The following is a 72089-nucleotide window of genomic DNA, read 5'->3' as shown; positions in this document are numbered from 1 at the left end:
ATAAAACAAAAGCCCTTTTAAGGGCTACCTGCAGTGTGTACTAGTTCAGTGTAGAGAGGGAGAGATACTCGAGTAGGGACAGTTTAAAGGAGCCGCTCACTAGCTCCATAAATAACACCAAAAAATAGCTCTTTTCAGAGCTGAAGACACACAACAAAGTCAGAGTACAGAGAGGGAGAGATTGTGTATTAGGTAGAGAGAGGTTAAAGTGTTCTTCCAGTGTCCATATTAAAACAGCTCTTGTCAGAGGCAAAGCAATATTTTTCCAGCACACAGAGTAGTAGCATTTTGTGCTGCCTTTTTTTTTAAAAGCACCGGTCTATTTTCCCCACTGCTTTAGGGGTCAGAGCCTGGTTTCTGCTGTCCACATTGGTGCACTTTAAATGGCGGTTAGTGCCCAACACAAAGCAGTAGTTCAAACATTTCCTGCTGCCTGCTACAAAGCACGCACCATCCCATTTTCCCCACTGTTTTTGGGGTGACAGCCTGCCTTCTGTCCACATTAGTCCACTTAAAAAGACTTTTAGTGCCCTATGCAAAGCAGTAGTCCAAACATTTCCTACTGCATGCTACCAAGCATTCCCCATGCCATTTTCCCCGCTGTTTTTGGGGTGACAGTCTGCCTTCTGACCACATTAGTCCACTTAAAAAGGCTTTTAGTGCACTATGCAAAGCAGTAGTCCAAACATTTCCTACTGCCTGCTACAAAGCACACATCAGCCCATTTTCCCCATTGTTTTTGGGGTGACAGCCTGCCTTCTGTCCACATTAGTCTACTTAAAAAGGCGTTTAATGCAATACGCAAAGCAGTAGTCCAAACATTTCCTACTGCCTGCTACAAAGCCCTTGTCACAGGTTGTGCCACATTTTGCCTGAGGTAGGGGATACATATTCAATAGAAATGTACTGTCAGTCACGCTATTTGGCAACAAAACATGCCTGGCTTGTGCCACATTGTGACTGAGATAAGGGATACATATTCAATAGAAATTTACACTGACTGTTGATGGCTCTCTGAAAACTTGAATTGAGGGCCACAACTACTACAGTACTCCATCGTAGATAATGTTTGTCAAGGGAGGCCCTTGTCATGGAATCTTCCTGCACCTATGACACAGCCCTCAGAAGTAATTTTTGGGAATACGATGCACATTCTGCACTGGACCAAGTAGTACAGTATCAAGAAGTCTTCTCTTCCTATATGATCTGGGGAATATTGATAATCAAAATCTCTGAGCCGAGCCATTTGGAGAAGCTTCTCCAACTCATCCTGGAGGGGGAACACCATATATCCTTTGTCCATTGACTTGCACAAGTGATATATTTGAGCTCGTTATCCAGTTGACTAGTGCAGCTTTATTTTTCCGGTTCACAGAGTTAAGCCAAACCTGAGGATCACAGACCGCACTCACTGCTACCTTCTAGTACTCCATGTCTCTTAGCCTTTTCTTCTGTGGTCTCTGCCCTTAAATGAGTTAAATAATAGAGTGAGGGTCCTACAATATGAATAAGTGAGGGCACTCTCAAATGTACACAAGAGGCATCTCCAAAATTTCTAGAGGGGGGCACTTCAAAATATATGTTACAGGGCCACACAAGGGCTCTCACAAAACTCAGCTTTCCTGCCTACTGCAGGCCCTCTGAACATTTGAATTTAGGGCCGAAGTTTTCACATGGTGGTGGAGGAGGAGGGGGGTCAAGCTCAATGCTACAATGGACACATTGTAAACTGCTATGTAATATGTATTCCACTGTGCCAATGATGGAGGGACTGCTCAAATGTCTAAGTAACAGCTGTCCCTCCAAAACGCATGTTACAGAGCCACCTGAGGCCTCTCAGGTCAAAGATCAACATAGCTACTGGTGCGTTCTAGCTGTGCTTGTAAAGTGCTGGGGAATAGCCAACTAAAATTGATGTACAGTATGACAGAGTGACCCACAAAATGTATAAGTTAGTGACCTTCCAATTGTAAAAGGGGAAAAAAGCCACAACAGTATGTGTGAACAAACGCTAAAAGGGATATTTTTTTGGTTTCTCTGGTTTATTTAGCTTTATATACAAGGGATTATTCAGGAAAAACTGTTTCTTAACCTTTTTGGCCTGTTAAATGCAATTTAGGTTAGGTTTGGCAGTTGTTCTTTTGTGTCTGTAAAAGTGTCGTAATACTGCGACAAACTTATTCCCAGAAACCATATGTGAGTCAGAAATGCATGCAGGTAAGGCTCTTCCCATACTGTTTCATCACTTTCCCATCCATTTCAGCCTTTTCCTCAGGCTCCCAGGATCCATTTGTAGGGTCCAGCAGAAAATTAATTGCATTTCCCATCGACTTACATTGTTCTCGCTATTCGGAACGAATACGCGATTATTACAAAGTACTCGTTACGAGTATAGCGATTATGAATATTACGGTACTCGCTCATCTTTAATATATATATACTGTAAGGTGGCTAATGGTCTAGTAATCGATGGGAGGTATGTATCCCAGAGATGGCTGGTCTCTGAGATGTAACCCGGTGTATTTTCTCTAGTGCCTGCATGCACTAAGAGTATTAATTGGTGCAGCTGGGAGCCGGGGTACGGGTTGGGTTGCTAGGAGAGTGGGCGGGTCCAGCAACCCACATACCTCACCTCTGGGTTTGGTTTCCAGCCTATATAAGGAAGGCTGTTGCTTGACACATGGGCTGTGTTTGGAGGGAGAATGCCTCCTGTGTGTAGTGTCCAGACTGAGCTGTGTGCTGCACGCTCGCCTGCCTGTGTGACCACAGGTTCGGTGTACCAGAGACTTTGTTCAAAGAACTGTTCTCTTTTGTTTTGCCTGCATGAAAGACTGTTTATTTGCACCTTTTACTTTTGCTGGTTTATGAAGTGAATAAACTGTTGTGGACATTCATGGAACCTGCCTCCTGTTTGCCTATCAACGCACCAGAGTGAGTTCCATTCCTACAATTGGTGGAGAATGCGGGCAGCATTCCCAGCAGACATGTGTGACTGCTACAAGAAGGCCTGCATGTCCTGGGTCAAGTCTGTCGCAAGCCAGCAAGCAATGCCAGACAAAATGGAGGACCTGCTGAAACACTTGGTCAAGCTGCAGCAGCAGCAGGAGACCAACAGGCTGTTGTTACAGCAAATCCAGCAGCACCAACAGGAAAAACGACAGCAGATGCACCTTCTGGCAACCGCCATCCAGGGCAGGACGAGCGCCCCAACCCTAAGTCCGGCTGATGACACCCACATCTGGAAGGCGGTAAGATGGGCTTTGCAGAAAATTACCCCGGGGGATGATGTTGAGGAGTTTCTGACTGTGTTTGAAAGGGTCGCCAAGAGGGAGAAACTTCCACCAGACCAGTGGGCAGAGGTACTGGTGCCATACTTGACGGGAGAGCCCCAGAAGGCGTACTATGACTTAACTTTGCAGGACGCCAAAGAGTATGGCAAGCTAAAGTCTGAGATCCTCGCATGCTTGGGGGTGACAATGTCTATTAGGGCTCAGTGGGTTCACCGCTGAGTGTATCACCAGGACAAACCACCTCGCTCCCAAATGTTTGACGTTTTGCACCTGGTCCAAAAATGGTTGCAGCCGGAGTCCTCCACGTCTACGCAGATGGTGGAGCGAGAGGCAATGGACAGGTTTGTGCACTTTCTGCCGAGACCCATACAGACTTGGGTTGCCCAGGGTTATCCCCGGAATGCCGATGAACTAATTGGACTGGTTGAGAGATACCAGGGGATTGAGGGATCCTTGGGAAGGCAGTAGAGATGAGCGAGCACTAAAATGCTCGGGTACTCATTGCTCGGGTTGAGCAAATTGGAATGCTCGAGTGCTCGGTCCGAGTAACGAGCCCAATGTAAGTCTATGGGAAACTTGAGCACTGTTCCGGTGGCTCTCTCCGACGGTCTGCAGAGGACCTAAAAATAGCCCCAATCAATGGGAACAGTGCTCAAATGACATGGGAACAGTATGGCATTTCTGACTCCCAGGTCACTGCTGTCAACAAAGTTGTCAGAGGTATTATGCCACTTTTACGGACTCACAACAAAACATTCAAAAACTAAACCAAAATGGATTTTCCTGAGAAATATGTTAAAAATCATCCTTTCCAGGGTAATGACTTGTATATAAGGCAAAATAAATAACCAAAAACACAAATTCTCCTCCACACCTTGAGCTATGTTCACACGTAGCGTTTTTGTTTCAGTTTTGCATTGCTTTCAACCAAGACAAATGAATTCACTAGGAAATATCATTTTAACATTTTACAACCTTATCTGGCCATCTGGTGTGTGACACATCATCCGACACATGCATACAGTGCTGAAAAGACATGGGAGTAGCATGGGGAGGACCCCTGAAAGCATCTCTGACTCCCAGGTAACTGCCTAAAAATGTGCCCATGATAAGTGATCCTTGGTGCATGTGAAGATGCCTCCTGCCATGCACCTGTCATTGCAGACTTGCAACAATCACCGTCCACATCCTTGTCCCAGCGCAGCGTTCAGCTGTCCCTACCCCATCCCTTAGAATGTAAGCGCAAGTATGCAGGCAGCCACCCACCCACAGGCTGCAATACTATACTGCCAAATTTATGACAGCTGCTTGCGCATGAAATGTGGCCTTTTAGGCTCGTGGAGGCGGAAGCTGTCCACAACCTCATGGCAGTGGCTGGGTGTCCATACTCGGTCCCGAGCCACCACTATTTCTCCCGGTGTCGTCTCTGCCTTCCACAAGCACGGGTCCCACAAAATTACCCATGCCCTCTCCAAGTGGACTTACTGGGAAGGACCGCCTGACCACAAACACGTGGTCAAGTGAATGTGGCCAGGGATGGTATGGAGCCAGTCCACAGCTTTTTTTGCTGCGTTGTATTTCATCACAGCCATATTTTTTAGCTCGATGAAAGGATTGGCATAGAGGGAAACCGTATCTACTCCGGCTGTCATTTCTCCATCACCAGGTTCCGCCCATTGTCACACACATGACCATGGCTGGCTGTATGTTCAGTGGTGAGAGAAACAGATCAAGCTGTTGTGTTATAGTTTTCAACAACTCTCCAGCGGTGGGCGGTTTGTCAACTAAGCATTAAGCATGCTATCTTCAGCACAGCCTGTTGCCGCTTGGTCAAGGCAGTGTTGCAGTGCTTTCAGCTTGTGACTGATGTGGTCATTTCGGAGATGGAGGCCAAACTGGAGGAGGAGGTGCTGGAGCTGAACAATGTGATTACAATGAGGATACATTGGCTACTCTGGTTTTTATACTAAAGAAAGATCCTACTGTGTTTTTTTTTACGTTATTTTTTAAGACAAATGCATTCACCGGGAAACATCATTTTAACTTTTTACATCCTTATCTGGCTATGTGGTGTGTGACACATCATCAGACACATCCTGTTTCATTTATGATGGTGGGACTCGGAAAGTCACAAAACCTATTTTTATAGGACCATCAGGCGACTCTTACTATTCTTAAAGGGCCAGCAGTTGGCCCTCTCTATTGTTAGAGAGCCATCAGCCGGCTATGCTTTGTTGTTCCCATTATTAACGAATGGGTCTCCTATAATGTTATTGCGTATTCAGTGACTGCAAGGGCTGCCAAAAATTTGGAGGCACGCCAATGCCCCTTGCAAGAGACATAGAGGTCAGAGAGCCTCCTAAAAACAATGTTCCCATTATTAGGAAGTGGGTCAACCATAGTGCTTGCCTATGCAGTGAAGCAACGTCTGCCAAAAATTTGGAGGAAATCCAATGCCCATTTCAAGAGACATAGAGGTCATAGAGCCTCCTAAAAACAATGTTCCTATTAGTAGGAAGTGGGTCTCCCATAGTGTTTGCCTATGCAGTGAAGCAATGGCTGCCAAAAATTTGGAGGAACTCCAATGCCCCTTGCAAGAGACATAGAGGTCAGAGAGCCTCCTAAAAACAATGTTCCCATTATTAGGAAGTGGGTCTCCATAGTTTGCCTATGCAGTGAAGCAATGGCTGCCAAAAATTTGGAGGAACTCCAATGCCCCTTGGAAGAGATGTAGATATGTTGATATGGTACATATGGTGGTGATATGGTGGTGGAGGATGAGGATGTGGAGATGGAGGAGGACAAGAACAAATAGACAAAATCAGGAAGTATATACCCATGTCTGGGTGTGAAGACAGAGGTATATTGGAATAAAGTTAGAGGCCCCAAAAAAAGACACTGTATTTGAGTTTCTGTTCCGCTGCTATCATTCAGTGGTGTTGAGAAGTCTGGCCCAATCCAGCCCTTGTTCATTTTTAAAAGTGTCAGCCTGTCAGCATTTTCAGTTGACAGACGCATTCGCCTATCGGTTATAATTACACCGGCGGCACTAAAAACCCGCTCTGACAAAACGCTAGTGGCAGGGCAAGCCAGGACCTCCAAGGCATGGAGAGCCAGTTCATGCCAGGTGTCCAGCTTGGTTACCCAAACATTATAAGGCACAGAGGAATCACGGAGGACTTTGGTACGGTCGGCAAGGTACTCCCTCACAATCTTCCGAAACTTTGCACTCCTTGTGAGAGTACCCCCCACCTCAGGACCTGTGCAATGGGAGGGTCTAAGAAAACTGTCCCAGAACTTTGACAGTGTTCCCCTGTCTCTGCTGAATTGCATTTGTAGCTCTCTCACCTGTACTCCAACGAACTGTGACCTCTGCCGCCAACGTTTTCAGAAGGGTATTTTTTCACTAATTCCGCAGCAAGGGCCTTCTCGTACTGCCCCATTTTAATGAGCATGTCCTGCAAAACAATAAGAGACATAAAGTTCTCCCTGTAGCGTGGGTCTAGAAGGGTCACCAACCAGTAATGACTGTCACCCAAAATTTGGACAATGCAAGGGCCATGGGAAAGGCAGCATAACATAAACTCAGCCATGTGTGCCAAACTGCAAAGAGGCAAGAATTCCGTGTCCTCACCAAAAGGACGACTGACCATTCTCTCCTCCTCATCCTCTTCCATTTCCTCCTCCTCTTCCTCCTCCTCCCTGTCCTCAGGCCATCCACACTGAACAGACAGTTGTGCAGGTAGTACCGTCTACAGCACAGGAAACTAGCTCCTGTTCTTCCTCCTCCTCCTCCTCTTCCTCATTGTCACCCAATCCACGTTGGGATGAGATGTGTAATCACCCTGTATGTGTAATCACCCTGTATGGTTCCTTGCTCCATCTTATCGTGCTCCTCCTGCAATACATCCTCTTTAATTGAGAGCAGAGAGCGTTTCAGAAGACAGAGAGGCGGAATGGTGACGCTAATTATGGTGTCATGGCCGCTTACCATCTTGGTGGAGTCCTCAAAGTTTTGAAGGAAGGTACATATGTCTGACATCCATGTCCACTCCTGAGGTCTTATGTGTGGAGTCTGACATGAATACCGACAGCCTTGTTGATGCTGGTACTCAACATCTGCCCTCTTCTGCTCACAAATCCTTCCCAACATCTGCAGTGTAGAGTTCCAACACGTGAGGACATCACAGATCAGTCGGTGAGCTGGTAGCTGCAAATGCTGCTGATGTACGGTAAGAGCGGCGGAAGCTGTAGCTGATTTTCTAAAATGGGCACACAGGCGGCGTATTTTGACAAGCAGATCCGCCACCAGGTTCCGGCTATTGTCACACATGATCATGCCTGGCTGTAGGTTCAGCGGTGTCAGCCACAGATCTGCCTGTTCTTTCAGAGCTGTCCACAACTCTTCAGCATTGTGTGGTTTGTCATCTAAGCATATTAGCTTCAGCATAGCCTGTTGCCGCTTGGCTGAGGCAGTGCTGCTGTGCTTCCAGCTTGCGACTGATGTGGTCATTTCGGAGCTGGATGCTGAAGAGGAGGCAGAGGTGCAGGAGCTGTAGAATGTGGGGGCAACCCTGATTGACCCAGGGTCCGCAATCCTTGGTGTCGGGAGGACGTGTTCCTTCCCAAAGGTCTGACTGAGTCCCAGCTTCCACTATGTTAACCCATTGTGCCATCAGCGAGATGTACCATCCCTGCCCACAAGCACTTGTCCACGTGTCCGTGGCTAGGTGAACTTTCCCAGTAAATGCATTGTTGAGGACACGGCTAATGTTGTGGTACACGTGCTTGTGTAATGTGGGGATGGCACACTGGGAGAAATAGGGGCAGCTGGGGACCGAGTACTGAGGGACAGCCGCCGACATCAGGTTGCAGAAAGCTTCCATTTCCATGAGCCTAAAAAGTAACATTTCGAGTGCAAGAGTTTGTGAAATGTGTGAATTTAGTAGTGTGGCCTGTGGGGCGTTAGCTGCGTATTTGCACTTGTGTTCCTAGGACTGGGGTAGGGACAACTGAACGCTGCGCTGGGACAAGGATGTGGAAATGCTTGATGATGGTGCTAGTTGAGAGTGTTCAACGACAGGTGCAGGGCAGGAGGCATCTTGACATGCGCCATGGACAGTGGATTGGCATGCATGCACACAGCTGGTGGTGGTCAGGATGCTAGTTTTGCTACCCCTGCTGATGCTGGCCTGGCAGGTGGTGCAAATGGCCTTTTTGGGGTTATTGGCAGAGTCTTTTAAAAACAACCAGACTCGGGAAGACCTAACAGTTGTACTGGCAACTTCCGTCATGTTGATGTTACGGGAAACAGTTGCCCGCCTTCTGCCTGCGGCCACTACACTGCTTGTTCTTGCCTGTTGTGGTGCTATGTATCCCTCACCCTGTGTGCTGCTGTCCTCACTCTGCAGGTCACCTTGCCAGGTTGCATCAGTGACTTCATCGTCCACCACCTCATTTTCCAGTTCCGCACACTGGTCCTCCTCCTAACTTTCTGGCAATTGTGTGTCATCATCATCCACCTCTTGTGACAGTTTTCCACCATTGCCTTTGTGTGACCATGGCTGCTCAAATATTTGGGCATCGCTACATGCGATCTCCTCTTGCCCCGCTTCAAGTGGACTGGGCGAGAGGCCCAAATATATAAATGGAAAAGTGAACAGCTCTTCGGAGTGTCCAAGTGTGGGATCAGTTGTCTCTGGGCAGTCGGCATGAAGGGAGGAAGGAGGATCAGGGTGAGGAATATGCAGTCCAGACTCACGGCTACTGAGACTTGACCGTGTGGAAGACAGGGTGGTGGTGGTGGTGGCTAAGTGACTGGAAGCATTATCTGCTATCCAACCAATAACCTTTTCACACTGCTATGGGTTCAATAGTGGTGTTCTGCGGTCCCCTATTAATTGGGACAGGAGGGTCGAGAGAGAAGATTGGCCTGGGAGTCACCGGGACATATTAAACTATTGCAGGTCCTGCCCTACGTGTCAGTTAACCGCCCCCAGTTCTCACTTTCGAAGTCCCCTCATGCCATTGCCCATTATTGAAGTGCCATTTGAGAGAATTGCTATGGACTTGGTTGGTCCCCTGGTTAAATATGCTCGTGGGCATCAGTACATATTGGGTATGCTGGACTATGCCACACGTTATCCTGAAGCAATTCCCCTGACAAACTCCTCCGCAAAGAGTATAGCCCGCAAATTGGTTCATGTTTTCTCCCGGACGGGTTTACCAAAGGAGATTCTGACCGACCAGGGAACACCTTTTATGAGTAAGGTGATGAGGGAGTTATGCAAGGTCCTGCAAATCTCCCAGTTAAGGACTTCAGTGTACCATCCTCAGACAGATGGCCTTGTGGAAAGGTTCAATAAAACGCTGAAGAGTATGCTGAAGAAAGTCATAGAAGGACGACTGACTGGGTCTGTCTCCTACCGTATTTGTTGTTCTCCATTCGTGAGGTTTCGCAGGCCTCTACGGGGTTCTCACCTTTCGAACTGCTGTATGGGCGACATCCGTGAGGACTCCTGGATATAGCCAAGGAAACCTGAAAAGCTGAAGTCACACCCCGCAGGAGTGTCATCGAGCATGTCTCTATGTTGCAGGAGAGGATTGCGAAGGTGATGCCTCTTGTAAAAGAACATCTCCTCCAGTTACAAGAGGTGCAGGCCAGGATCTACAACCGCTCTGCCAGAGTGCGGCAATTCAACCCTGGTGACCTAGTCCTCGTTCTCATTCCCACCATGGAAAGCAAATTCTTGGCCAAGTGGCAAGAGTTGTATGAGGTGGTGGAAAAAGTTGGTGAGGTGACCTACAAGATTCATCAACCGGGATGACGTACCAGATATACCACGTCAACCTCATCAAACTGTAGCAAGACAGAGAGGCTATGGAAGCTCCATGCTTGCTGGGCAAGCCAGAGGGTGACGTTGGAGGAGTTGCAATATTGGAAACTCTCACAAAGGCCTAAAAGCAGCAGTGTTGGGAGTTGCTGCAAAAGAACAGGGATCTGTTCTCGGAATTGCCGGGTTGCACAAGGGTCATACTGTAGAACACGAGGTTCTGATGGAGCCACATGTGTGGGTGAACGTGAAGCCCTATCGGATACCTGAGGCCCGACGAGAGGTGATCTCCAAAGAGATTGCTCGTATGCTGAAACTTGGTGTCATTGAAGAATCCAAGAGCGGTTGGTCGAGCTCGATTGTCTTTGTCCCAAAGCCTGATGGTGAATGGATATTCTGCAAAGACTATCGGAAGTTGAATGAAGTCTCCAAGTTCGATGCATATCCCATGCCACGTGTCGATGAGCTGATCGAGCTACTTGGGCCAGCAAGGTACATAACTACTGTTACGCTCGCGCCCGGACTGACTGGCGTGAGCGTGATTAGTGATTCCACTGTACCATGAACCGAGGAGTGCCTGGAGGGGCGTAACTAAGTATCAACCCGATCCGACCAAGGTCGCACGGTGGCTCAGTCGACTCCGTGGACCAAGGAGGAACCGAGCAGAGGGACCGGACCAGGTGCGACTCCAGGTGCGACTCCAGGTCAGACCCCGGTCACAGTTGTTGACCCACTGGCATACAGGCAGGTGGGTATTGGCAAGTACAGCTGGTATGCAGACAGGTGGGTACTGGCAAGTACGGCTGGTATGCAGACAGGTGGGCACTGGCAAGCACGGTTGGTATGCAGACAGGGAGATATTGGCAAGCATGGATGGAGTGCAGACAGGGAGGTACTAGCAGGTTGGAGCGCAGGCTGGATAGGGTCCAGTACAGACTGGGAGACAGGTACAGAGCCGCAGATGCGGTAGACAAGCAGAGTAAAGCGAAACCGCTGGAGTGTAGGACAAGGCAGAGCAGAGAGGAACTGCTGGTGCGGTGAGCAAGCAGAGCGGAGCGAAAACCGCAGGTGCGGTGGGCAAGGCAGAGCAGAGCGGAACCGCCGGAGTGGTGGACAAGGCAGAGCAGAGAGAAACCGCAGGTGCGGTGGACAAGGCAGAGCAGAGCGGAACTGCTGGAGCGGTGGGCAAGGCAGAGCAGAGAGAAGCCGCCGGAGTGGTGGGCAAGGCAGAGCAGAGAGAAACCGCAGGTGCGGTGGACAAGGCAGAGCTGAGAGAAGCCGCTGGAGTGGTGAGTAAGTCAGAGCAGAGAGAAGCCGCTGGAGCGGTGGGCAAGTCATAGCAGAGAGAGACCGCCGGAGCGGTGGGCAAGCAGAGCCGAACAGGGCTGAAGGTGCAGGCAGAGAGGACAGGGCTCTGTTCACATGGAACAGACTGGAAAATACAGGAGGATGGCTAGAACACAGGAGGAAGATACGAAGGAAGGGAAAAGGGACAAGAAGAACCAGATACACACAAGGTACTTCCTATGAAGTAGCGAGTGGACACAAAACTCACAAACAGAAGTACAGAGACAATGAGTTGGAGTTAGGTGCAGGTTCAGCTACTGCAGGAAAAGGGAAGGTACGGACATAGAGACAAACAGGTAACGGGCTAAGATACAGTTCAGACAGGAACTGCTACTGCAATGAGATATGAGAATGAGCCTGGGTATACAGCCCCCAGAGTGGCGGAAACAGACTAGAAGTCACAGGTAACAGGCCTGGGTATACAGCCCCTAGAGTGGCGGAAACAGACTAGAAGTCACAGGTAACAGGTCTGGGTATGCAGCCCCCAGAGTGGCGGAAACAGACTAGAAGTCACAGGTAACAGGTCTGGGTATGCAGCCCCCAGAGTGGTGGAAACAAGACAGGACCTGGCAATTCAGCAGCAAAGACTAACTGAGTGAGGGTGTTGCTCAGGCACCTCCTTCTGGGTGGAGGGGGTTTAAATATCCAGTGACTCACAGCAATAGGCTGGAGACGCATTAGGGGTGCGCCCACAGCAGCTATAAGAATCATGAAGTATCTTGGCCGCCGCCCTAATCAGTCAGTCAAGAGACATGCACACAGCATGAACTGGAGCAACGTTTGTAGGCTGGACTGACAGGTAAGATTGCGGTCTTGCATAGTGGGAGGTGGTGCACTATGCAAGCACGCCGCCGGGGATGTTACAACCACCTTAGATTTAACGAAGGGTTATTGGTAGATCCCAATGGCACAGGGAGCCAAGGAGAAGACTGCGTTTTCTACGCCGGACGAATGCTTCCAGTATGTCCAGATCCCGTTTGGACTGCAGGGGGCCCCTGCCACCTTCCAAAGAGTCATGGATCGAATCATAAGAAATACGCTTTCGCATACCTGGACGATATTGTTATATTCAGCCCAGACTGGGAGAGTCATCTGGAAAAGGTCCAGGCAGTGTTTGATGCACTAAGGAAGGCGGGGTTTTCGATAAACCTGAAAAAATATGCCATGGGTAAAGAAGAGGCCAAATACCTTGACTATGTAGTGGGTAGAGGCGAGATTAAACCCCAGATCAGTAAAGTGGAGGCAATCCAAACCAGTCAAAAAAACAAGAAAGAGCCTTCTTGGGGATCCTGGGATACTACAGGAAGTTCATCCCAAACTTCGCCATGATGGCCACACCCCTGGCTGACCTCCTTAAAGGGACGAAATTAGCTATGGCCAAGTGGACTGCAGAGGCAGAGTCGGCCTTTCAAGAAATGAAGGTGGCGTAAGCAACAAGTCCTGGTGGCCCCCAACTTTACGAAAGAGTTTATACTCCAAACGGTTGCCTCAGATGTCAGTTTGGGAGCAGTCCTTTCCCAGGAGATACATAGGGAGGAGCACCCTGTTCTCTACCTAAGTAGAAAGCTGTCCTCATGCGAGAGGAATTATTCGGTTGTAGAAAAAGAGTGTTGGGCCTTAAGTGGGCGGTGGACGCGTTACGGTACTATCTTGTACGACGTAAGTTTAGATGGGTATCCGACCATGCCCCACTCAGATGGTTGAGGGACACAAAGGGTAAAAATGCTAGGGTCACCCGCTGGTTTTTAACTTTCATGTAGGACATCGAGCAGGGAAGCTACATGGTAATGCTGATGCCCCCTCTAGAATCCCCTGTCTAGTGGTAGAAGGTGCCAAGACCCATGTCTTTAGGCAGAGGGGGGAGGTATGTAAGGTGGCAAATGGTCTTGTAATCGATGAGAGGTATGTATCCCAGAGATGGCTGGTCTCTGGGATGCAACCTGGTGTATTTTCTCTTGTGCACGCATGCACTAAGAGGATTAGTTGGTGCAGCTGGGAGCTGGGGTACCGGTTGCTAGGAGAGATGGGCGGGTCCAGCATCCCACATACCTCACCTCTTATCGCGGCTGTCAGGTACACATGAATTGGCCAATTTATGCGCTAAGATTTCTAATTTATTTCTATATTCCACAGCAGTAATGATATTCATATTTCATACTTCATATTTACATGCGCTAAAATTTCTCATTTATTTCTATTTTCCACAGCAGTAATGCTATTCATATTTTATACTTCATAATTATATACTAAGCATTACAGAGTGCTACTTTGTTTGTTAATTGTATATGGAGGTAGCTCCCCCTAGTAAGCACCTATTCATACCTATTTCTTGTATTGGAAGTGCCATCAGTTTTTTCTACTTCTATATTTCAGCTTTTACTGAGTACTCCATCCTTATGCCGTAGGTGGTTTTAATTGCAGTAGGATCTTACTTTCCCACACATAAGCAGACGGATGTCCCTTAGAGAGGTATTCACATTGGTAGGAAATCTGACATCGAGAAACGCCTTATCGCGGCTGTCAGGTACACATGAATTGGCCAATTTATGCGCTAAGATTTCTCATTTATTTCTATATTCCACAGCAGTAATGCTACTCATATTTCATACTTCATTATTTACATTGGCTAAAATTTCTCATTTATTTCTATTTTCCACAGCAGCAATGCTATTCATATTTCATACTTCATAATTATATACTAAGCATTACAGAGGGCTACTTTGTTTGTTAATTGTATATGGAGATAGCTCCCTCTAGTAAGCACCTGTTCACACCTATTTCTTGAATTGGAAGTGCCATCAGTTTTTTCTACTTCTATATTTCAGCTTTGACTGAGCACTCAACCCTGATGCCGCAGGTGGTTTTAATTGCAGTAGGATCTTACTTTCCCACACATAATCAGACGGATGTCCCTTAGAGAGGTATTCAAATTGGTAGGATCTTGACATCGAGAAACGCCTTATCGCGGCTGTCAGGTACACAGGAATTGGCCAATTTATGCGCTAAGATTTCTCATTTATTTCTATATTCCACAGCAGTAATGCTATTCATATTTCATACTTCATAATTATATACTAAGCGTTACAGAGTGCTACTTTGTTTGTTAATCACCTCTGGGTTTGGTTACCAGCCTAAATAAGGAAGGTTGTTGCTTGACACGTGGGCTGTGTTTGGAGGGAAAAGGCCTCCTGTGTGTAGTGTCCAGACTAAGCTGTGTGTTGTACGCTCTCCAGCCTGTGTTACCACAGGTTCGGTGTACCAGAGACTTTGTTCAAAGCACTGTTCTCCTTTGTTTTGCCTGCACTAAAGGCTGTTTATTTGTACCTTTTACTTTTGCTGGTTTATGAAGTGAATATACTGTTGTGGACATTTAAAGGAACCTGCCTCCGGTTTGCCTCTCAATGCACCTGAGTGAGTACCATCCCTACAATACATATATATATGTCTATATCTATAAATATCTATAGAAAAAGCAGCAATCTTGACATGCGATTTTTAACACTGGAGACGGCGCTTTTTGGCGTTGTTCACATGTTGATGTGGTGAGTCAATCCTGATTCTTTTGATTCCATACACCTGTATCTATTAAGTAATTTATCATGGATTGAGCTATATTATGTAAACAAACAATGTGTATGTATTCTCATGAATCAAAAAAAGCTTTATATAATGTGATCTATCTATGTATATGTACTGTATGTTTTTATGCACTTTGCACGTTGCACTTTTTACACTTTATAATGTAATTGTCTTTTAAATGGATGACTTGGTATATACTTCACCTGTATACTCTGCACTTTGCTTGAAAAAGGCTGTATTCAGCTGAAACGTTGCCACAGCTCTTGCTGAGCTAATAAATCATCTATTTTTGGAGTGCTGTTTCTACTATTTTTTTCATATGTAAGAAGGTTTGGTATTTACCTGGAGGACGGGCACACACCCATTTACAAGTTGTTTGCTTGTGCTGCTCTGTTTCTTTTTTTTTTCTATGCAATTACCTTTTTGAGCGTGCACAGCCATTAACATGTCTGCAGCAGAGAGTCTTCATGATGTTGCTACTGATGTTTTTTCATACAGCATGGAGGACGAGGAGAGGATCTTGGGTGGAATTGAAGAGGATGCATTGTTTTTGAGCACACCATCAGCTTCTGAAATAAAACGCAAGTATGGTCTTGAGACCAAGAGACTCATTACTTTGAAATTACATCTTACCACATTAAAAGAATATTATATAGCTAAACGTATACCTAGAGGCATCCGTTCTAATATTCGACCTAATTTATTTTTTGGTAACACATTTTTTTGTGAGAAGTTTGCTGCAATTTCTAATAAATATGGGATGGATGTCCTTTAGTTAAATATGGATTATTTACAACAAGAAATTAGAACATTAATGACTGATGTGGCGGAACTTGAAACAAAATTGCACGGTCTTATCAGTATAGAAGAGTTTGAAAAATTTAAAAAGACAGTAACATTGAGAAACAAGAAGGTTAAGGATGACTTGGAAGAAGTCAAGAGACAGAAATGGAATAGAGATGCTGGTGATTAAAAAAGTGGCAATATTTATAATTGGCAAAAGGATAATAACAAACAAGATTTTAGATCTTTTGATCGTTCTAGGAAACCGTTTCCCACATATAAGAATACGGATGTATCCACTGATGGTGTTGCTTTTTTAGGAACAACAGTAAATATGGACACTGGTGTAAGAACCGGAGAAGAGGTGGAAGAAAACACTGGCGAACAAAAAAGAAAAACGTCCAGGAGCAGAATACTTCCACAGAGGTTGGGCAACAAGAAGAAGTATCACAACTAGTGGTAAACCTTTCAAGTAAAATTCTTTCTGACACAGATAAAAAAAAATTGGGTAAAGGACTTTCCTTTAGTCCGAGTAGCCACGTGGATTGGTTTAAACTTGAAACTAAGCTATTTAGATTCTATAGATCAATCAAGTTAAAACATTGGTTTGCTACTAATCCTAGTCCCAATCCTATTAATCCTACTATGGATAAGGTTAAAGAGTCAGAATTTACATTACAGAAATTAAATCTACATAAACATAGTACATTTTCTCCAGTTATTAATGTACCTGTAATTGAAGCTTTCATTAAGGCTGTGAATGATGATGGTTGTAAATTGAAGGGGATTTTTAAAAAGAATTTTTCACACCCAAATTTAACAAGTGCGGAATATCATTCATTGGAAACACTTGTCAATGATGACAGCATTACTATAAAGCCTGCCGACAAAGGTGGAGCTGTTGTCGTCATGGACACCAATGTTTATTTACTTGAGATTAAACGGCAGCTTTCTGATATTGAAGTCTATGAAAAATTGAATAGTGACCCAAAGTTGAGCATTTACAATAAGATCAAGGAACTCTTACATAAGGCACTGGATAACAAAATTATTAACAAAGACCTAGCTGATTATTTATTGGTAAAGAAAGGTATTACATCCGTTATATACATCCTGCCGAAGATTCATAAAACTTTGGTGGACCCTCAGGGACGTCCCATTATCTCAGGCAGTGATTCCATTTTTAGTCGAATAGGTATATTTTTGGATAGAGTTCTAGGTCCATTGTCTAGAAACACTGCTTCCTTTTTACAAGATACAAATGATTTCTTATGCAAGTTACAGGAGGTTCCAATGATTAATGAACCTATATTGTTGGTATCATTTGATGTGGTATCATTATATACCTCAATTAAACACGAGAGGGGTCTTATTGCTGTAAGAAGGAAACTTGATTTAACAAACTTTAAACGTGAAAGTATTGGTTTTTTCATGGAGTTATTGGAGATGGTACTTACTAATACTTATTTTATGTTTGGTGATGAGTAGTACATGCAACGACGCGGGACCGCGATGGGTGCGAATATGGCACCCGCTTATGCAAATTTAATGATGGTCATGTTGGAGGAGGAGCTTGTCTATGTGGCGCCACTTTTCTCACTGGTGTTGAGATGGTGGCGCTACATAGATGACATCTTTGCCCTGTGGAAGGGCACTGAGCAAGAGTTGTTGAATTTTTTTGACTTTATCAATACTACTGACAGTGATATCAAGTTTTCATTGGTCTACTCGTCACAGGAAATCCAATTTTTGGATGTTCTTGTTAGTTATAGGGAAGTTCGACTTTGCACTACTCTTTATTCGAAAACGACGGATAAAAACAACATTTTGAAATTTGAAAGTAATCATCCTAGAAAGATGGTAAACTCTCTTCCGTTTAGTCAGTTTTTGTGAACTAAAAGAATTGCAAGTGATGATAATATTTTACAACAAATCTTGAAAAAATGAGGATGAAATTTTTGGTCAGGGATTATCTGAAACATTTACTTGACAAGGGGATTAATATGGTTAATAATCTTGAACGTGAATCTCTTTTAAAATCTCAGAGGAGGATAGATAAGGTGTCTAATAGAATACCAGTTATTACCACATTTTGTGAGGAGAGTGACTCTATCGCTAGAATAATTTGGAAACACTGGAGCATGTTGGGTAAATGCATACCGGAATTCCCACAATTTTAAAATCCTCCATTGTTCTCGTATAAACGAGCAAGGGATTTGAAAGATAAATTGGTGAGAGCTGATGTGGGACCTCAAAAAGGTATGAAACAAATAACATTAACGGGTAATAAAAGAACAGGATCTTACCCTTGCTTGAATTGTGTAAACTGTCCAAATTTGATCAAGGGGAGTTTTTTTCTACATCCAATTACAAATGAGAAATTTGTTATCAAACATTATTTGACATGCGACTCGGAATATGTTATATATCTTCTATATTGTCCCTGCAAATTGATGTATGTGGGGGAGACAACATGGGATTTGAAAACCTGTTTGAACCACCACAGATATACTATACGCAAAAAGAGATTGGATTTGCCTGTCTCTAAACATTTTACTGAAGCTGGAAAAAATGAAAAACAATTAAAATTTAGGATTACTGATCACGTGTCTCCCCTGAGGAGGGGAGGTGATCGGGTTAAAATGCTTAAGATTAAAGAATTACAATGGATAAGGAAATTAGACACATTACGTTCTAAAGGACTAAATGTGGATTTCAAAATTGAATTGGCAGCTCTTTGATGTATCTCTGATGTTCCATTTGGTGTTAGTTAGTGTTGAGCCACCCCCGTAGTGTTCAAGTTCGGTTCGGTTCGTCGAACACCCGTATGTTCACCGAACTATTCGCCGAACTGTTCGTCGAACACCTTCGAACACCGTTAAAACCAATGGAAGGCAAACAAAAACACATAGAAACACATAGAAAACACATAGAAAACACTTCAAAGGTGTCCAAAAGCTGACAAACTGCTCAGGAGACACAACTAACACATGGAAAAGTGACAAGTACATATAGTCATGTGAAAAGAAAAGAGGTGGAGGAGTAAAAGGAGGGGGAGACACAGATATAGGCATGTCATGCCCTTCTAAAACCAAAAAAGTGCGAAGCCTACACGGCTAGTCCGTTCCTGCCCGTGCGACCTCTGTGTCGCCAGGTTTGTGCCAGAGCCGCGGTGGACCCTGACGGCCAGCCCCCCTCTCCCAATACTGGTGCCTGTCCGCTGGTGGGTCGAGCGAGCCCCCCCTGCAGTGGAGGCAGGTCTAATCTTTTTAATTTAAATTGTCTCTCTAATTTGAATGAGTGCACTTTAAATCCTTTTACAAGTATCTATTGAAGGGCAAGTCTCATGCCAGCAGCCGCAGTAATTCCAGCTCCAGTAGCGTCCACTAAAGCTGCTGCAGTTAAAAAGCTTTTATAAGGATGGAACTTGGCGGTCCACCGTAAGGCGTCCTACCGCCAGTCCCAGCCCCTGTGCCTTGGGGTGACTCCCTGATGCTTTTCACTGAGTGTCCCGGGGGCCCAAACCATTTCCTTTGAAAAAATTAAGTGTCCAAACTACAGGTGGTGTAGCTTGCTTAACAGCTGGGATAATCCACTGACTAACAGACACTGCTACTAGGCACAAAGTATTTCCTGGGCTAGATGCAGTTAAAAATATGTAATTAGATACTCTCGTTGGATGCTGAGAAAGAATTCCATAGAGTCTCCTGGCACGCCATATATTATTCTCTTAAAAAGCTTAGGGTAGGGGTCTAGGGGACCCTTTTATAGGCAAAATCACGGCCCTGTATCGCAATACGTCACCTAGGCTGAAGATAAATGGAACATTTTCATCACCTTTCATAATCACCAATGGGACAAGGCAGGGATGTCCTCTGTCCCCTCTCTTATACATCCTAGTGATGGAGTACCTGCTCTCATCAATTCGCCATAACCCCAATATTAGGTGGATTGAGGTGGGAGGCACCGAGTACAAGTGCTCTGCATTTGCTGATGATGTCCTAGTATATATCACTCAATCACATATATCCATCCCTGCTGTTATGGCTGAAATAGATCACTTTGTTACATGGTCAAATTTTAAAATCAATGCAGCGAAGTCTGAGGCCCTCGATGTCTCCCTCCCCAAATCCATACAGGATTCCATCCAGTCCAACTTTCCCTTTGCCTGGCCCTCACAGGGTATCAAATACTTAGGGATTCCTATTCATAGAGACCTCTCCCGTCTATGTTATCTTAATTTTGGGCCCTTTATTGAACAACTCCATACAGACCATGGTTGGCAAGTTAGAACTGTAAGATTCACTACGTGAACCACTGGTGTTTTGTGGAAAAGCACATGTACACTGTGTTCCAAATTATTATGCAAAAAGTGTTTAGGAGTGATAAGGTAAGAATTTTTTTGCTTGTCAGTTAAACTCATTGATGGTGATGTGTGTCAGGGCTCTTTATATCACTGTAAGCAATTTCAGACACCTGTGCTAATTAGTTTGGCAGGTGTGTCCAATGAAAGGCAAGACTACTTAAGAAGGCTGTCACACATTATTAAGCAGCCTACATTTTCTGCCAAAATGGGAAAGAAAAAGGATGCGTCGGCTGCTGAGAAGCAACAAATTGTGCAGTGTTTAGGTCAAGGCATAACTACAATCAACATTGCCAAGACACTTCATCCTGATCATCGCACAATCAAGAAGTATGTAGCTGATTCACAGTACACATGTGTGCGTGCTGATAAGGGAAAATTGAGGACTCTTTCCTACAGGCAATTATGTCAGGTTAAAAGAGCAGTGGCAAAAAAGCCTTGTCATAGCAGCAGACAAGTTTTTGAAGCTGCTGGTGCCTCCAACGTCCCCCGAACAACAAGATGCAGGGTCCTTCAGAGGTTTGTAGCTGTGCATAAGCCATCCTGTCAACCTCCTCTATCCACTGTACACAAGCAGAAACGGCTCCAGTGGGCCAAACAATACATGAAGACTGACTTCAAAACTGTTTTGTTCACCGATGAGTGCCGTTCAACGCTCGATGGTCCAGATGGATGGAGTGGAGGATGGCTGGTTGATGGACACCCCATGCAAACACGGCTACGGTGCCAACAAGGAGGAGGTGGAGTAATGTTTTGGGCTGGAATCATGGGGAGAGAGATTGTCGGCCCCTTTAGGATCCCTGAAGGGGTAAAGATGAACTCCATAATGTATGTGGAGTTTCTCAAACAGCACTTCCTGCCATGGTTCAAGAAGAAGAACCGTGTATTCCGCAGCAAGATCATTTTCATGCATGATAATGCACCGTCTCATACTGCACATAACACATCTGCATCTCTGGCTGATATGGGCATAAAAGGGGACAAACTTATGGTGTGACCCCCATGCTCCTCTGACCTCAACCCCATTCAGAACCTTTGGAGCATCATCAAAAGGAGTGTCTTTGATGGCGGGAGGCAGTTCACATCTAAGCAACAGCTCTGGGAGGGTATTCTGTCCTCATGCAAAGCAATTGAAGCAGAAACCATCCAAAACCTGACAAATTCAATGGACGAGAGAGTTCAGAATCTCCTTTCGAACAAGGGGTCCTATGTGCAAATGTAACATCACCTAGAATAAAGTTTTGAGTTGAAAACTGTTTGATTTCAGTTTCTAATAACCTGCTAATGCTTATAATTTCAAAAATGACCATTTTTTTGTTCTTTATTAAAATGAAATGGTTAATCGAAGAGTGTGGGGGATCTAAGAGTGTGGCAACATAGTAGTCTGGATTATTTCGAATTCTGACAATCTGAGGGTCATGCTGCAGGTAGTGCAACAAGAAGGCACTCATGTGTCTTGCGCATCTAGTAGCCTCAAAATTAATTTGAAAGCTGGTGGAGCTTAGTATAGATGGCCTAATAGAATCAGTACTGCAAACTGCTACAAGGCCCAAATTATTTTCCAGCCAAGATACAGATAAACATGATTAGTAATTTTAAATCTGGTGGAGTTTAGTATAGATGGCCTAATAGAATCAGTACTGCAAACTGCTACAAGGACCAAATTAATTTACAGCCAAGATAGAGATAAACATGATTAGTAATTTTAAATCTGGTGGAGTTTAGTATATATGGCCTAATAGAATCAGTACTGCAAACTGCTACAAGGCCCAAATTATTTTCCAGCCAAGATACAGATAAACATGATTAGTAATTTTAAATCTGGTGGAGTTTATTATAGATGGCCTAATAGAATCAGTACTGCAAACTGCTGCAAGGCCCAAATTATTTTCCAGCCAAGATACAGATAAACATGATTAGTAATTTTAAATCTGGTGGAGTTTAGTATAGATGGCCTAATAGAATCAGTACTGCAAACTGCTACAAGGCCCAAATTATTTTCCAGCCAAGATACAGATAAACATGATTAGTAATTTTAAATCTGGTGGAGTTTAGTATAGATGGCCTAACAGAATCAGTACTGCACACTGCTACAAGGCCCAAATTATTTTCCAGCCAAGATACATATAAACAGGATTAGTAGTTTTAAATCTGGTGGAGTTTAGTATAGATGGCCTAATAGAATCAGTACTGCACACTGCTACAGGGTCCAAATTATTTTCCAGCCAAGATACAGATAAACATGATTAGTAATTTGAAAGCTTAAAATGGTTGGTGAGGTGATTTTAACAAATGATCAAGCTTTTACTCTCCCCAGGATGACACAGTGGTTGAAAAGTCCTTTTGGATCCATGATTTGTTTATCTTTATGAACGTGAGTCTGTCTACATTATAAGTGGAGAGCCGCATGCGCTTATCTGTCAGCACACCACCAGCAGCGCTGAACACACGTTCAGACAGAACGCTGGCTGCGGGGCATGACAAGATCTCCAAGGCGTAAGTGGCGAGCTCTGGCCATTTATCCAGATTGGAAGCCCAAAAAGAGCAAGGGTCCAGTGACACAGTCATGGCTTCAATGTTTACTTGGAGATACTCCTGTACCATCGTCTCTAGGCGTTGACTATGTGTCAGACTTCTTGTCTCCTGTGGCCTTGCAAAGGATGGGCTAAAAAAGTGGTGAAATGATTCCGCAAAATTGATGTTACCAGCAGATACTGTGGTTCTGTTACGGTTTGAGTGCTGAACACTTGACGGTCCCACGGTTGGCAAGTTGGAACTGTGAGATTCACTACGTGCACCACTGGTGTTTTGTGGAAAAGCACATGTAAGATTCTGCAACAGTCTCTGCTGATACTCCTGCATGCGTGCATCCCCTTCTATGGCAGGAATAATTTACTTTTGTACCGGGGATCTAACAGTGTGGCAACCCAGTAGTCAGGATTATTTCTAATTCTCACAATATGAGGATCATGTTGCAGGTAGTGCAGCAAGAAGGCACTCATGTGTGTTGCGCATCCAGGAGCACCAAGTTCCTGTTGTGTTGGTGGCGAGGTAACAATCATGCTTCCTTCCTCTGCCCTCTCCCCCCAACCTCGCACAAGAGAAATGTGATCAAGGTCTCACTCATCTGATGAGTCTTCCATCAGTCGGTCCTCCACTTCTTCCTGGGCTCCTGCACCTTCCTCACTAGTTTGGCTGCTACCATTCGCCCTGGTAAAACCATCTCCCCCACCCTCACATGCCTGCCGCCTTGGTGCTGCCGACCGTCTGGACCTTGCAGACGTTAGCCCTTCTGCATACAACTCCTCCTCCTCTACTTCCTCCACCTCCTCTTGTGCACCACCTGACTCCGAATTCTGTTTAACATGTGCTCCAGCATGTAAATCACCGGAATAGTCATGCTGATAATGGCATCGTCAGCACTAAACATCTTGGTCGCCATTTCAAAACTGTGCAAAACGGTGCATAGGTCCCTGATCTGAGACCACTCCTCCAGCGTGACTTTCCCCACCTCTGGATGTCGTTGGCCCAGGCTATACGTCAGAACATATTGCACCAGGGCTTGTCGGTGCTGCCACAGTCGCTGCAACATGTGCAGAGTTGAATTCCACCGGGTAGGCACATCGCATTTTAGCCGGTGAAGTGGCAGGCCCAACGACTTCTGTAGAGATGTAAGTTGCTGAGCTGCGGGATGCGAACGGCGGAAGTGAGCACACAGCGACCGTGCCCTCTGCAGAAGGCCATCTAGTCCTGGATAGTGGGCTAAAAACTGCTGGACAACCAGGTTAAACACGTGAGCCATACAAAGCACGTGTGTGACATTGCCCCAGCGAAGGGCCACACCCAGGTTTGCAGCATTGTCGCACACGGCCTTCCCTGGTTTCAGGTCCAGTGGAGACAACCATTCATGAAACTGGTTCTCCAGAGATGACCACAACTCCTCAGCTGTGTGACTCACATTTCCCAGACATTTCAAAGTAAAAACCACCTGATGACATTGAGCCCTGCTGCCAACATAGTAAGGAGGTGTGCAGGATCGCTTCTGCGCAGTTAGAAAGCTTGTGGCATGACCAGACAGGCTTTGGGTGCAGGTGGAGGACCGAGATGAGGTTGAGGAGGCAGAAGCAGTGGAGGAACTTCGAGAAAAAGAGGATTGACGCACAACTCCTGGGGACGGCAAGACTTGGACAGCAGCCCCTTGTCCTGCTGTCACCATAGTTACCCAGTGCCCAGTCAGCAACATGTAACGCCCCTCTCCATGCCTACTCATCCAAGTGTCTGTGGTGAAATGCACCCTGTCACACACAGAGTTTCTCAAAGAAGCGGTGATGTTGTGTGCGACATGCTGGTGGAGCGCAGGCACACCTTTCTTTGAGAAGTAGTGCCGACTGAGCATCTGGTACACGGGCACTGCGATGGTCATAAGTAGTGTTGAGCCACCCCCGTAGTGTTCGAGTTCGGTTCGATTCGTCGAACACCCGTGTGTTCGCCGAACTGTTCGTCGAACACCTTCGAACACCGTTAAAACCAATGGCAGGCAAACAAAAACACATAGAAACACATAGAAAACACCTTCAAAGGTGTCCAAAAGCTGACAAACTGCTCAGAAGACACAACTAACACATGGAAAAGTGACAAGTACATATAGTCATGCGAAAAGAAAAGAGGTGGAGGAGTAAAAGGAGGGGGAGACACAGATATAGGCATGTCATGCCCTTCTAAAATCCAAAAAGTGAGAAGCCGACACGTTCAGTCCGCTCCTGCCCGTGCCACCTCCGCGTCGCCGGGTTTGTGCCAGAGCCGCGGTGAACCCTGACGGCCAGCCCCCCTCTCCCAATACTGGTGCCTGTCCGCTGGTGGGTCGAGCGAGCCCCCCTGTGGTGGAGGCAGCTCTAAGCTTTTTAATTTAAATTGTCTCTCTAATTTGAATGAATACACTTTAAATCCATTTACAAGGATCTATTGGAGGGCAAGTCTCATGCCAGCAGCCGCGTAATTCCAGCTCCAGTAGCGTCCACTAAAGCTGCTGCAGTTAAAAAGCTTTTATAAGGATCGAGCTCGGCTGTCCACCGCAAGGCATGCTACTGCCAGTCCCAGCCCCTATGCCTTGGGGTGCCTCCTGATGCTCTTCACTGAGTATCCCATGGTCCCGAAGCATTTCCTTTGAAAAAATTAAGTGTCCAAACTACAGGTGGTGTAGCTTGCTTAACAGCCGGGATAATCCGCTGACTAGCAGACACTGCTACTAGGCACAAAGTATTTCCTGGGCTAGATGCAGTTAAAAATTTGTAATTAGATACTCTCGTTGGATGCTGAGAAAGCATTCCATAGAGTCTCCTGGCACGCCATATATGATTCTCTTAAAAAGCTTGGGGTAGGGGTCTAGGGGACCCTTTTATAGCCAAAATCACGGCCCTGTATCGCAATACGTCACCTAGGCTGAAGATAAATGGAACTGAAGCACCCTGAGGGCTCGGTTGCTACAGAGGTATTGCACCTCACCCAGAGGTGTGATATCTCACTCTCAGGTAAGGATGTAGTGTGGATCAGGACCCGACACCTGCATGCATTACACCACATTACCGTGGGGCAGGGCGACCAATATGCCCCTGAGATGGGCACGACAGTCCCTGTCCCTGGCTGGAGTGGGGGGAGGGAACACTGAGGAAGGGGAACCCTGTAGTGCAGGAGCAGGGAGGAAGCAGTTCCTGGGTGCATTAAGAAGGGAGTATAAAAGGTGGGCACCATCTTAGTTCAGTGCAGAGAAGTCTGAGCAGAAGTGGCAGGGAGCAGGGGCTCTGCATGAGCTCTGCTCCGGAGGCGGGCCTAGTAACAGAGGCCCAGGCCTAGAAGAGGGAGAAGGAAGGAAGAGGAGCGGAGAAGGCTCCAGGAACGAGGAACGAAGGGATCCCAGGGGTGCGGACGGGCGAGTCGCCACCGCACGCCCGAATACACCTGCGTGGAGGGGTCAGGCCAAAGGGGGAGACCGGTCCCCGAAACTAGTGGAGGCAGGAAACGACCCTCAGCTAGAAACAGGAGGCTGTGACATTTTATGTGGCGCAACCCCTCGCTACACCCGCTAGGAAGGCACCACATAGGGTCAGGGAAACTGGCGCCAAGTTTACCAAGAGGAGGCCCGAGGCAGCCGGACAGAAGGGTTGGTAAGAAAGGCCAGACAAAGGACACACAAAGGGGGTCCTGTGAAGCGCTCCAAAGTTATCTGGGAGTTGTCTGAGCCCCTCACCTGGTGAGCACAGTACGACGTGGGCAGCCGTTACCTGCAGACGTGGTCTGGATAATAAGAACTGTGAGTAAAGGCCCTGGACTGCATCACTGACTCCGTGTCATTACTGCTGCTGCCCTGCACCATCACCCCCATCCTCCGCATACAATGCCCTGAGGCTATACTCCTCCCGTGGGGAGTTATGCTACGCTCTGCTGCACCCACAACACCAGCCTCAGCGGTCTGCCCTGGAGCGGCGGTTCACTCTGACCGCAATCCACGGGTGGCGTAGTCGGACATTTAAACATCAAAACCACATAAATAGTTCCGCCACTGGTTTGACCGCCCTGAGCCACGGAACCGGGTCGCCGCCACGGAGACTACAACCACCAGCATCCACCAAAAAGGGTCCGGCTCCGGGTGTCCCAAGGCCCAGGGGGCGCGTCAGAACATTTTCATCACCTTTCACAATCACCAATGGGACAAGGCAGGGATGTTCTCTGTCCCCTCTCTTATACATCCTAGTGACGGAGCACCTGCTCTCATCAATTCGCCATAACCCCAATATTAGGTGGATTGAGGTGGGAGGCACCGAGTACAAGTGCTCTCTATTTGCTGATGATGTCCTAGTATATATCACTCAATCACATATATCCATCCATGCTGTTATGGCTGAAATAGATCACTTTGTTACATGGTCAAATTTTAAAATCAATGCAGCGAAGTCTGAGGCCCTCGGTGTCTCCCTCCCCAAATCCATATAGGATTCCATCCAGTCCAACTTTCCCTTTGCCTGGCCCTCACAGGGTATCAAATACTTAGGAATTCCTATTCATAGAGACCTCTCCCATCTATGTTATCTTAATTTTGGGCCCTTTATTGAACAACTCCATACAGACCACGGTTGGCAAGTTAGAACTGTAAGATTCACTACGTGAACCACTGGTGTTTTGTGGAAAAGCACATGTACACTGTGTTCCAAATTATTATGCAAAAAGTGTTTAGGAGTGATAAGGGAAGAATTTGTTTGTTTGTCAGTTAAACTCATTGATGGTGATGTGTGTCAGGGCTCTTTATATCACTGTAAGCAATTGCAGACACCTGTGCTAATTAGTTTGGCAGGTGTGTCCAATGAAAGGCAAGACTACTTAAGAAGGCTGTCTCACATTATTAAGCAGCCTACATTTTCTGCCAAAATGGGAAAGAAAAAGGATGTGTCGGCTGCTGAGAAGCAACAAATTGTGGAGTGTTTAGGTCAAGGCATGACTACAATCAACATTGTGCGATGATCAGGATGAAGTGTCTTGGCAATCAAGATGTAACTGATTCACAGTACACACGTGTGCGTGCTGATAAGGGCAAATTGAGGACTCTTTCCTACAGGCAATTACGTCAGGTTGAAAGAGCAGCGGCAAAAAAGCCTTGTCATAGCAGCAGACAAGTTTTTGAAGCTGCTGGTGCCTCCAACGCCCCCCGAACAACAAGATGCAGGGTCCTTCAGAGGTTTGCAGCTGCAAATACGCCATCCTGTCGACCTCCTCTATCCACTTCACACAAGCAGAAACGGGTCCAGTGGGCCAAACATTACATGAAGACTGATTTCAAAACTGTTTTGTTCACGGATGAGTGCCGTGCAGCGCTCCATGGTCCAGATGGATGGAGTGGAGGATGGCTGGTTGATGGACACCCCACGCAAACACGGCTACAGCGCCAACAAGGAGGAGGTGGAGTAATGTTTTGGGCTGGAATCATGGGGAGAGAGATTGTCGGCCCCTTTAGGATCCCTGAAGGCGCTAAAGATGAACTCCATAATGTATGTGGATTTTCTCAAACAGCACTTCCTGCCATCGTTCAAGAAGAAGAACCATGTATTTCACAGCAAGGTCATTTTTTTGCATGATAATGCACCATCTCATGCTGCACATAAAACATCTGCATCTCTGGCTGATATGGACATAAAAGGGGACAAACTTATGGTGTGACCCCCATGCTCCCCTGACCTCTACCCCATTCAGAACCTTTGGAGCATCATTAAAAGGTGTGTCTATGATGGCGGGAGGCAGTTCACATCTAAGCAACAGCTCTGGGAGGGTATTCTGTCCTCATGCAAAACAATTGAAGCAGAAACCATCCAAAACCTGACAAATTCAATGGACGAGAGAGTTCAGAAGCTCCTTTCGAACAAGGGGTCCTATGTGAAAATGTAACATCACCTAGAATAAAGTTTTGAGTTGAAAACTGTTTGATTTCAGTTTCTAACAACCTGCTAATGCTTATAATTTCAAAAATGACCATTTTTTTGGTCTTTATTAAAATGAAAAGGTTGATCGAAAAGTTTGGGGGATCTAAGAGTGTGGCAACCCAGTAGTCATGATTACTTCGAATTCTGACAATATGAGGGTCATGCTGCAGGTAGTGCAGCAAGAAGGCACTTATGTGTCTTGCGCATCTCGGAGCCCCAAAATTATTTTCCGGGCTAGATGCAGCTAAAAATTATTATTAATTTTAAATCTGGTGAAGCTTTAGTATAGATGGCCTAATAGGATCAGTGCTGCACACTGCTACAAAGCCCAAATTATTTTCCAGTCAAGATACAGATAAACATGATTAGTAATTTTAAATCTGGTGGAGCTTATTATAGATGGCCTAATAGAATCAGTGCTGCACACTGCTACAAAGCCCAAATTATTTTCCAGCCAAGATACAGATAAACATGATTAGTAATTTGAAAGCTTAAAACGGTTGGTAGGGTGATTTTAACCAATCATCAAGCTTTTACTCTCCCCAGGATGACACAGGGTTAGAAAAGTCGTTTCGGATCCATGATTTGTTCATCTTTATGAACGTGAGTCTGTCTACATTATCAGTGGAGAGCCGCGTGCGCTTATCTGTCAGCACACCACCAGCAGCGCTGAACACACGTTCAGACAGAACGCTGGCTGCGGGGCATGACAAGATCTCCAAGGCGTAAGTGGCTAGCTCCGGCCATTTATCCAGATTGGAAGCCCAAAAAGAGCAAGGGTCCAGTGACACAGTCATGGCTTCAATGTTTACTTGGAGATACTCCTGTACCATCGTCTCTAGGCGTTGACTATGTGTCAGACTTCTTGTCTCCTGTGGCCTTGCAAAGGATGGGCTAAAAAAGTGGTGAAATGATTCCGCAAAATTGATGTTACCAGCAGATACTGTGGTTCTGTTACGGTTTGAGTGCTGAACACTTGACGGTCCCACGGTTGGCAAGTTGGAACTGTGAGATTCACTACGTGCACCACTGGTATTTTGTGGAAAAGCACATGTAAGATTCTGCAACAGTCTCTGCTGATACTCCTGCATGCGTGCATCCCTTTCTATGGCAGGAATAATTTCTGCAAATTTACTTTTGTACCGGGGATCTAACAGTGTGGCAACCCAGTAGTCAGGATTATTTCTAATTCTCACAATTCGAGGGTCATGTTGCAGGTAGTGCAGCAAGAAGGCACTCATGTGTGTTGCGCATCCAGGAGCACCAAGTCCCTGTTGTGTTGGTGGCGAGGTAACAATCATGCTTCCTTCCTCTGTCCTCTCCCCCCAACCTCGCACAACAGAAATGTGATCAAGGTCTCCCTCATCTGATGAGTCTTCCATCAGTTCGTCCTCCACTTCATCCTGGGCTCCTGCACCTTCCTCACTAGTTTGGCTGCTACCATGCGCCCTGGTAAAACCATCTCCCCCACCCTCACATGCCTGCCGCCTTGGTGCTGCCGACCGTCTGGACCTTGCAGATATTAGCCCTTCCGCATACAACTCCTCCTCCTCTACTTCCTCCACCTCCTCTTGTGCCACCACCTGACTCCGAATTCTGTTTAACATGTGCTCCAGCATGTAAATCACCGGAATAGTCATGCTGATAATGGCATCGTCAGCACTAAACATCTTCGTCGCCATTTCAAAACTGTGCAGAAGGGTGCATAGGTCCCTGATCTGAGACCACTCCTCCAGCGTGATTTGCCCCACCTCTGGATCTCGTTGGCCCAGGCTATACGTCAGAACGTATTGCACCAGGGCTTGTCGGTGCTGCCACAGTCGCTGCAACATGTGCAGAGTTGAATTCCACCGGGTAGGCACATCGCATTTTAGCCGGTGAAGTGGCAGGCCCAACGACTTCTGTAGAGATGTAAGTCGCTGAGCTGCGGGATGCGAACGGCGGAAGTGAGCACACAGCGACCGTGCCCTCTGCAGAAGGCCATCTAGTCTGGGATAGTGGGCTAAAAATTGCTGGACAACCAGGTTCAACACGTGAGCCATACAAGGCACGTGTGTGACATTGCCCTGGCGAAGGGCCGCACCCAGGTTTGCAGCATTGTCGCACACGGCCTTCCCTGGTTTCAGGTCCAGTGGAGACAACCATTCATGAAATTGGTTCTCCAGAGCTGACCACAACTCCTCAGCTGTGTGACTCACATTTCCCAGACATTTCAATGTAAAAACCGCCTGATGACGTTGAGCCCTACTGCCAGCATAGTAAGGAGGTGTGCAGGATCCCTTCTGCGCAGTTAGAAAGCTTGTGGCATGACCAGACAGGCTTTGGGTGCAGGTGGAAGACCGAGAGGAGGTTGAGGAGGCAGAAGCAGTGGAGGAACTTTGACATAAAGAGGATTGACGCACAACTCGTGGGGATGGCAAGACTTGGACAGCAGCCCCTTGTCCTGCTGTCACCATAGTTACCCAGTGCCCAGTCAGCGACATGAAACGCCCCTGTCCATGCCTACTCGTCCAAGTGTCTGTGGTGAAATGCACCCTGTCACACACAGAGTTTCTCAAAGAAGCGGTGATGTTGTGTGCGACATGCTGGTGGAGCGCAGGCACACCTTTCTTTGAGAAGTAGTGCCGACTGGGCATCTGGTACTGGGGCACTGCGACGGACATAAGGTCTCGAAAATCCTCTGTGTCCACCAGGCGGAAAGGCAGCATTTCTGTAGCCAAGAGCTTGCAGATGGTGAAATTCAACCTCTTAGCTTTCTCATGGCTAGGAGGAAATGGTCTTTTACTTGTCCACATCTGAGGGACCGAGGGCTGGCTATTGTGCTTAGACGGTGTTGAGTAGGGTGTCCCCGGCAACTGCCGGTCTGTGAGGAAGATGCAGGCGGACATGTTAGGTTGCCTTGATCCAAAGGTGGTGCTATCGATGTCGGACAGCGCTCAACACCAGCTGGTGTTACCACCTCCAAAGAAAATGATGACCTGCCAATCACGCTGGCTGTTGCGGGTAAAGAGGTGGCAGGTCTGCGCCCCAAAACAGGTGTGACTGCTGTCCCCCCAGTCACAGAGGATGAAGAGGCTGTGGATGCACAAGATATGGCAGACGGTGGTTGGCCCGGCCGGCTAGGCCACATTGTAGCACACTGAGCTTCCCACTGCAACTTATGCTTCATGTCCATGTGCCGGTTCATGCATGAAGTACTCAAACTATGTATTTTTTGGCCTCTACTTAGCTTTTGCTGACAAATGTTACAGATAACACGAGTTGGGTCATCTTTATCGATCTGAAAAAATGCCCAGGCTATGCAAGGCTTAGCACCCATGCGACCTGAAGAGCCACCACGACTTGTGGCGAGAGGCAGAGTTGTGTTTGAGGATGCAGTTGTTGACGTGCTTCCAGTACTACGTCTCTGTCCAGGAAGGCGCAACCTGACCTCGTCGTCACTAGCATCTTCCTCCACCTCCTCTGCTGACCTCATCTCTTGGCTGACTGTGGGTTGACAGTAAGTGGGATCTCCAACCTCATCATCATCACCCTGTGCGTTATCACACCCGTCGTCCTCAGAGCCAACCTGTTCCTGCCCTGACAAAAAACTAAAGTTGTCACTCCAATCAGGTATTTGAGTCTTATCATCGTCTTCCTCATTGTCTCCACCAACAGGAGTTACAGTTTGGGAATGAGGGTCTACATTATGGTCAGAACCTTCTGCGTCTGGTCCTGGATCCGACTCATAAAGATTCTGGGCATCAGTGCAGATCATTTCCTCGTCTGGATTCACAGAAGCGCTGGAGTCGACCTCTGATTCCCAGGCTATAGTATGAGTAAACAGCTCTGCAGACTCAACCATCTGTTCTACCTCATACTCAGACGGGCAGCTGGAGATTTGGGAGCTGTGAGGAAGCAAGTGCGATTGGGGTGACACCTTTGAGGACTGGAGTATTTGTGATGTTGAAGTTGATGTGGAAGAGAGCCCACTTAAAGGAGCACTTGATATCCGTTGAAGCACCTGCTGTTTTTGTGCCTCATCTGGAATTTGTAGCGATTGGCGTGGCCGTAAGAAAGGGATCTTATCACATTGTCCGCTAAAAGAAGTAGATATTTTAGTTTGGCTGGAAGATGGTCTTTCTTCTGCAGATGTTACTGTTGCTTTAACACCTACCCCACGGACACAACCTTTTTTCCCCTTCCCAACACGCCTATTCCCCTTTCCACCAGCAGCAGGCCTTTTTCCACTCATTTTGGTGGTTAACTAATTCACAACTCTGGAGTTGTTTGCACAAAAAAACAATGGATGGGAACCGAGCAGAGCTGAGTGGCCAAACTGTGGTATTAGGCCAAAACTATTGGCTGGGTTAGATGCAGAAAAAAATTATATTCAATTTGCACCCTGATGGAGGTCAGTATAGATGGACTAATAGAACAAGTCCCACACACAGCTAGAAGCCCAAATATTTTTTCAGAGGTAGATGCAGAAAAATTTTTTATTCAGTTTGCAACCTGATTGAGGTCTGTATAGATGGATTAATAGAACAAGTCCCACACACAGCTACAAGCCCAATATTTTTTCAGAGGTAGATGCAGAAAAAAATATATTCAGTTTGCAACCTGATGGAGGTCAGTATAGATGGACTAATAGAGAAAGTCCCACACACTGCTAGAAGGCCAAATATTTTTTCAGAGCTAGATGCAGACAAAAAATTATTTTGAATTTGCAACCTTATGGAGGTCAGTATAGGTGGACTAATAGAACAAGTCCCACACACTGCTAGAAGCCCAAATATTTTTTCAGAGCTAGATGCAGATAAAAATTATATTCAATTTGCAACCTGATGGAGGTCAGTATAGATGGACTAATAGAGAAAGTCCCACACACTGCTAGAAGGCCAAATATTTTTTCAGAGCTAGATGCAGAAAAAATTATATTCAGTTTGCAACCTGATGGAGGTCTGTATAGATGGATTAATAGAACAAGTCCCACACACAGCTAGAAGCCCAAATATTTTTTCAGAGGTAGATGCACATAAAAATTATTTTTAATTTGCAACCTGATGGAGGTCAGTATAGATGGACTAATAGAGAAAGTCCCACACACTGCTAGAAGGCCAAATATTTTTTCAGAGCTAGAGGCAGATAAAAATTATTTTTAATTTGCAACCTGATGGAGGTCAGTATAGATGGACTAATAGAGAAAGTCCCACACACTGCTAGAAGGCCAAATATTTTTTCAGAGCTAGATGCAGATAAAAATTATATTCAATTTGCAACCTGATGGAGGTCAGTATAGATGGACTAATAGAACAAGTCCCACACACAGCTAGAAGCCCAAATATTTTTTCAGAGGTACTGTAGATGCAGATAAAAATTATTTTTAATTTGCAACCTGATGGAGGTCAGTATAGATGGACTAATACAACAAGTCCCACACACAGCTAGAAGCCCAATGTTTTTTCAGAGGTAGATGCAGAAAAAAATATATTCAGTTTGCAACCTGATGGAGGTCAGTATAGATGGAGTAATAGAACAAGTCCCACACACAGCTAGAAGCCCAAATATTTTTTCAGAGGTAGATGCAGATAAAAATTATTTTTAATTTGCAACCTGATGGAGGTCAGTATAGATGGACTAATAGAGAAAGTCCCACACACTGCTAGAAGACCAAATATTTTTTCAGAGCTAGATGCAGATAAAAATTATATTCAATTTGCAACCTTATGGAGGTCAGTATAGATGGACTAATAGAACAAGTCCCACACACTGCTAGAAGCCCAAATATTTTTTCAGAGGTACTGTAGATGCAGATAAAAATTATTTTTAATTTGCAACCTGATGGAGGTCAGTATAGATGAACTAATACAACAAGTCCCACACACAGCTAGAAGCCCAATATTTTTTCAGAGGTAGATGCAGAAAAAAATATATTCAGTTTGCAACCTGATGGAGGTCAGTATAGATGGAGTAATAGAACAAGTCCCACACACAGCTAGAAGCCCAAATATTTTTTCAGAGGTAGATGCAGTTAAAATTATTTTTAATTTGCAACCTGATGGAGGTCAGTATAGATGGACTAATAGAGAAAGTCCCACACACTGCTAGAAGGCCAAATATTTTTCAGAGCTAGATGCAGATAAAAATTATATTCAATTTGCAACCTGATGGAGGTCAGTATAGATGGACTAATAGAGAAAGTCCCACACACTGCTAGAAGGCCAAATATTTTTTCAGAGCTAAATGCAGATAAAAATTATATTCAATTTGCAACCTGATGGAGGTCAGTATAGATGGACTAATAGAACAAGTCCCACACACAGCTAGAAGCCCAAATATTTTTTCAGAGGTACTGTAGATGCAGGTAAAAATTATTTTTAATTTGCAACCTGATGGAGGTCAGTATAGATGGACTAATACAACAAGTCCCACACACAGCTAGAAGCCCAATATTTTTTCAGAGGTAGATGCAGAAAAAAATATATTCAGTTTGCAACCTGATGGAGGTCAGTATAGATGGCGTAATAGAACAAGTCCCACACACGGCTAGAAGCCCAAATATTTTTTCAGAGGTAGATGCAGATAAAAATTATTTTTAATTTGCAACCTGATGGAGGTCAGTATAGATGGACTAATAGAGAAAGTCCCACACACTGCTAGAAGGCCAAATATTTTTTCAGAGCTAGATGCAGAAAAAAATTATATTCAATTTGCAACCTGATGGAGGTCAGTATAGATGGACTAATAGAGAAAGTCCCACACACTGCTAGAAGGCCAAATATTTTTTCAGAGCTAGATGCAGATAAAAATTATATTCAATTTGCAACCTGATGGAGGTCAGTATAGATGGACTAATAGAACAAGTCCCACACACAGCTAGAAGCCCAAATATTTTTTCAGAGGTACTGTAAATGCAGATAAAAATTATTTTTAATATGCAACCTGATGGAGGTCAGTATAGATGGACTAATAGAGAAAGTCCCACACACTGCTAGAAGGCCAAATATTTTTTCAGAGCTAGATGCAGAAAAAAATTATATTCAGTTTGCAACCTGATGGAGGTCAGTATTAGTGTTGAGCCACCCCCGTAGTGTTCGAGTTCGGTTCGGTTCGTCGAACACCCGTGTGTTCGCCGAACTGTTCGTCGAACTGTTCGTCGAACACCTTCGAACACCGTTAAAACCAATGGCAGGCAAACAAAAACACATAGAAACACATAGAAAACACCTTCAAAGGTGTCCGAAAGCTGACAAACTGCTTAGAAGACACAACTAACACATGGAAAAGTGACAAGTACATATAGTCATGCGAAAAGAAAAGAGGTGGAGGAGTAAAAGGAGGGGGAGACACAGATATAGGCATGTCATGCCCTTCTAAAATAAAAAAAGTGAGAAGCCGACACGGCCAGTCCGTTCCTGCCTGTGCCACCTCTGTGTTGCCGGGTTTGTGCCAGAGCCGCGGTGGACCCTGACGGCCAGACCCCCTATCCCAATACTGGTGCCTGTCCGCCGGTGGGTCGAGGCCCCCCACGGTGGGGGGGGGGAGTAACATCTGCAGAAGAAAGACCATCTTCCAGCCAAACTAAGATGTCGACTTCTTTTCGTGGACAATGTGATACGATCCCATTCTTACGGACACACCCATCGCTACAAATTCTAGATGAGGCATAAAAACAGCAGGTGCTTCAACGGATATCAAGTGCTCCTTCAAGTGGGCTCTCCATCACCTCAATTTCAACATCACAAATACTCCAGTCCTCAGAGGTGTCACCCCAATCGCACTTGCTTCCTCACAGCTCCCAAGTCTCCAGCTGCCCGTCTGAGTATGGGGTAACACAGATGGCTGAGTCTGCCCAGCTGTTTACTCATACTATAGCCTGGGAAACGGAGGTCTGCTCCAGAGCTTCTGTTAATCCAGATGAGGAAATGATCTGATCCGATGCCCAGAATCTTTATAAGTTGGATCCAGGACCAGATGAAGAAGGTTCTGAGCATAATGTAGACCCTTGTTCCCAAACTGTAACTCCTGTTGGTGGAGACAATGATGAAGACGATGATGAGACTCAAATACCTGATTGGAGCGACAACTTGACTTTTCGGTCAGGGCAGGAAGAGGTTGGCTCTGAGGGCGACGGGTGTGAGAACACACAGGGTGATGATGACGAGGTTGGAGATCCCACTTACTGTCAACCCACAGTCAGACAGTCGATGAGGTCAGCAGAGGAGGTGGAGGAGGATGTGACTAGCCCTGGGGATGGGGATGACTCGGTACCCGGGCATTTGCCTGGCCTTGGGGATGTCGCGGTGGTCGGCTCCCTGGCCCGTACCCTGGGGTCTCTCTTTAAAATGGTGGATAATTGTTAATTTTATAAGAGTTCATGACGCCACCTGTGGTATCTGGTGACAAGCACCAGCGCTGCAGTAGTCCACTGAGGCCGGTGATAAGGCAGCTCGATGGTATAGCTCCCCACAGTTGGAGCTAGGTCTCAGGGCAGCGTATGCAGGGGGAATGCAGGACAGGCGAGACCCAGCTGGGTCAGAGCAAGAACGGGAACGGACACGGTAGTCACTTCAGTACCTTTTACTGGTGGAAATTCAGGCACATCCCGGGGCACTGTAGGGTGAAGGGTGCATATCAGGATCCTCCCCAATGAGAGGGTGTAGGGCCTCCTGTTTCTTGCCTCTGCGTAGTAAGTTTCTGACCTGCCTGGAGCTAGGCCTAACTTTGTCTCTGTCCTGCGCTGGCTGACCTTGTGGTAGGGCCTTCTCTTGGAGTTCACGCTCCCAGTATGCGGGGCCTAAGCGTCTCCTGGCTCTGTTACATATCAGCACCTTAGCGATCCTGGGACTTGTAGTTCTCCAGGGATTCCGGTTATGCCTTACTGGGTCATAGAGATACCGGTAAGCTCAGATCCTGTGTCCGGTAAATGCTTCGGGGTGAGCTGGTTAAGCTCCTCTGCCCCTTATGTACTAACTCGCCACTCGCCTTCGGCCTACTCGGGCCCTCACTAGGCTATACACACTAACGGCAGCTTGCCGCGCTTCACTGATCTTACGGCACCGGCACACCTTAAGCTCTATCTGGGCTCCCTGAATCTAGCAAGCAGGAGCCTCGTGCTCCACTGCTGAACAATTAACTGCGTTCTCTAGACTAGACTGAGCTCCACTGCAGACTGACCTCTCTTAGGCTTCTCTACTGCAGGAACTCTTCAGAGGAACTGAACTGCCTAGCTCCACCTTCCCTATTTATATCCCTAACGGGCTCCCTCTGCTGGTCTGAGGTGGAAGGTGGAGATGTGTGAATGTTTATGGGGGCCTCTTGTGGAGGATTCCATCAATGCACTCTTGTAGGATCTGTGATACCAAGCGCAGCGGGGCATCACAGATGCTATTGACGACGAGGTTAGGTTGCGCCTTCCTGAACAGAGACGGAGTACTGGAAGCACATCAACAACTGCATCCTCAACCACAACTCTGCCTCTGACCACAAGTCGTAGTGGCTCTTCAGGTCACATGGGCTCTAAGCCTTGCATAGCCTGGGCATTTATTCAGATCGATAAGGATGACCCAACTCGTGTTATCTGTAATATTTGTCAGCAAAAGCTAAGTAGAGGCCAAAAAATACATAGTTTGAGTACTTCATGCATGTACCGTCACATGGATATGAAGCATAAGTTGCAGTGGGAAGCTCACTGTGCTACAATGCGGCCTAGCCGGCTGGGCCAACAACCGTCTGCCCCATCTTGTGCATCCGCAGCCTCTTCATCCTCTGTGACTGGGGGGACAGCAGTCACACATGTTTTTGGACGCAGACCTGCCACCTCTTTACCCGCAAGAGCCAGTGTGATTGGCAGGTCGTCAGTTCATTGGGAAGTGGAAACACCTGCTAGTGTTGAGCGCTCTCCGACATCGAGAGCACCACCTTTGGATCAAGGCAACCTAACATGTCCGCCTGCATCTTCCTCACAGACCGGCAGTTGCCGGGGACACCCTACTCAACACCGTCTAAGCACAACAGCCAGCCCTCGGTCCCTCAGATGTGGAAAAGTAAAAGAACATTTCCTCCTAGCCATGAGAAAGCTAAGAGGTTGAATTTCACCATCTGCAAGCTGTTGGCTACAGAAATGCTGCCTTTCCACCTGGAGGACACAGAGGATTTTCAAGACCTTATGTCCGTCACAGTGCCCCAGTACCAGATGCCCAGTCGGCACTACTTCTCAAAGAAAGGTGTGCCTGCGCTCCACTAGCATGTCGCACACAACATCACCGCTTCTTTGAGAAACTCTGTGTGTGACAGGGTGCACTTCACCACAGACACTTGGACGAGAAGGCATGGACAGGGGCGTTACATGTCGCTGACTGGGCACTGGGTAACTATGGTGACAGCAGGACAAGGGGCTGCTGTCCAAGTCTTACCGTCCCCACGAGTTGTGTGTTAATCCTCTTTATCTCAAACTTCCTCCACTGCTTCTGCCTCCTCAACCTCCTCTCGGTCCTCCACCTGAACCCAAAGCCTGTCTGGTAATGCCACCTGCTTTCTAACTGCGCAGAAGGAATCCTGCACACCTCCTTACTATGCTGGCAGCAGGGCTCAACGCATCAGTGTTTACTTTGAAATGTCTGGGAAATGTGAGTCACACAGCTGAGGATTTTTGGTCAGCTCTGGAGACCCAGTTTCATGAAAGGTTGTCTCCACTGGACCTGCAACCAGGGAAGGCCATGTGCGACAATGCTGCAAACCTGGGTGCGGCACTTCGCCGGGGCAATGTCACACACGTGCCTTGTATGGCTCACGTGTTGAACCTGGTTGTCCAGCAATTTTTAACCCACTATCCCGGACTAGATGGCCTTCTGCAGAGTGCACGGTCGCTGTGTGCTCACTTCCGCCGTTCGCATCCCGCAGTTCAACGACTTACATCTCTACAGAAGTCGTTGGGCCTGCCAGTTCACCGGCTGAAATGCGATGTGCCGACACGGTGGAATTCAACTCTGCACATGTTGCAGCGACTGTGGCAGCACCGACAAGCCCTGGTGCAATACGTTCTGACGTATAGCCTGGGCCAACGAGATCCAGAGGTGGGGCAAATCACTCTGGAGGAGTGGTCTCAGATCAGGGACCTATGCACCCTTCTGCACAGTCTTGAAATGGCGACGAAGATGTTTAGTGCTGACGATGCCATTATCAGCATGACTATTACGGTGATTTACATGCTGGAGCACATGTTAAACAGAATTCGGAGTCAGGTGGTGGGACAAGAGGAGGTGGAGGAAGTAGAGGAGGAGTCGTATGCGGAAGGGATAACATCTCCAAGGTCCAGACGGTTGGCAGCACCAAGGCGGCAGGCATGGGAGGGTGGGGGAGAGGGATTAACCAGGGCGCATGGTAGCAGCCAAACTGTTGAGGAAGGTGCAGGAGCCGAGGAAGAAGTGGAGGACGAACTGGCAATGGGCATGGAAGACTCATCAGATGAGGGAGACCTTGATCACATTTCTGTTGTGCGAGGTTGGAGGGGGAGGGCAGAGGAAGGAAGCATGATTCTTACCTCGCTACCAACACAACAAGGACTTGGTCCTTCTGGATGCGCAAGACACATGAGTGCCTTCTTGCTGCACTACCTGCAACATGACCCCCGGATTGTCAGAATTCGAAGTAATCCCGACTACTGGGTTGCCACACTCTTAGATCCCCGGTACAAAAGTATATTTGCCGAAATAATTCCTGCCATAAAAAGGTATTGACGAATGCAGGAGTATCTGTTGCAGAATCTTACATGTGCTTTTCCACAAAACACCAGTGGTGCACGTAGTGAATCTCACAGTTCTAACTTGCCAACGGTGGGACTGTCGAGTCTTCATCACTCAAACAGTAACAGTAACACAGTATCTGCAGGTAACAGCAATTTTGTGGAATCGTTTCACCACTTTTTTAGACCATCCTTTGCAAGGCCACAGGAGACAAGAAGTCTGACACATAGTCAATGCCTAGAGAGGATGGTACAGGAGAATCTCCAAGTGAACATCGAAGCCATGACTGTGTCACTGGACCCTTGCTCATTTTGGTATTCCAATCTTGAAAAATCGCCGGAGCTCGCCCCTCACGCCTTGGAGATCTTGTCATGCCATGCAGCCAGCGTTCTCTCTGAACGTGTGTTCAGCGCTGCTGGTGGTGTGCTGACAGATAAGCGCACGCGGCTGTCCACTGAGAATGTAGACAGACTCACGTTCATAAAGATGATCAAATCATGGATTCGCAAGGACATTTCTACCCCTGTGTCATCCTTGGGAGACTAAAAGCTTGGGGATTTGGTAAAATCACCTCACCAACCGTTTTAAGCAACAGTGGGGCAATTGATGCCACTTAACCCTAGAACGCATGACCATAAAAATCTATACTTTCACATACCTGGGGCCCTTTAAGCCCGTGTGCAAATAACATGGAATAACTCAAACTCAAATGACAAACAACTATATACATGAAGAATACCTAGAGTTTCAAAATTCTAACTAAAGCAATCTTGCAGAAAATAGAAAACAATTAACTGGGCGGGCCTGCAAGGCCACAGGCATGCGTTCTAGGGTTAAGTGGTGTCTGTGCCACAATTTTGGGAGTCCCCTTGCTGTGTCTTACGTGACGTTGGCATCGTCAATTCCAGGTGGGTTGGGTCGCACCCCCCCCTTTTAACTGTAAGAAACTACATACACTATGGCTTGGGGTAACACAGATGGTTGAGTCTGAAGAACTGTTTACTCAGAGGTCTGCTCCAAATCTTCAGTGTCTGCTAGTCAGCGTAGAATTTTTAACTGCATCTAGCCTAGGCAATACTTTGGGCGTAGTAGCCCAGCTGCGAAGCAAGCTGCACCGCCTGTGTATCTAATAAGAATTTTTAAATTAATCTAGCCTAGGCAGACTGTGGGGACCCCCAATCAAACCCAGATGCTCAGCCCCCCTACCGCCCCCCTTTCATGGACAACCCAATAATGTAACTCTTACAACTGGATGGGTGAGGATCGGTCACAGCTTTATTAACTCTTTATACTCATTCCATTAGGAAGGCATTTTATTTCTAAAATAATTCAGCTTGTTGCAGCATGCCCTGGGTCCCCACTCCGGCAAGTTGGCCAACAAGTGTAACTCTCCAACATGTCCTTTCTATTTCCAGGCCACGGAGGATCCAGCGTACTCGTATGCAGGACTCTGACCCCCACCCATCACTCTTAACGCTTGTTCCACTCCGTCCTGGAGTCCTGACAGGAATATGTCCAGTCCAATATCTATTAAGTGAACACCGTCGGGCCGTATGAGGCCTGCTTTATCTCCTTCCAGTTGTCGGTGTCGTATCACTACACCGCCTCTGTCTCTTCTAAATTTTGCCATCCGAATATTTATTACCCGCCTTGTCCATTCGATGGCCGTGATGTCTCGCGCACCTTGCCATACCGCTATCGGCACAATCTCTGACCATACTATAGCTAATTTTGTGAAAAATTCTCTGAAGCGCTCAGTGTCTAGTTTCATTATTGCCATTAGTTATGCGCTCTTGTGATGACCTAGGTTGTTTCCCCCGGCCTGTATAACTAAGATGACCGGACCTCTTGCTTCTCTCCCTACCTTGATTACCTCCATTAGTACCTGTGGCCATAGCAGGCCTCTAATACCTCTCCAGTTGAAATATGTGTTATGAAACTCTAATTTCCTCCCGCCTGGGCGGACTTTCGCCGTTTTTTGTGCCCAATATATATACGAGTGGCCTATCACTCACACTGTTGGCTTAGCGTCACCTGTAAAAGAAACAAACCACGTTAGGATAACAAGTCCGGTCTTATGTATCTCGCCAAACACGTGGATCGCCATCTCCCTATCCTCTGAACTTCCGTTTCTGACAGTCCTGCTCTTGCTGCTTCCGTGGCCGCACCTATGCGGAATGAGTGTGTCCCGTAATCTTTGGGGTGGTTCCCTGCCGATGTTATGCATTTATTAAATATAGCTTGGAACAGGTATCTTGATAATGGCGTTCCATCAATGTGTGATACGAAGAAATTACTTTGTGATCTGATGGTTAGATATGTTTTTACTATTGTTACCCGACTCAGTGTACCGTTTGTGGGTTGTAGAAGTACCCAAGTACCCCTGCCCGCTGGAACCGTTTTCGATTGGTGTATGCATACACGTATTGCATTATTGGCTATGACTACTTCCTGGTGTAATAAGCGTCCACTGGTGGTAATTTTGGATTGAGGGACTAATTCGCTTATACATAGCGCCCCGAAGAAGGCGATCACAAATGCAGTAGACATTAGTGTTGCTTCAAATTGTGAGTGTCATGTTAATGGTGTTAGGGATAAGATGTGAGAAATCAGTTTTAGTGACACGGGACGGGACGTCTACATTCCTGACTTGGCTGACCCCTTTTCCACCCTTTTATGGATTGTCTGATGATGAATCTTTGTCACATCTCCCCAATTCAGTAGTTGGAAGTGAAATGCTACTCCGGTCAGACACCGCTGCGCTGACGCCCCTGATATGCCCCTCATCATTAGCTGGTGGAGAAATTCTATGGTGACTTGTGATCTGGCTTGTTCACATTGGTCAACCCGTCTGCCTGCTACTAGTCGTGTCCACTCTTCCCATGCCTTACCGTATGCTTGCCACGTTGACGGGGCAACTGACGCTCTGATTAATGGCATAAACTATTCGCCACTAGATCCCATAGGGAGGGTGGGCAACTGTTGCCCGATGGGTGGGCGTTGTGGAAGAGCTCTGTGAAAATCTGCCAATTGAATTGTTATAAAGCGTTAGCAGCAGCTTTATACCCCTCAGCGTAGTGGCTAGCGCGGACCCAAACATTGTGTTTTAGGCTCAGGAATACTAGCCTGCGTAGTAGGCCTAGCACTGGGAGAGACGATGATGCCATCTTATTAATGCAGTGCGCTAGGCTGGTGTTTTGTGTTATGAAGCGTATATATTTGTTAGCCAGGCGCGCGCCCCATATTTCTATTGCTACCACTATTGGGAAAAATTATTTTCAGGGCTAGATGCAGCTAAAAATTATTATTAATTTCAAAGCTGGTGGAGCTTGGTATAGATGGCCTAATACAATGAGTCCCACACACTGCTAGAAGCCCAAATATTTTTTCAGAGGTAGATGCAGATAAAAATTATTTTTAATTTGCAACCTGATGGAGGTCAGTATAGATGGACTAATAGAGAAAGTCCCACACACTGCTAGAAGGCCAAATATTTTTTCAGAGCTAGATGCAGATAAAAATTATATTCAATTTGCAACCTGATGGAGGTCAGTATAGATGGACTAATAGAGAAAGTCCCACACACTGCTAGAAGGCCCAATATTTTTTCAGAGGTAGATGCAGAAAAAAATATATTCAGTTTGCAACCTGATGGAGGTCAGTATAGATGGACTAATACAACAAGTCCCACACACAGCTAGAAGCCCAATATTTTTTCAGAGGTAGATGCAGAAAAAAATATATTCAGTTTGCAACCTGATGGAGGTCTGTATAGATGGATTAATAGAACAAGTCCCACACACAGCTAGAAGCCCAATATTTTTTCAGAGGTAGATGCAGAAAAAAATATATTAAGTTTGAAACCTGATGGAGGTCAGTATAGATGGACTAATACAACAAGTCCCACACACAGCTAGAAGCCCAATATTTTTTCAGCGGTAGATGCAGAAAAAAATATATTCAGTTTGCAACCTGATGGAGGTCAGTATAGATGGACAAATACAACAAGTCCCACACACTGCTAGAAGCCCAATATTTTTTCAGAGGTAGATGCAGAAAAAAATATATTCAGTTTGCAACCTGATGGAGGTCTGTATAGATGGATTAATAGAACAAGTCCCACACACAGCTAGAAGCCCAAATATTTTTTCAGAGGTAGATGCAGATAAAAATTATTTTTAATTTGCAACCTGATGGAGGTCAGTATAGATGGACTAATAGAGAAAGTCCCACACACTGCTAGAAGGCCAAATATTTTTTCAGAGCTAGATGCAGATAAAAATTATATTCAATTTGCAACCTGATGGAGGTCAGTATAGATGGACTAATAGAACAAGTCCCACACACAGCTAGAAGCCCAAATATTTTTGAGAGGTACTGTAGATGCAGATAAAAATTATTTTTAATTTGCAACCTGATGGAGGTCAGTATAGATGGACTAATACAACAAGTCCCACACACAGCTAGAAGCCCAATATTTTTTCAGAGCTAGATGCAGACAAAAAATTATTTTGAATTTGCAACCTGATGGAGGTCAGTATAGATGGACTAATAGAGAAAGTCCCACACACTGCTAGAAGGCCAAATATTTTTTCAGCGCTAGATGCAGAAAAAAATTATATTCAGTTTGCAACCTGATGGAGGTCAGTATAGATGGACTAATAGAGAAAGTCCCACACACTGCTAGAAGGCCACATATTTTTTCAGAGGTAGATGCAGAAAAAAATATATTCAGTTTGCAACCTGATGGAGGTCTGTATAGATGGATTAATAGAACAAGTCCCACACACAGCTAGAAGCCCAATATTTTTTCAGAGGTAGATGCAGAAAAAAATATATTCAGTTTGCAACCTGATGGAGGTCAGTATAGATGGACTAATACAACAAGTCCCACACACAGCTAGAAGCCCAATATTTTTTCAGAGCTAGATGCAGAAAAAAATATATTCAGTTTGCAACCTGATGGAGGTCTGTATAGATGGATTAATAGAACAAGTCCCACACACAGCTAGAAGCCCAAATATTTTTTCAGAGGTAGATGCAGATAAAAATTATTTTTAATTTGCAACCTGATGAAGGTCAGTATAGATGGACTAATAGAGAAAGTCCCACACACTGCTAGAAGGCCAAATATTTTTTCAGAGCTAGATGCAGATAAAAATTATATTCAATTTGCAACCTGATGGAGGTCAGTATAGATGGACTAATAGAACAAGTCCCACACACAGCTAGAAGCCCAAATATTTTTTCAGAGGTACTGTAGATGCAGATAAAAATTATTTTTAATTTGCAACCTGATGGAGGTCAGTATAGATGGACTAATACAACAAGTCCCACACACAGCTAGAAGCCCAATATTTTTTCAGAGGTAGATGCAGAAAAAAATATATTCAGTTTGCAACCTGATGGAGGTCTGTATAGATGGATTAATAGAACAAGTCCCACACACAGCTAGAAGCCCAATATTTTTTCAGAGGTAGATGCAGAAAAAAATATATTCAGTTTGCAACCTGATGGAGGTCAGTATAGATGGACTAATACAACAAGTCCCACACACAGCTAGAAGCCCAATATTTTTTCAGAGCTAGATGCAGAAAAAAATTATATTCAATTTGCAACCTGATGGAGGTCAGTATAGATGGACTAATAGAATGATGCTATGCCCAAAAGATTTTACTTCACTAGGTGCAGTAAAAAAATTGGTATTCTATACACAGGTGGTATATCTTGCAACACAGATAGGCTACTCCACTGACTAACAAACTCTGCAATAGGCCAAAAAGGATTAGCTTTGCTAGATTCAGCCAAATGCTGTGAAAAAACTTGCACAGCACTGGCACAGACCTGCCTGGCAAAAACTGATAGGAACTGATGTAACCTAGTCCTGAGAAGGACTCCAATTACAATTAGTCTTTACTCCCACAACCTATCTATTTAAGAGCACAGACCTGCCTGATAAAAGTCATAGGAAATGCTGTAACCTAGTCCTTAAAAGGACTGCAATCACAACTATTCCCTACTCCCAAGCTATCTGTAGATTTGTGCGAAAATTGGCTTGAAATTAACAAGGTATAGCGCACACAGCAACAGCGGTGCCGTCTAACACGCAGCTGCAGCAGTGAGAAAATGGTGGCGACGGGGAAAATGGCTTGGTCTTATAGGGCAAGGACATGTGACATACACTGCCAATGACACATGCCCTTGCTTGTGTGAAAAAAAGCACTTCGCTCCGTGTGTGCGCTGCTGATAGGCTGACAGATTGCACCTCCCCACTGTAAATGCGGGAAAGAGAAAAAAAAAATGGAGATCTTCATTGTTCCTGCAGAGATCCATCCCCTGCCCCTCCCCCCACCCCGCTGTACACTCAAACTGCGTATTAACATTAATTTTCATCATTACTGAGAAAAAATCCAGTTATGATTTTGGTGCACGAACAGTTATCGAACATAAACTCGAACAGCCGAATTTTTCTCAAATTGTTCGTGTTCGCCGAACGGCTCGAACACCGCCCAAAACAGCTCGAATTTGAGATTGGCGAACAGTTCGAGTAGAACAACGCTCATCTCTAGTCAGTATAGATGGACTAATAGAGAAAGTCCCACACACTGCTAGAAGGCCACATATTTTTTCAGAGGTAGATGCAGAAAAAAATATATTCAGTTTGCAACCTGATGGAGGTCTGTATAGATGGATTAATAGAACAAGTCCCACACAGAGCTAGAAGCCCAATATTTTTTCAGAGGTAGATGCAGAAAAAAATATATTCAGTTTGCAACCTGATGGAGGTCAGTATAGATGGACTAATACAACAAGTCCCACACACAGCTAGAAGCCCAATATTTTTTCAGAGGTAGATGCAGAAAAAAATATATTCAGTTTGCAACCTGATGGAGGTCTGTATAGATGGATTAATAGAACAAGTCCCACACACAGCTAGAAGCCCAATATTTTTTCAGAGGTAGATGCAGAAAAAAATATATTCAGTTTGCAACCTGATGGAGGTCAGTATAGATGGACTAATACAACAAGTCCCACACACAGCTAGAAGCCCAATATTTTTTCAGAGGTAGATGCAGAAAAAAATATATTCAGTTTGCAACCTGATGGAGGTCTGTATAGATGGATTAATAGAACAAGTCCCACACACAGCTAGAAGCCCATATTTTTTCAGAGGTAGATGCAGAAAAAAATATATTTAGTTTGCAACCTGATGGAGGTCAGTATAGATGGACTAATACAACAAGTCCCACACACAGCTAGAAGCCCAATATTTTTTCAGAGCTAGATGCAGAAAAAAATTATATTCAATTTGCAACCTGATGGAGGTCAGTATAGATGGACTAATAGAATGATGCTATGCCCAAAAGATTTTACTTCACTAGGTGCAGTAAAAAATTGGTATTCTATACACAGGTGGTATATCTTGCAACACCGATAGGCTACTCCACTGACTAACACACTCTGCAATAGGCCAAAAAGGATTAGCTTTGCTAGATTCAGCCAAATGCTGTGAAAAAAACTTGCACAGCACTGGCACAGACCTGCCTGGCAAAAACTGATAGGAACTGATGTAACCTAGTCCTGAAAAGGACTCCAATTACAATTAGTCTTTACTCCCACAATCTATCTATTTAACAGCACAGACCTGCCTGATAAAAGTCGTAGGAAATGCTGTAACCTTGTCCTTAAAAGGACTGCAATCACAACTATTCCCTACTCCCAAGCTATCTGTAGATTTGTGCGAAAATTGGCTTGAAATTAACAAGGTATAGCGCACACAGCAACAGCAGTGCCGTCTAACACGCAGCTACAGCAGTGAGAAAATGGTGGTGACGGGGAAAATGGCTTGGTCTTATAGGGCAAGGACATGTGACATACACTGCCAATGACACATGCCCTTGCTTGTGTGAAAAAAAGCACTTCGCTCCGTGTGTGCGCTGCTGATAGGCTGACAGATTGCACCTCCCCACTGTAAATGCGGGAAAGAGAAAAAAAAAATGGAGATCTTCATTGTTCCTGCAGAGATCCATCCCCTGCCCCTCCCCCCACCCCGCTGTACACTCAAACTGCGTATTAACATTAATTTTCATCATTACTGAGAAAAAATCCAGTTATGATTTTGGTGCACGAACAGTTATCGAACATAACCTCGAACAGCCGAATTTTTCTCAAATTGTTCGTGTTCGCCGAACGGCTCGAACACCGCCCAAAACAGCTCGAATTTGAGATTGGCGAACAGTTCGAGTAGAACAACGCTCATCTCTAGTCATAAGGTCTCGAAAATCCTCTGTGTCCACCAGGCGGAAAGGCAGAATTTCTGTAGCCAAGAGCTTGCAGATGGTGAAATTCAACCTCTTAGCTTTCTCATGGCTAGGAGGAAATGGTCTTTTACTTGTCCACATCTGAGGGACCGAGGGCTGGCTGTTGTGCTTAGACGGGGTTGAGAAGGGTGTCCCCGCAAACTGCCGGTCTGTGAGGAAGATGCAGGTGGACATGTTAGGTTGCCTTGATCCAAAGGTGGTGCTATCAATGTCGGACAGCGCTGAACACCAGCTGGTGTTTCCACCTCCAAAGAAAATGATGACCTGCCAATCACGCTGGCTGTTGCGGGTAAAGAGGTGGCAGGTCTGTGTCCCAAAACAGGTGTGACTGCTGTCCCCCCAGTCACAGAGGATGAAGAGGCCGCGGATGCACAAGTTGTGGCAGACTGTGGTTGGCCCGGCCGGCTAGGCCGTATTGTAGCACAGTGAGCTTCCCACTGCAACTTATGCTTCATAACCATGTGCCGGTTCATGCATGAAGTGCTCAAACTATGTATTTTTTGGCCTATACTTAGCTTTTGCTGACAAATGTTACAGATAACACGAGTTGGGTCATCCTTATCGATCTGAAAAAATGCCCAGGCTATGCAAGGCTTAGCACCCATGCGACTTGAAGAGCCACCACAACTTGTGGTCAGAGGCAGAGTTGCGTTTGAGGATGCAGTTGTTGATGTGCATCCAGTACTACGTCTCTGTCCAGGAAGGCGCAACCTGACCTCGTCGTCACTAGCATCCTCCTCCACCTCCTCTGCTGACCTCATCGACTGGCTGACTGTGGGTTGACAGTAAGTGGGATCTCCAACCTCGTCATCATCACCCTGTGTGTTATCACACCTGTCGTCCTCAGAGCCAACCTCTTCCTGCCCTGACAAAAAACTCAAGTTGGCGCTCCAATCAGGTGTTTGAGTCTCATCATCGTCTTCCTCATTGTCTCCACCAACAGGAGTTACAGTTTGGGAACGAGGGTCTACATTATGGTTAGAAACTTCTGCATCTGGTCCTGGATCCAACTCATAAAGATTCTGGGCATCAGTGCAGATCATTTCCTCATCTGGCATCACAGAAGCTGTGGAGCCGCCCTCTGATTCCCAGGCTATAGTATGAGTAAACAGCTCTGCAGACTCAACCATCTGTTCTACCCCATACTCAGGTGGGCAGCTGGAGACTTGTGAGCTGTGAGGAAGCAAGTGCGATTGGGGTGACACCTCTGAGGACTGGAGTATTTGTGATGTTGAAGTTGAGGTGGAGGGGAGCGCAGTTAAAGGAGCACTTGATATCCGTTGAAGCACCTGCTGTTTTTGTGCCTCATCTGGAATTTGTAGCGATTGGCGTGGCCGTAAGAAAGGGATCTTATCACATTGTCCGCTAAAAGAGTAGACATCTTAGTTTGGCTGGAAGATGGTCTTTCTTCTGCAGATGTTACTGTTGCTTTAACACCTACCCCATGGACACAACCTTTTTTTCCCTTCCCAACACGCTTATTCCCCTTTCCACCAGAAGCAGGCCTTTTCCCACTCATTTTGATGGTTATCTAATTGACAGCTCTGGAGTTGTTTGCACAAACAACAATGGATGGGAACCGAGCAGAGCTGAGTGGCTAAACTGTAGTATTAGCCCAAAAGGATTGGCTGGGTTAGATGCAGTAAAACGATTTTATTACATACACAGGTGGTGGAGGTTAGTATAGATGGACTAATAGAACAAGTCCCACACACTGCTACAAGCCCAAATATTTTTTCATAGCTAGATGCAGATAAAAATTATTTTGAATTTGCAACCTGGTGAAGGTTAGTATAGATGGACTAATAGAACAAGTCCCACACACTGCTACAAGCCCAAATATTTTTTCAGAGCTAGATGCAGATAAAAATTATTTTTAATTTGCAACCTGGTGGAGATTAGTATAGATGGAATAATAGAACAAGTCCCACACACTGCTACAAGCCCAAATATTTTTTCAGAGCTAGATGCAGATAAAAATTATTTTGAATTTGCAACCTTGTGGAGGTTAGTATAGATGGACTAATAGATCAAGTCCCACACACTGCTACAAGCCCAAATATTTTTTCAGCGCTAGATGCAGATAAAAATTATTTTGAATTTGCAACCTGGTGGAGGTTAGTATAGATGGGCTAATAGAACAAGTCCCACACACTGCTACAAGCCCAAATATTTTTTTCAGAGCTAGATGCAGATAAAAATTATTTTGAATTTGCTACCTGGTGGAGGTTAGTATAGATAGACTAATAGAACAAGTCCCACACACTGCTACAAGCCCAAATTTATTTTCAGAGCTAGATGCAGATAAAAATTATTTTGAATTTGCAACCTGGTGGAGGTTAGTATAGATGGACTAATAGAACAAGTCCCACACACTGCTACAAGCCCAAATATTTTTTCAGAGCTAGATGCAGATAAAAATTATTTTGAATTTGCAACCTGGTGGAGGTTAGTATAGATGGACTAATAGGACAAGTCCCACACACTGCTACAAGCCCAAATATTTTTTCAGAGCTAGATGCAGATAAAAATTATTTTGAATTTGCAACCTGATGGAGGTTAGTATAGATGGACTAATAGAATGATGCTATGCCCAAAAGGTTTTACTTGGCTAGGTGCAGTAAAAAAATTGTATTCTATACACAGGTGGTGTAGCTTGCAACACAGATAGGCTACTCCACTGACTATCACACACTGCAAGAGGCCAAAAAGGATTTGCTTAGCTAGATTTAGCCAAAAGATGTGAAAAAATCTTGTACAGCACTGGCACAGACCTGCCTGCTAAAAAGTGATAGGAGCTGATGTAACCTAGCCCTCAAAAGGACTGCAATTACAATTAGTCCCTACTCCCAACCTATCTATTGAAGAGCACAGACCTGCCTGATAAAAGTCATAGGAAATGATGTAACCTAGTCCTCAAAAGGACTGCAATCACAACTATTCCCTACTCCAAAGCTATCTGTAGATTTGTGCGAAAATTGGCTTGAAATTAACCCTCAAAGTATAGCGCACACAGCAACAGCGGTGCCGTCTAACACGCAGCTGCAGCAGTGAGAAAATGGTGGCTATGTGGAAAATGGCTGGGTCTTATAGGGCAAGGACATGTGACATACACTGCCAATGACACATGCCCTTGCTTGTGTGAAAAAAAGCAGTTCGCTCCGTGTGTGCGCTGCTGATAGGCTGACAGATTGCACCTCCCCACTGTAAATGCGGGAAAGAGAAAAAAAAATGGAGATCTTCATTATTTATGCAGAGATCCATCCCCTGCCCCTCCCCCCACCCTGCTGTACACTCAAACTGTGTATTAACATTAATTTTCAGCATTACTGAGAAAAAAGCCAGTTATGATTTTGGTGCATGAACAGTTATCGAACATAACCTCGAACAGCCGGATTTTTTTTAAATCGTTCGGGTTCGTTGAACGGCTCGAACACCGCCCAAAACAACTCGAATTTGAGATTGGCGAACAGTTCGATTCGAACACCGCTCATCTCTACTAATAGTGACTTTTTTTTAGCTCTTATAGATCTTTGGAGAAAGTGAACTATATTATCTACAGGTTTCACCTCTACATCATCATGTGACAGTGTGATCTACACATGTGATAACAATTTTTCTCAATGTCCATATACATTGTTGCTAATTTTTGGATCAACATTGAGTATCTTATATGAGTCTTTATTATATATTCTCTTTATAATGTATATAGCCAATATGCCAATATGGTTCATTTATTAAAGGGCTTGGTTGAAAACTTGGTATGTGTATATAACATGGGAATGGATGCATGGGGCATGGTGGGTTGAGTAACTTGCCCCTAACCGGGTGAGTGGCTCCCCCTATTGCTCTGATATTGGGTTTACCAACCCCAGCTAATGGGGGGTGTTACCCAATAGTATCCTTGTATGTCCCTATTATAAAAAATATAAAAAAGAGAAAATATGCAATATTGTACTATTACCTGTTTTTTTGGCCCTTTTTGTCCGTTATTGTTGCTATGTGCTAAGTATTTTTAGGTTTCAGACTTTAATTATTGTATAATATATGATAATAGCCTAAACATATATGACTGTTGTGGGCATACCTTAACAAAAATGGCGCTGATGCAACACATCTATATAGCTACTTGCACAATGGATAGTGGGTATATGTACCACATCAAAGATGACGTCTATAGCACTTCCACCCTTAGTACAATGTCATATCCACCAGTGATGTCATTGGAGCATACTCAGTGTCGATTCTCTGTATGCCACAGTTTGGTCTCCTCCCCCTTTTCAGCAGCAATCTTGACATGCGATTTTTAACACTGGAGACGCCTCTTTTTGGCGTTGTTCACATGTTGATGCGGTGAGTCAATCCTGATTCTTTTGATTCCATACACATGTATCTATTAAGTAATTTATCATGGATTGAGCTATATTATGTAAACAAACAATGTGCATGTATTCTCATGAATCAAAAAAAGCTTTATATAATGTGATCTATCTATGTATTTGTACTGTATGTTTTTATGCACTTTGCACGTTGCACTTTTTACACTTTATAATGTAATTGTCATTCAAATGGATGACCTGATAAATACTTCACCTGTATACTCTGCACTTTGCTTGAAAAAGGCTGTATTTAGCCGAAACGTTGCCACAGCTCTTGCTGAGCTAATAAATCATCTATTTTTGGAGTGCTGTGTCTACAAATTTTTTCAGATTTTTTTCATATATAAATATCTATAGATATACGCTGCTCAAAAAAATAAATGGAACACTCAAATAACACATCCTAGATCTGAATGAATGAAATATTCTCATTGAATACTTTGTTCTGTACAAAGTTGAATGTGCTGACAACAAAATGACACAAAAATCATCAATGGAAATCAAATTTATTAACCAACGGAGGCCTGGATTTGGAGTCACCCCCAAAATTAAAGTGGAAAAACACACTACAGGCTGATCCAACTTTGATGTAATGTCCTTAAAACAAGTCAAAATGAGGCTCAGTATTGTGTGTGGCCTCCACATGCCTGTATGACCTCCCTACAACGCCTGGGCATGCTCCTGATGAGGTTGCGGATGGTCTCCTGTGGGATCTCCTCCCAGACCTGGACAAAATCATCAACCAACTCCTGGACAGTCTGTGGTGCAACGTGACGTTGGTGGATGGAGGGAGACATGAAGTCCCAGATGTGCTCAATCGGATTCAGGTCTGGGGAACGGGCGGGCCAGTCCATAGCTTCAATGCCTTCATCTTGCAGGAACTGCTGACACACTCCAGCCACATGATGTCTGGCATTGTCTTGCATTAGGAGGAACCCAGGGCCAACCGCACCAGCATATGGTCTCACAAGGGGTCTGAGGATCTCATCTCGGTACCTAATGGCAGTCAGGCTACCTCTGGCAAGCACATGGAGGGCTGTGCGGCCCTCCAAAGAAATGCCACCCCACACCATTACTGACCCACTGCCAAACCAGTCATGCTGAAGGATGTTGCAGGCAGCAGATTGCTCTCCATGACGTCTCCAGACTCTGTCACGTCTGTCACATGTGCTCAGTGTGAACCTGCTTTCATCTGTGAAGAGCACAGGGCGCCAGTGGTGACTTTGCCAATCCTGGTGTTCTGTGGCAAATGCCAAGCGTCCTGCATGGTGTTGGGCTGTGAGCACAACCCCCATCTGTGGACGTCGGGCCCTCATACAACCCTCATGGAGTCGCTTTCTAACTGTTTGTGCAGACACATGCACATTTATGGCCAGCTGGAGGTCATTTTGCAGAGCTCTGGCAGTGCTCCTCCTGTTCCTCCTTGCACAAAGGCGGAGGTAGCAGTCCTGCTGCTGGGTTGTTGCCCTCCTACGGCCCCCTCCACGTCTCCTGGTGTACTGGCCTGTCTCCTGGTAGTGCCTCCAGCCTCTGGACACTACGCTGACTGACACGGCAAGCCTTCTTGCCACAGCTCGCATTGATGTGCCATCCTGGATGAGCTGCACTACCTGAGCAACTTCTGTGGGTTGTAGAGTCTGTCTCATGCTACCACGAGTGTGAAAGCACAACCAACATTCAAAAGTGACCAAAACATCAGCCAGAAAACATTGGAACTGAGATATGGTCTGTGGTCCTCACCTGCAGAACCACTCCTTTATTGAGGGTGTCTTGATAATTGCCAATAATTTCCATCTATTGTCTATTCCATTTGCACAACAGCATGTGAAATTGATTGTCAATCAGTGTTGCTTCCTAAGTGGACAGTTTGATTTACTTGGAGTTATATTCTGTTGTTTAAGTGTTCCCTTTATTTTTTTGAGCAGTGTATATATTTTGTGGTAGATTGCTCGCTCAGCTGCACACGGAGGTAGATACAAGTACGCTGTATCTTTAAATCTTTTGTTGGTTTATTGTTAATGCTCATAAACCAACATTTAGTCCATGAAAATAAACACAGCCCATTGGGCAAAACAGGAAACCAAAGCAAAAATGGTAACCGAAAAACACAGTCTTTGTAGTAGCAGGGATCCACCTGTTGAGAGTTCAGCAACTCCATATGGTTCAGAAGCATTGAACCCTGAATGCCTAGCTGGCTGAATATTTAAACTCCCCTAGACCACACCCTGAGGTGGAGGTATGGTGAATGGCCTCTCACCATTCACAATGTCCATTCACAAAAAACACTCCCTTTTACTATGTTGGTTTAACCCTCTCAGCAAAATAACATGCTAGAGCATACTTCATGGTTTCAATTCACGGAAGCTAATTTCCGTGAAACATATCTTCCCTCTGTCACCCTATCAGTGACTTTGTCACATATTCCCCCCCACCTCCGTGCCCAAAGCCGGGGGTTTTGGCTCCTTCACTCACTAAGCAGGGAAGTCAGGACCGGGCATCTGCATTATTATGTAGTTTCCCTGGCCTGTGCTCCACGTGAAAATGTAAGTCCTGAAGCATTAGAAACCACCTAGTTACCCATGTATTCTTCTCCTTCCTTTCCCTCATTCATCTCAGGGGCGCATGATCGGACACTAGCCTGAACTTTTGGCCTAACAGGTAGTATCTTAGTGTCTCAATGGCCCATTTCATGGCCAGGCACTCCTTCTCTACAATGGCATAGTTCTTTTCACAGGAGGAGAGTTTCCTACTCAGGAATAGGACTGGATGATCGTCCCCATTTATTTCCTGGGACAACACAGCTCCCAATCCGACCTCGGAGGCGTCAGTCTGAACCACAAACTCCTTAGTGAAGTCAGGTGCTACAAGACTGGCTGTTTACAAAGGGTGAGCTTCAACTCCTAGAATGCCATCTCCACTTCAGGGGACCACTTGGCCATCAATCTCAGTCAGGGGGGCGGCTATCCTGGTGAAATTCTGGATAGAGCGCCGATAATACCACACAATTCCTAGAAACGCCCAAACTTGCTTCTTGGAGTTCGGCTGCAGACAATTTCAGATTGCCTCCAACTTATTTACTTGCTTTATTTCGCCCCTTCCGACGATGTAGCCCAAGAGAACCTGCCGGTACCCTTTCGTTAGGTCCAGGGTGGTGATATATCTGACTGTCCCTAGCCTCTCAATCAGCTCAACGACACGGGGCATCGGATGCGCATTGAACGTTGACACCTCATTCAGTTTACTGTAGTTATTACAGGACCGCCATTCTCCATCCAGCTTCGGCAGCAGGACAATGGGGCTGGACCAATCGCTCATTGACTCCTCGATGACACCCAGGCTCAACATTCTCCTCACCTCTTTGGAGATCACCTAAGTACTAGATGGCAGCTCTGAAAACAGGTTTCGGTTCTGCTGAAGCAGCTCTCGGTACTGTTGCTTCTGGACCAGTGATAGTGTCTCCGCCACTGTGACATCCTTGACTTGGGCTTCAGGATGGGCCCCCAGGCACGTAGCTTCCAACGGCTCCCTGTCTCGTCAAAGTTTGAGCGGGTTTAACGTGGTATACCTGATACGGCTTTTTTATTCCTGGTTGGTGGACCTTGTAGTTGATGTCACTCAACTTTTCGACCACCTCATATGGTCCTGGCCACTTAGCCAGGAATTTACTCTCCACCGTGGGGATCAACACCAACACCCGGTTTACAGGGCTAAACTGCCTCAGTCTCACTGACTGGTTGTAGACACTTGCCTGGGCCTCTTGTGCTTGAAGGAGGCATTACCCACGCTATCCGGTCTTACATCTGGGCCACATGCTCTATGATGCTCCAGTGGGTGTTACCTTGGCTTCCTAGGTCTCCTTTACAATGTCCAACAGTTCCCTAGGGTGCCATTCGTAAAGCAACTCAAAGGGTGAGAACCCCGTAGAACTACCCTAATAGAGAATAGCAGGTAGGGGAGAAGGCAATCCCAGTCTCGTCCATCCTTCTTCCTTTCTAAGCATGAACTTTAGGGTCTTGTTGAACCTCTCCACTAGGCTGTCTGTCTGTGGATGGTACACTGACATCCTGAGTTGTGTAATCTGGAGAGACTTACATAACTCCCTCATCGCCTTCGTCATGAAAGGAGTTCCCTGGTCTGTCAGGATCTCCTTTGGCATGCCCATCCTGGAGAAGATGTGTACCAGCTCTCGGGCTATGCTCCTGGCAGAGCAGTTTCTCAATGGTACCGCCTCTGGGTACCGTGTTGCATAGTCCAGCACAACCAGTATGTATTGGTGATCCCTGGTGAACCTAACTAAGGACCCAACAAGGTCCATGGCAATTCAGTCAAACGGGACCTCTATAATGGGTAATGGAACCAGGGGACTGCGGAAGTGGGACACATGAGCAGTTATCTGACAAGTAGGGCAAGACCGGCAGAAATTAACAATGTCTCGGTGACACCCAGGCCATTAGAACTTCTGCAAGACCCGCTCTTGGGTTTTGTCTATTCCCAGATACTCCCTTAAGACTTGCGAATGGGCCAAATGTAATACTCTACGTCTATATGGACCCGGCACTAACAACTTCTCTATCATTTCCCCTCTTGATTTAGTGACCCGATAGAGCAGCTCCTCATTTAAGGTGGAATACAGGAACCTGGTGTCAGCCCCCTGCTCTTGGGCAACCCCATTTATTACAGTCAAATTATCAAATGCACCTTTTAACGTAAGATTCTGCATTTGTGCCATACTAAAGTTTTCGCCAGAAACCCCCAGTTCAGGAATCTCATCCTAATGGGTCCCTGTCACGTCCTCGTCTCCAGCAAGGACACACATGGGGAACTCATGAACTTCTGGCTGTAATGGGGATTCTTCATGGACAAACCGGCTCTGGTGTGAGCTAGTGGGCACCCCGCCTTTCCCCACAAGTCCCAGAACAGCCAGAAGTCCGGCTCAATTATGACTGAGTGTAACAAGACTCTGACTACCCCAACTTCATGGGACTCAGTACCCCAGTTCAATTCTATAATCACTTGGGTGACAGGGTAGCCATTGGCGTCACTGTGGATACAGCGGACGCCCACATGTTTCCCAGAGCTCAACTGGTGGGGGAGTGTGGCCCTTATCAGAGTCACCAAACTCCCCGAGACCAAAAGTCCCGACACCAGTACCCCATTTATGGTCACGGGACATGACTGTGGCCCCTCAATGGCCTGATAGTCCACACTGCAGGTGGGATAGGCATGGTATGAGCACTGCCTTAATACGCTGCAGTCCATTTGTTCAGAGGGTATCGGACAACGGGCGGCTATGTGTTCAGGACTGTGACACCTCCAGAAGATCAATTCTTTCCCAGCGGCTTTTGTCAGACCCTCAGCGACCCCTTGGGTCCTTGGACTCCCCCCAGTGATGTCTCTAATTCCCCTCTTTTGGGATTCAGGCTCCCTCTGGGTTCCCCAGCATGGGGATGCAGCACCTCCCAGGTTTCTTAGGGACGTCTCGACCACCTGGTACCTTTCTACAAGGCCAAACAGGTCATCCGCATTCCTGGGGTCTCCCTGCGCAGCCCAGGTCTGCATGGGCCTAGGGAGGGAGGGAATAAATCTGTCCATCATGACCCATTCTACCATCTGGGCTTGGGTGGAGGACCCTGGCTGCAGCCACTTGTGCACAAGATGGAGGAGATCGAACATTTGTGAGTGAGGGAGTTTATTACCGCAATACACCCATTGATGAACCCTTTGGGCTGTGACTTACATAGTCACTCCAGCACATGCCAGTATCTCAGTTTTAAGTTTAACATACTCCTCTGCATCTTGCATGGCCAGGTCGCAATAAGCCTTCTGGGGCTCACCAGTCATATAGGGGGCCAACACCTTCGACCACTGCTCCGGCTGTAGCTTCACCCACTTTGCCACCCTCTCAAGCACAGTCAAAAATGCTTCACCATCATCCCCCGGAGTCATTTTTTGCATGGCTCATCTTATTGCTTTCCAGATGTACGAGTCATCACCTGGAGTTGAGGGAGGAGCTTCTGGCCTTGCACAAACTGCCTCTGCGAGCAATTCCATCTGCTGCTGCTGTTGTCGGAGCTGGTCTTGTAGGTTCTGCTGCTGTTGGTGGATCTGTTGTAATAGCAGCTTGCTTCTCTCCTGCTGAGCTTTCACCAGGTGCTTGATCAGGTCCTCCATGTTGTCTTTCGTCATTTCCTGGGGATCTTGTCCACCACCCATGGTAGATTGCTCACTCAGCTGCACATGGAGGTAGACACAGGTACGCTGTCTCTTTACATCGTTTGTTGGTTTATTGATAATGTGACATAAGCCAACATTTAGTCCATGAAAATAAACACAGCCGCTGGGCAAAACAGGAAGTCCAAGCATAAATGGTAACAGAAAAACACAGTCTTTGTAGTAGCAGGGATCTACCTGCTGAGAGTTCAGCAACTCCATTTGGTTCAGAAACAAACAAACATGAGCTCCCTTCTGGAGCTAGCTTTCCCAGACATTGAACCCTGAATGCCTCAGCTGGGTGAGTATTTAAACTACCCCAAACCACACCCTGAGGTGGAGATATGGTGAATGGCCTCCCACCCTTCACAATGGCCATTCACAAAAAAACACTCCCTTTTACTATGGAGGTTTAACCTTCTCAGCAAAATAACATGTTGGAGCACACTTTATGGCTTCAATTCACGGAAGCTAACAGCCTCCGTGAAATATATCTTGCCTCTATCACCTTGCCAGTGACTTTGTCACAATATATATATATATATATATATATATATATATATATATATATATATATATTATATCTATAGAGAGAAAAAGTAGATGAAAACAGCACTCCTTGTAGAAAAATAATGATTTATTAGCTCAAAAAAAGAGCTCTAGCAACATTTAAGCTCCAGTGTGAGCTTTTCTCAAGCAGTGTATATGTGGACATACAGAGTATTTAAAGGTATATCAATTCATAATACAATTGACAAACAGTTTATACAATTAAAGTGCATTCGTGCTGTGCCAATACAATACACTTCACATGATCACACAATACATATCATTGGAAAATAGCTATACTGTATCTGTTACAACCTGTATTCCACCAACAGCCATGTGCAGCAAGATAAAACTTCCTATCCATCCACCAGGTAGCCTACCACCCTTGTCTCATTTGGCTTGTTTTGCTCTTTGGCTATCTGTACCTACTAAACTACCCCCTTTTTTCCCTTTTTCTCCCCAGGGGATGATCCTATATCTATGCTCTAAACCTGTATCAATCAGACAAAATATACCTACCTTATAATCTTCGGGGAACCGATCCAATAACATGAACTCATCCTTCCTCTAAGACCTAATTTTCAGTCTATTTATTCCATTATATTTATTGCATTTTACTGTGTATTGTAATTAAGTTACAATCATCGATTTTAATACCATTGATTTTATTAATAACGAATGAACAGTGTTTATTTTACCAACTCCCACATCCCAATTATTTTCCATAGTAGCCTAGCGCTAAGTATCCATTTTATCCTTCACAACTGGGACTGTGCCATCCTATTCTTTCCGTACCTGCCCTATGTTACCATCGCAAGATTACTTATTTTACTATATTACTCACCCCAACAGCTTATGGTAGTTGTCCCTCTGCAGCAGGTACATAAAGGCCAACACACTAGAGCCACCGTCCTTTCTTTTGTCCCGCTTATACAATTGTATTGTCAAAAAAATAAAAAATTACGAATTTTGAAATGCGACAATGATCTAATTCCTTGGTTTTTAAGGTCCATAACATGCTGCACAAAAGGGTTAAACAAACATTTGACTAAGATTACATATTGAAATATATTAATGTACTAGATTCCAATGGAATTCCAGATGGAATTCCAAACAGAAAGATTAAGTGTCTTTTTGCATTGATAGTACTCAACTTTCAAAGGGAGTCCAACAATGTATTCCACAAACAATAAACCAAACAGTAGAAAAATTCACAAAGAAATGTATTTATTTCTTAGATAAAATGAGGAGGTATAGAGCAATAATGCTCTGTACTCTGCTGATAATTAATGCTGTACACAGCCTGACTATTTTATCTATGAAATAAATAATAAATACATATTTTAATGTGTTTTACTAATATGTGGTGAGTGCCACATACCGTATTTATTCTTTGTGAAATATATGACAATGATTGCTTTAATGATAAATAAATTTGAAACCCATCATTTTATATTATAATACATCCTTTTTTCATCTTTTTGACCTACTGCTGGCAGATCTTATGAAAACGAAGAAATATTAGGCTTTTTTAACATATGAACATCAATGTAGCCTAATAGTTGCCAGGACTTTTGTTGTTATTCTATATATTAATTAACTAGGCTTCAAGGGGGGAATTTTTAAATGTGCAAATCACAGTTCCAAGTGTGTAACACTATAATGCAATCAAGTATTAAACTGAGAATTTTGTATAACAACCTCATCAACAGTAGCATGATGCTAATTTCTAGTTACAGTAAATTCACACAGTTACTGTAGAAAAGTAAGCTAAAAAATAATAAAAAATGTAGTAAAGAAAGAAAAAGCAAGATAGACAGTCAAAGCATGCACTACAGTACAGTTCCTGTAATTTAGAATGGTGCCATACAGAATGAAGTTGAATTAAAGCAGACTGATTTCTCACCTAGCAATATAAATGTACCCAAGCCCATTGTGTATAAAGTGGGGAAAAAAAGTATTTAGTCAGCCACCAATTGTGCAAGTTCTCCCACTTAAAAAGATGAGAGAGGCCTGTAATTGACATCATAGGTAAACCTCAACTATGAGAGACAAAATGAGAAAACAAATCCTGAAAATCACATTGTCTCATTTGGAAAGATTTTTTTTTTCGAATTTTGGTGGAAAATAAGTATTTGGTCAATTCCAAACAAGCAAGATTTCGGACTCTCACAGACCTGTAACTTCTTCTTTAAGAGGCTCATCTGTCCTCCACTCATTACCTGTAGTACTGGCACCTGTTTGAACTTGCTATCAGTATAAAAGACACCTGTCAACATACGTTGACAGGTGTCTGTCAACGACATACCTGTCGGCCAACATACCAGCAACAGTGTGTACCAACCTTGTGAAGACTTACAGAAAACATTTGGCCTCTGTCATTGCCAACAAAGGATATATAACAAAGTATTGAGATGAACTTTTGCAATTGACTAAATACTTATTTTCCACCAAAATTTGAAAAAAACTTTTTTTCAAATCAGACAATGTGATTTTCAGGATTTATTTTCTCATTTTGTCTCTCATAGTTGAGGTCTTCCTATGATGTCAATTACAGGCCTTTCTCACCTTTTTAAGTGGGAGAAATTGCACAATTGGTGGCGGACTAAATAATATTTTTCCCCACTGTAGTGCTACAAATAGGGATAATGAAAAAATAAAGCAACGGGTGACTTTTTAGAATAAACATTTATGTTAGTGACTCACCCAGGGGGAATGTAGGGGACTCGGTACCCGGGCCTTTACCTTCTTTGTAGGATGTCACGGCAGTCAGCTCCCGGACCCGTCCTCTGGGTCACTCTTTAAAAGGGGTTTTAGTGTTTTTGTTAACAGTTTGTCTCGTGACGCCACCTGTGGTTTCTGGTAATAGTTACCAGCACTGCTGCAGACCTCTGGGGGTGATGATGGGATGGCAGCTGGGATGTTTCTGCTCCCCACAGGTGGAGCAGGCCCCTGGGGCAGAGTTGATAGATGGGAAGCAGGGCGTTGTAACTTAGGAGGGATGATGGCGCAGCAGCAATAACCGACAGAGACAGTGGAATGCAGTCATCCGATTTTACTCATAGCTTTTTTAGATTGCTCAGGTACACTGTACAGGTTACTGCTTCCCGCGTCGCGCTGCGTTCACCAAGCAGGGGTTCAGAAGTCCCTCCGGAAATTCGAGAGTACTTATTGGGACCCCCTTTCTATATGTTCCTTTCCACAGCCGACTTTCCGCGCTGGGTTTCTCCCTCCTGCCCTGCGTCTCACAAACTGAGTCCCAAGATGGCGTCCTCGGATCCCTCAGGGTCACCTGGAGTTCCCTGATCCTACACGGCTACCTTTCTTGGCTACTCGGATGCGAGTATGGCAACTGCACCATAAAAGTCAGAAGCCTCCGGTTTCCTAGCCGAGGCTTGAAGTGACACGACTAGCCCAGGAACTGGTTCCCTTCTTGCGGCCTGGTCCCTCTGACACTTGACAGATTAGAGCGTATGGGTGGCTTCCTGCTCCTTCCGTACCCCTGGGACCCCTTCAGTTACCGGAGCCTTCCTCCTCTGCTCACCTCCTCTTCTTTCTTCTGCTGGGCCTCATTTACCAGGCCCGTTCTGAAGCAGAGCTCCTGCAGAGCACCTGCTCCTCTCAGACTCACTACTTTACACTCTCCTTCTAACTAAGATGGATCCCCTATTTATACTCCTAACAAATGCTCCCCTAAACTCCATGCTCCACCCACACCCACTACTTGGTTCCCCCTCACTCTGGTTCCCCCCACTCCAGCCAGGGACAGGGCTCAGCAGAACACAGTGCATCTTGCCCTTCCAGCCGGCCTGGAGCAGTGTAGTGTTGGATGCAGGTGTTGGGGTCCCGGGCTGTACCCTTTTCTTACCAGAGAGTGAGGCACCACGGATGCAGTACCTCTGTGGCGACTGAACCCGCAGGGGCGCTACATTAGACATGACTGAATATATCCAAGTGGTATTGAATTTTGCTAAAATTTTACAAAAAATTCACATTCTTGATAATACCGATTTTTTAGAATTCGCTCTGCAGCCATCTGTGGCCATCATCCTGCTACATAGTACAGGCTGGCATAAGGTTAAAAGGAAAGAAATATATGTCAATATGTCATAGTTCACCTCTTCAGCTGCACCAGCTGCTCCCTGCCTGCCTGCTGTCGAGTCCTCTGTGCCACCATTGCGTCACATCTCTGGTCTGGTGTTAATTCTGGGCCAGGGCATTCCCGGGCAGGAAATACGGCATGATGAGGGAGCGGAAGACCATACAGTGAATAGAGAGCAGTAGGAGCGGGCAAAGAGGTAAGTATAAGTATTTTTTTTATTTTTTACATCTTATTTTTATTATGCTCTGGGGTGTAGAAAGTCTCCAGAGCATGATAAGGAACATTCCGTTTGAAGCAAAAAACTTCTGTGTGAATCGAACTTCCTGGTAAAATCCGCGCAAACAGGTGAATTCTAATTTTGACTGATACGTTCATCTTAATAAACATATGCACAGATTGAAAAAATCAACACTATTGCTGATCCTTATATGACTCATATCCTTAATATTTCCTCACCAGTATTTTTTCTCTTATTTTCTTATTCTCATATTTTAGTTTTAGTTTTAAATTGGCTCCTGACTAGTGGGTGGAGACTGTTAGGTTCTCCTGTCTCTATGTAGCACATATTTAAATGTAGCCGCAGCTTGAAGCACATTAGCAGTAAGCAGTTCAGACAAGACTGTAGTGAGATAAAGCACTTACTAGAAACCAATATCTAATACTCTCTCTTTTAGGGCACGCACTCATTTGCATAAATAAAATCGGTAGTGATGAACAAGTGTATTCGTTACTATTCGCTATTCACACGGATAGTACGGTATTCGGGTTTCTCGTTATATTGCGAGTATTTGTGCACTCTCCTCGCTATATTTGGATGTCCCGCCCTGCAGTTTTGGTGCCTCCTTTGCTGCCACTAAACATGCTGGGCTTCTTAACCAATCACAGTAATGCCGCAGACATCTTGGTTGTGGCATTACTGTGATTGGCTGGCCGCCCGGCGTCATAGGGTCTATTTAAGCCCTGTCACCGCCATTTTGTGCACATTGCGCCCGGAGCCTGCATTCTACAAGCATAGGGAGAGATCGCTGAGCTGCTAGGGAGAGTGTTTAGGCCTCTTGATAAAATGAAAGCCCCTTTAAGCAATATTTTTCTAGCGCACAGAGTAGTAGCATTTTGTGCTGCCTTTTTTTTTTAAAACCACTGGTCTGAGGGATCAGAGCCTAGATTCTGTTGTCCACATTAGTCCGCTTAAAAAGGTGGTTAGTGCCTAACACAAAGCAGTAGTCCAAACATTTCCTACCGCCTGCTACAAAGCACGTAGCAGCCCATTTTCCTCGCTGTTTTTGTGGTGACAGCCTGCCTTCTGTCCACATTAGTCCACTTAAAAAGGTGTTTAATGCCCTACACAAAGCAGTGGTCCAAACATTTCCTATTGCCTGCTAACAAGCACGCACCAGCCCATTTTCCCTGCTGCTTTTGGGGTGACAGCCTGCCTTCTGTCCACATTAGTCCACTTAAAAAGGCGTTTAGTGCACTATGCAAAGCAGTAGTCTAAACATTTCCTACTGCCTGCTACCAAGCACGCACCAGCCCATTTTCCCTACTGCTTTTGGGGTGACAGTCTGCCTTCTGTCCACATTAGTCCACTTAAAAAGGCGTTTAGTGCACTACGCAAAGCAGTAGTCCAAACATTTCCTACTGCCTGCTGCAAAGCCCTTGTCACAGGTTGTGCCACATTGTGACTGAGATAGGGGATGCATATTCAATAGAAATGTACTGTCAGTCACCCTATTTGGCAAAAAAACATGCCTGGCTTGTGCCACATTGTGACTGAGATAGGGGATACATATTCAATAGAAATTTACACTGACTGTTCATGACCGACTGATGGCTCTCTGAAAACTTGAATTGAGGGCCACAACTACAACAGTACTCCATCGTAGATAATGTTTGTAGAGGGAGGCCCTTGTCATGGAATCTTCCTGCACCTATGACACAGCCCCCAGGAGTAATTTTTGGAAATGCAATGCACATTCTGCACTGGACAAAGTCGAACAGAATCAAGAAGTCTTCTCTTCCTATATGACCTGGGGAATATTGACAATCAAAATCTCTGAGCCATTTGGAGAAGCTTCTCCAATCCATCCTGGAGGGGGGGGGCACCATATATCCTTTGTCCATTGACTTGCACAAGTGAGCTCGTCATCCAGTTGACTAGTGCAGCTTTATTTTTCCGGTTCACAGAGTTAAACCAAACCTGAGGATCGCAGGCTGCACTCACTGCTACCTTCTAGTACTCCATGTCTCATTGCCTTTTTCTCTGTAGTCTCTGCCCTTAAATGAGTTAAATAATAGAGTGAGGGCCCTACAATATGAATAAGTGAGGACACTCTCAAATATACACAAGAGGCACCTCCAAAATTTCTAGAGGAGGGCACTTCAAAATGTATGTTACAGGGCGACACGAGGGCTCTCACAAAACTCAACTTTCCTGCCTACTGCAGGCCCTCTGAACATTTGAATTTAGGGCCGCAGTATCACATGGTGGTGGAGGAGGAGGAGGGTCAAGCCCAATGCTACAATGGGGACATTGTAAACAGCTATGGAATATATATTCCACTATCTGAGTGTCAATGATGGAGGGACCACCCAAATGTCTAAGTAACAGCTGTCCCTCCAAAACGCATGTTACAGAGCCACCTGAGGCCTCTCAGGTCAAAGATCAACATACCTACTGGTACGTTCTAGCTGTGCTTGTAAAGCACTAGGGAATAGCGAACTAAAAATGTTGTATGACAGAGGGACCTGCAAAGTGTATAAGTCAGGGCCCTCCCAATTGTAAAAGGCGAAAAAAGCCACAACAGTATGTGTGAACAAATGCTTAAAGGGATATTTTTTGGTTTCTCTGGTTTATTTAGCCTAATGCAATTTAGGTTGGGTTTGGTAGTTGTTCTTGTGTGTCTGTAAAAGTGGCATAATACTGCGACAAACTTATTCCCAGAAACCATGTGTGAGTCAGAAACGCATGCAGGCATATTCTCCCGGCTCTTCCCATTCTGTTTCATGACTTTCCCATTCATTTCAGCCTTTTCCTCAGGCCCCCGACCCCTTTGTAGGGTCCAGCAGAAAATTTCTCTCATTTTCCATTGACTTACATTGTACTCACTATTTGGAACGAATATGCGATTATTACAAAGTACTCGTTACGAGTGTAGCAATTACAAATATTACGGTACTCGCTCATCACTAAAAATCGCTTCAGTTTTGTTCCTGAAAAGTAGGATGAGTGTCATGTGGGCGTCATGTGAGTAAAATGTGATTTTTATCACGTACCATCCATATGACATCCATATGACATGCGTATGCAATCCATATGCAATGCGTTTTTAACATACAGTTATTCTCTATGTCATTTCAAGCTAGTATTCTAACTAAAAAATCAATCTTATGTACATATATAGATAGAAAGAAATATGTCAGTGTGATATATAATCAGTGGTTTGCGTGTGTAGTTTTCTGTACTTGTATTTAGCTAATAAATAAATAAAGAAAAAAATGGCGTGAGGTCCTCCTTATTTTTGTTAACCAGCTGAGGGAAAGCAGACAGCTGAGAGCTGTTCTTAATAGTCTGGGAAGGGGGCAATAAAAATGGAGATTCCCAGACTATTAATTTCAGCTCACAGCTGTCTACATAGCCTTTAATGGTTATTAAAAGGGGACCCCCCAAAAAATGATGTGGGGTCCCCCCTATTTTTTAACAACCAGCAAAGGCTAAACAGACATCTGTGGGCTGACATTAATAGCCTGGGAAAGTGCCATAGATGTTGGCCCCATCTGAGCCTAATGACACAAGTCCTCAGTCGCCCCAGAAATGCATCCATTAGATATGCCAATTCTGGCACTTAGCCTCAGCTCTTCCCTCTTGTCCTGGTGCATTGACAAGTGGGGAATGGTTTTGGGGTTGATATCAGCTTTGTAATGTCGGGTTAGTAACAGAGAATAGTCTATAAGACACCCCCATCACTAACCCCGTAAGTTTAAAGAAAAAAAACACACAGAGAAAAGTCCTTTATTTGTACAAAGCACTCCCTAACCCTCTTTTACATATTTATTACCTTTAAAAAAGCAAATATTCCCAAGGGGTCCGCCGTAAATCCAACCCACGTTCCAGCTCCAACTCTGCTACATCCGCATGGTGTGTTGAACGGTGACTAGAGATGAGCGTTGTTCGACTCGAACTGTTCGCCAATCTCAAATTCGAGCTGTTTAGGGCGGTGTTCGAGACGTTCGGCGAACACGAACGATTTGAGAAAAATTCGGCTGTTCGAGGTTATGTTCGATAACTGTTCGTGCACCAAAATCATAACTGGATATTTTCTCAGTAATGATGAAAATTAATGTTAATACGCACAAATCTACAGATAGCTTGGGAGAAGGGAATAGTTGTGATTGCAGTCCTTTTAAGGACTAGGTTACAGCATTTCCTACAACTTTTATCAGGCAGGTCTGTGCTCTTAAATAGATAGGTTGTGGGAGTAAAGACTAATTGTAATTGCAGTCCTTTTCAGGACTAGTTTACATCAGTTCCTATCAGTTTTTGCCAGGCAGGTCTGTGCCAATGCTGTGCAAGTTTTTTTCACAGCATTTGGCTGAATATAGCAAAGCTAATCCTTTATGGAATATTGCAGAGTGTGTTAGTCAGTAGAGTAGCCTATCTGTGCTGCAAGATATACCACCTGTGTATAGAATACCAATTTTTTCACTGCACCTAGTGAAGTAAAATCTTTTGGGCATAGCATCATTCTATTAGTCCATCTATACTGACCTCCATCAGGTTGCAAATTGAATATATTTTTTTCTGCATCTAGCTCTGAAAAAATATTTGGGCTTCTAGCAGTGTGTGGGACTTGTTCTATTAGTCCATCTATACTGACCTCCATCAGGTTGCAAACTGAATATAATTATTTTCTGCATCTAGCTCTGAAAAAATATTTGGCCTTCTAGCAGTGTGTGGGACTTGTTCTATTAGTCCATCTATACTGACCTCCATCACGTTGCAAATTCAAAATAATTTTTTGTCTGCATCTAGCTCTGAAAAAATATTTGGCCTTCTAGCAGTGTGTGGGACTTTCTCTTTTAGTCCATCTATACTGACTTCCATCAGGTTGCAAATTAAAAATAATATTTTGTCTGCATCTAGCTCTGAAAAAATATTTGGCCTTCTAGCAGTGTGTGGGACTTTCTCTATTAGTCCATCTATACTGACCTCCATCAGGTTGCAAACTGAATATATTTTTTTTCTGCATCTACCTCTGAAAAAATATTTGGGCTTCTAGCTGTGTGTGGGACTTGTTCTATTAGTCCATCTATACTGACCTCCATCAGGTTGCAAACTGAATATAATTATTTTCTGCATCTAGCTCTGAAAAAATATTTGGCCTTCTAGCAGTGTGTGGGACTTTCTCTATTAGTCCATCTATACTGACATCCATCAGGTTGCAAATTAAAAATAATTTTTTGTCTGCATCTAGCTCTGAAAAAATATTTGGCCTTCTAGCAGTGTGTGGGACTTTCTCTATTAGTCCATCTATACTGACCTCCATCAGGTTGCAAACTGAATATATTTTTTTTCTGCATCTACCTCTGAAAAAATATTTGGCCTTCTAGCTGTGTGTGGGACTTGTTCTATTAGTCCATCTATGCTGACCACCATCAGGTTGCAAGCTGAATATAATTTTTTTCTGCATCTACCTCTGAAAAAATATTTGGGCTTCTAGCTGTGTGTGGGACTTGTTCTATTAGTCCATCTATACTGACCTCCATCAGGTTGCAAACTGAATATAATTTTTTTCTGCATCTAGCTCTGAAAAAATAATTGGCCTTCTAGCAGTGTGTGGGACTTGTTCTATTAGTCCATCTATACTGACCTCCATCACATTGCAAATTCAAAATAATTTTTTGTCTGCATCTAGCTCTGAAAAAATATTTGGCCTTCTAGCAGTGTGTGGGACTTTCTCTATTAGTCCATCTATACTGACCTCCATCAGGTTGCAAATTAAAAATATTTTTTATCTGCATCTACCTCTGAAAAAATATTTGGGCTTCTAGCTGTGTGTGGGACTTGTTCTATTAGTTCATCTATAATGACCTCCATCAGGTTGCAAACTGAATATAATTTTTTTCTGCATCTAGCTCTGAAAAAATATTTGGCCTTCTAGCAGTGTGTGGGACTTTCTCTATTAGTCCATCTATACTGACCTCCATCAGGTTGCAAATTAAAAATAATTTTTATCTGCATCTAGCTCTGAAAAAATATTTGGTCTTCTAGCAGTGTGTGGGACTTGTTCTATTAGTCCATCTATACTGACCTCCATCACGTTGCAAATTCAAAATAATTTTTTTGTCTGCATCTAGCTCTGAAAAAATATTTGGCCTTCTAGCAGTGTGTGGGACTTTCTCTATTAGTCCATCAATACTGACCTTCATCAGGTTGCAAATTAAAAATAATTTTTATCTGCATCTACCTCTGAAAAAATATTTGGGCTTCTAGCTGTGTGTGGGACTTGTTCTATTAGTCCATCTATACTGACCTCCATCAGGTTGCAAACTGAATATAATTCTTTTCTGCATCTAGCTCTGAAAAAATATTTAGCCTTCTAGCAGTGTGTGGGACTTTCTCTATTAGTCCATCTATACTGACCTCCATCAGGTTGAAAATTAAAAATAATTTTTATCTGCATCTAGCTCTGAAAAAATATTTGGCTTTGTAGCAGTGTCTGGGACTTTCTCTATTAGTCCATCTATACTGAACTCCATCAGGTTGCAAATTAAAAATAATTTTTTGTCTGCATCTAGCTCTGAAAAAATATTTGGCCTTCTAGCAGTGTGTGGGACTTTCTCTATTAGTCCATCTATACTGACCTCCATCAGGTTGCAAACTGAATATATATTTTTTCTGAATCTACCTCTGAAAAAAATATTTGGGCTTCTAGCTGTGTGCGGGACTTGTTCTATTAGTCCATCTATACTGACCTCCATCAGGTTGCAAACTGAATATAATTTTTTTCTGCATCTACCTCTGAAAAAATATTTGGGCTTCTAGCTGTGTGTGGGACTTGTTCTATTAGTCCATCTATACTGACCTCCATCAGGTTGCAAACTGAATATAATTTTTTTCTGCATCTAGCTCTGAAAAAATATTTGGCCTTCTAGCAGTGTGTGGGACTTTCTCTATTAGTCCATCTATACTGACCCCCATCAGGTTGCAAATTAAAAATAATTTTTATCTGCATCTAGCTCTGAAAAAATATTTGGCCTTCTAGCAGTGTGTGGGACTTGTTCTATTAATCCATCTATACTGACCTCCATCACGTTGCAAATTCAAAATAATTTTTTGTCTGCATCTAGCTCTGAAAAAATATTTGGCCTTCTAGCAGTGTTTGGCACTTTCTCTATTAGTCCATCTATACTGACCTCCATCAGGTTGCAAATTGAATATAATTTTTTTCTGCATCTAGCTCTGAAAAAATATTTGGGCTTCCAGCAGTGTGTGGGACTTGTTCTATTAGACCATCTATACTGACCTCCATCAGGTTGCAAACTGAATATAATTTTTTTCTGCATCTAGCTCTGAAAAAATATTTGGCCTTCTAGCAGTGTGTGGGACTTGTTCTATTAGTCCATCTATACTGACCTCCATCACGTTGCAAATTCAAAATAATTTTTTGTCTGCATCTAGCTCTGAAAAAATATTTGGCCTTCTAGCAGTGTGTGGGACTTTCTCTATTAGTCCATCTATACTGACCTCCATCAGGTTGCAAATTGAATATAATTTTTTTCTGCATCTAGCTCTGAAAAAATATTTGGGCTTCTAACAGTGTGTGGGACTTGTTCTATTAGTCCATCTATACTGACCTCCATCAGGTTGCAAACTGAATATAATTTTTTTCTGCATCTAGCTCTGAAAAAATATTTGGCCTTCTAGCAGTGTGTGGGACTTGTTCTATTAGTCCATCTATACTGACCTCCATCAGGTTGCAAACTGAATATCATTTTTTTCTGCATCTAGCTCTGAAAAAATATTTGGCCTTCTAGCAGTGTGTGGGACTTTCTCTATTAGTCCATCTATACTGACCTCCATCAGGTTGCAAATTAAAAATAATTTTTATCTGCATCTAGCTCTGAAAAAATATTTGGACTTCT

The sequence above is a fragment of the Phyllobates terribilis genome, unplaced genomic scaffold, assembly GCF_046119375.1.
Source record: "Phyllobates terribilis strain yellow unplaced genomic scaffold, ASM4611937v1 Scaffold_1__5_contigs__length_1240528914, whole genome shotgun sequence".
In the NCBI taxonomy this organism is placed as follows: domain Eukaryota; kingdom Metazoa; phylum Chordata; class Amphibia; order Anura; family Dendrobatidae; genus Phyllobates; species Phyllobates terribilis.
This window is presented reverse-complemented; position numbering follows the sequence as displayed.